This window comes from Musca domestica, unplaced genomic scaffold, assembly GCF_030504385.1.
Source record: "Musca domestica strain aabys unplaced genomic scaffold, Musca_domestica.polishedcontigs.V.1.1 46, whole genome shotgun sequence".
NCBI classification, from domain to species: Eukaryota; Metazoa; Arthropoda; class Insecta; order Diptera; family Muscidae; genus Musca; species Musca domestica.
The window spans coordinates 4,400,877-4,472,965 of NW_026712336.1; the positions used below are offsets into that span (position 1 = coordinate 4,400,877).

The 72,089-nt window shown below is 38.0% G+C and overlaps 1 protein-coding gene and 1 long non-coding RNA gene across 2 annotated transcripts; both read right to left on the reverse strand.

Annotated features, from left to right (window-relative positions):
* Positions 1 to 14,682: 14,682 nt before the first annotated feature.
* On the reverse strand, positions 14,683 to 21,571 carry LOC131804554 (uncharacterized). Its single transcript, XM_059127586.1, has 2 exons — positions 20,015 to 21,571; positions 14,683 to 17,229 (listed from the first exon to the last, which is right to left on the reverse strand). The coding sequence occupies exons 1-2, from the start codon at positions 21,551 to 21,553 to the stop codon at positions 17,218 to 17,220; spliced, it is 1,551 nt and encodes a 516-aa protein (XP_058983569.1). The 5' UTR covers positions 21,554 to 21,571; the 3' UTR covers positions 14,683 to 17,217.
* Positions 21,572 to 39,095: 17,524 nt separating this feature from the next.
* LOC109612180 (uncharacterized) lies at positions 39,096 to 39,558 on the reverse strand. Its single transcript, XR_002194372.2, has 2 exons — positions 39,351 to 39,558; positions 39,096 to 39,291 (listed from the first exon to the last, which is right to left on the reverse strand). It is a non-coding gene; the product is annotated as an uncharacterized LOC109612180 (long non-coding RNA).
* Between the last annotated feature and the right edge of the window lie 32,531 nt (positions 39,559 to 72,089).

Consider the following 72,089-nt stretch of genomic DNA (forward strand, 5'->3'; position numbering starts at 1 on the left):
AAATGAGCTCGGGATAAAGCCATTGAAATTCCAAAAAGTGCAAGAACTTACACCGCAACAGAATGAAAATAGACTCAAAAGAGCTAAAGAGTTGCTTCGCTTGGCCGAAAGTGGTGAACTAACGAATTTAGTTTTCTCCGATGAGAAATCATTTGTGGTCCAGCAGTTTGTAAATAAACAAAATTATCGTGTTTACTTGCCAAAGCGGTCAGCTAAAAATGTACACCTTCGTTTGGCCACCAGAACTCAAGCGCCGGCCATGGTGATAGTGTGGGCCACCATAACAGCCTATGGTCGCTCTTCGCTCGATTTAATCGACCGTGCTATCAAAATAAATGCCGAATATTATCGCGAAAATATTCTGGAGGGTGTATTAAAGCCATTGTGGCCATAGACCTTGGACATTCCAAGAGGACTCAGCAAAATTAAGTTTTTACGCTTCACTTCCAGCGCACAATGGCCACCAAAATCTGGAGCGTGTCTTGTGTCTGGAGTATTTTTGGAAAGCAAGGATGACACTAAAAAATACCAAAATGTTGATCACCTCAAGCAAGCGCTTCGCCGGGAATGGGCCAAAATACCGCAGAGCAACATTCGGTCAGGGTGTGACGGTTTCATTGGCTGTTTGAAGGCCATAATTCGTGTCAAAGGTGACCAATTCGAACAAATCTAAACTTATTCTAAAATTTGATGATATTTCCGACATTGTTTTCCTTCATTCAATAAAATTAAATTATTGCAGTTTTTTTATCGCACCCTCTATATTCGAGAATATAAGGTTTTTCTCCCAAATATATTGTCTAATAACCATATTCTTCCTTCATTCTTAATATTAGGGATATTTATATTAAGCTTTTTTGAGACAAAATTTATATATAATATTCCACGACAAAAATTATATTTAGATATAATATTTATTATTTCATTTTTTTTCTTTTAGTCCACATTAACTAGGGCAACTAGGGATGTGTAAATAATACGTTTTATTTTTTATTTACTTTCCATAGTAAAACATTAAAGCTTTGTCATTTCGTTTACAAATGTATCAAAGGATTTTAGTCCCGCTTAAAGATTGCTTTGTATCAAACAGCTTTAGCTAAGGTAAATATTGCTTCTGTGTACATTTTCACCAGTGAAAAACACAAACATTAAAAATACAATTAAATGAAACTTTATTTCGCACAAAACAGACTAGTTGCAAACATAAATTATGTTTTGGCATGGGGGATAATTGTTTGATAAATTACTATGGAGAGGTTAACAAAGAGATATAGAACGCTTTTAAATATTGCATTATAAACAGGATAATTTCTGAAATCAGACAATCACTTTGTGGTAAATTTAATTCCATCCTTTCTGGAAAAGTTATAAGTATTCAAATATTGCAGAACAAAATTTTTATAATTCTATACGAGAACAAAGAAATTTATTTCCAATGGTTTTGTATTAAATTCTCCATCTTTTCAATTGATTATTGGATTTCCCTACAGTTAAAGATTCCGCCAAAAAAAAATGTTTTTTTTTAAAGAAATAAAAAAACTACTTCATAAAGTATTCCTAATCCTATACAAAAAAAAAAATCTGTAACGTGACATATATTATATAAATAAATAAATTTATATAAATAATGTATATAACTCCTCCTTTTTACGTTGCTATTTAGGTTCCCATTACTTAATTTAAATCAAATGTATGCCTAATAAATACATGCCAATATTCTCTTGTATTTCCTTTTTGTTTTCAGACTACTTGCCAACACTGCTAACCCTTTTTGCGGAAAGGTATATTTTTAATTAATTACACTCTCAACACTATCCCAGACACAAACCAATCATAAAGTTTTGAAGGGGAATTTTAAAATGTATTTTATCCACACATTTTTCACATTTACACACTCACTCCCAACATGTATGCACTCATATTTATTTCATAAAATATAATCAACCCATCCAAACACCTAACAAACGAGGACACACATGACGAGTTTCTACATCCTGTACGATTGTTAACATTTTCAATGAATGTGTGTGTGCACGCATCCTACCCATACTTGATTTCATTTTATGTACACAGCGGAAAGCTTTGCGACTTGAGAGCTTTTCTAAGTTCAACATTAAGAGAGTGAGAGAGAAGAAGCTTTGTACTTTTTAATTTTGCCGTTATGTTTCGTTTACAGTAATACCAAAGCTTTGGTGTTTAAAATTCTAACGTAAATTTTAATTTGAATTAAATTGAAAAGCTTTTTAGGCAGTTAACATATGGATAAAGAACTGTAGTCTTTTTCATTGTTATAAGTATATGTACTGTTTGACTTTTAAAATCGCACATGTACTTTGTGGATAAATATATTCAATATTTGATTACAAAAATGTTAAAAGACTTATTTTTATATTCCTCAAATTTTTTGCTTATATTTTTATAAAACATACTAGAATGTTTCAATCGAGATCCCGACAAATATATTGACCACATTTTCATTTATAATCTTTTTGTGAGTAGTTGGAAAAAAGATTATACCTACATACATCAGATCTGTCGTTAGTGGAACTGGGAAATATTTTCCAATTTTTAAAAAGTTTTCAAATTGAATATTTTAGTACTGAATTCACATTTAATTACAAAATGTATACCATTTGAGAGGAGGAACAAGAGCATTAGTCAATTTTGCAGGAACGCTTCTGGCCTAATTATAATATGAATAATACCACGGACTATATTCGGTACTCGGTAGGTTTTATGCACATATGTGTTTTTTTTTCGAAAATTATCATTGATCGTGGGTGAGTTACTGAAAAGAACAGACTGGTATATTCAATATTCACACTAGTTCATTTTAGACAAAATATTTAAATTTTAGTAATATATAAAAAAGAAAAAGCAGCAAGTTCGACCGGGCCGAACTTTGAGTACACTCCACCATTCGAACAAATTGGGAAAATTTCAAAATATAAAATCCTTAAAAAATTCTGTTAAAATTTAAAAACTACCGAATATACCCCGGGGTCTATACGACGTGGACCTACATATGCATTGTTTGTCAAAAGTCATTACCATATTCAAATTCGAAGCTTGAAATAAACGGTGAATATTGTAGCTAAAATCATCAAAATATCGTATATAGAGAGGTACCGTTACATCGGAGCTGTGCGAAGACCTGGACCAGCATAAACAATTTTCTGTCACAGGCTGTGGCATCCATTACGAACTTCAAATACGACATCCCAAACAATTTCGGTGGGTATTGTACCTAAAATCGTCAAAATGCCGAATATAGGGAGGTACTGATATATGGGGCCTATACGAAGACCTGGGCCTGCATAGGCAATTTTCTGTCGCAGACTGTAGTTCCCATTCTTAATACGTTGTTTGAAACATTTCCGGTGAATAATGTCGCTAAAATCATCAAAATATAGGGAAATATAGTGAGGAACCGTTATATGAGGGCTATACAAAGACGTGGACCTGCACAAACAATTTTCTGTCATAGGCTGTAGTATCCATTTCTAACTTCAAATACCAAATTTGAAACAATTCTGGTGAATATTGTCGCTAAAATCTTCAAAATACCGAATATCGGGAAGTACCGTTATATGGGGGCTATATGAACACGTGGACCTACATGGCCCATTTACGAACTTAACCTGCCTACTAGAAAAATAAACATATGTGCAAAATTTTAGCCTTCTATATCAATTAATACAATAAATACAACAGACAGATGGACAGACAGACAGACTGATATCGCTAAATCAACCCTCTTGGGCCTGACATGAGTATTTGGAGGAGTTACAAACGGAATGACAAAGTTAATATACCCTCCATAGTATGGTGGAGGGTATAACAAGTAAAAAAGCTGCTAAGCATATCCTCAACCATTTGGAATAAACTTGATAATTTAAAAAAAAAAATATGTCGGAAAATACCTCTCAAATGAAAACCGTTATATGAGGGCTATACGAAGACGTGGTGCTGTATAAGTAATCTGTGTCATTTTTGAAACAATTCCGCTGAATAATGTCGCAAAAATCACGAAAATACCGTATATGTGGGGGTACCGTTATATGGGCGCTATACTAAAACGTGGAGCTATTTAGGGGGTAAAGGGTCCCCTTGTGTGGATTTTAAGAAAATTCCTGGACCTATATAGACGATTCTCTTCTAGAGAATAAAACACTCACAAGGAACTCCTTGTGAGGATTTTCAGACAATTCCGTTGAAAATTGCGCTTTAAATAATCAAAATATCGAATATCGGAGGGTACCGCTATATGGGGGCTATACAATATCGTGGACCAATATAGACAATTCTCTTCCAATTGATAAAGTACTCACAAGGAATTCCTTGTGAGGATTTTCAGCTTCCCAGTCCCAAAAATAGTATAATTCGCAAAAGATCTAAACGCCCGAAAGAACGATCCCGAACGTAAAATAAAATGTTCACCGAGATGTGCATGCATACCGTGCACGTGCAAAGTCTTCTTGAAATCACAAGTTATGCAAGTCAACACTTTGCATTTGGGCAAAAAAAGATAGATATCATCTCCAGATAACGCCCGCCATTTACAAATATGTTATGTTGCTATTCGCAGCATATTTAAAGATGTACCGTCAAATAATACCACCAGCCCATAAATCTAAAAAGTGTGACTTTTTCCGGATGCATTGGTAGCTTTTTCAATTCTTCTCTCTAAAATCGACAATTATGCTTATTAATTAATAACTAAGTACTAATTTCCAAAAAGGCCACCTTATCTGATGTCTCGTGTCAGGGGAGTTCTTCAAGGGGGAAAGATTCTAGACCCAAAAGTTTTGGATTTTAACCCAAAAACGTTCACTTTGTTAAGAATTTCCAAAATCCGTGCAATATTGCTCACCTACCCACTAAACAGAACCTATATTGTAGATTCTAGCTCTAACTGTGTCTTCTGGATGTTGATAAGGCAATCAGTGACTCAACTTAAATTTCGCACACATTTTTAATCTCAAATATTGGGAAAGCTTTTTTTATTGACCTTAATTGCGGGCCAAAGAAAGTATTTTAAAAATCAATTAGGGCGGTAAATCTGTTTACAATAATAGCCAAAAAAATGGGCATGATTTCATTGATAAAGTATTTCAGGTACACCATACCTTTCTAAAAAAAACTCATGTATTCAAATTAAATAGTCATTATGCCCAACAGTGGCTGTAACCGCAAACCAAATCTTTACCAAAAATAATTTGAAAGAAATATTCAAATAGCAAAACCCACAAAGCCAAAATGGAAGAAAAAAAAACCTATGAAAAGAATCATAACGATTTACAATCAATTTTAATTTTTGCCAATTCACTTGGCTTTTTTGTATTCAAATAACAATCGAAATTGAAAACGAAACTATTTTGACGTTTGTCTAAAATGAAAATTATTCTAATTCAATTGTCTAGGTTACCACCATCAGGCAGGCAGGCGGCTGGCAGCCAGGCAGGCATCGTGTAAACCGCAAGTCAGCCAACCAAGCAGGCCAGGTAAACTTGATTTTATTCGAATATCAAATTTAACAATAAAGCCAACAACAATGGCTAATATTTATTTATAAAGTAGTTTTAACAATTTGTGTATTGAGGCTTTTCATATTCGAAATTAGTTTTGTGTGTTTCTTATTTTGACTCCCCAACATGTGGCTGCAACCAAATGGTTGGTCTGACATGTGTATCACAAAACAGGAAGGAGGTGTGTGTGTGTGTATGAGTGTGAATAGGAACTACAGCATATTTACAATCTGTATGACGGTCAAGCCAGTGCCACCATCCACACGACAGCATACCAACATGACTATCGTTAAAATATCCGACATTTTTATGAGTTCTATAAACGAACATATGACCATCTAAAGATAGAGTCTGCTATTCGACGTCTTATATTCAAATCGGGCGTTGCAATTCAAATATATTTGCATAGTTATTCTTTCTTATGATACGGACTCATGGCAAAAGACAAATAAAATTTAAAATTGACCCAATTTTAATAATAATTTTTACATTTGCCATTCATTCTCTTTTTGTTGGCAACTTGAATGGCTAGCATTTTCCATAGCATTGTAACAATGCAAATCAATCTGTATTTAAGCAATTATCGTTGCCATTTGTTCGTTCGTCTGTCTTATGCATTTGAATGGTAACATTTGTTTAGATTGCATAGAACAAAGTTTCAATAACAACAATTGCCTATTTTTCTAACTTTGTGAATTGCATTCAAAATTTAAAATATACAAAAATATTACTTTTAGTTTCAATCACAAACAAAACATAAAACTTTTGCCATTGTATATTATTTGCAAATTTTATAATTTTCAACAAAAATAAATTCTAAGGAAAATTGAGATTCATTGTAATGAAATTTTAGTGGGAGCATAAAGTCATATTTGTTGTTTTATATTACTCTGTTTCGAAACTGAAAAAATAATGGTTAATAAAGGTCTTGAACATTTTCATACCCTACATCACTTTGTGTTTGAGGTTATAATACGTTTGGTTGGGCCATAAATTATATAACACCTCGCAATGTTGGTCCAAGACATAGGATGGATCTTCATATCTCGCCGAGATGAGTCGATTTATGATCATCCTCACGAAATTTGGCATTAAGGTAGGATTAAGCTCAAAATAGAAGCCTATATTTTGGAGATATGATCGCAAAATATTTAGAAATTGAAATGGACCAAAAACACATAAAATATTGATTTTACAGTTACTCTAAATGTAGTAATTGTAAACCAATCGGCTCGGAATTTATTATGGGACTTTAGTTTAGGGTTACGTAGAAGCCTGCTACTTTGGATGGTCACCGAGTAATATTTTTGTGAAACATGCAAAGAATTCCATTTAACCCGAATATTTTTAATTCCAGCGAAAACACAAATAAAATACAAAATACACGAAACATTGATGCTGATATCGAAGATATCGCATATACAGGGTTAACTATATTCGACGGACCTTTGGGCCCTTTGGGCCCATTCCAATCGACGAGGCTTGTCCGCAGGCAACATTCTTTGCGTCAATTGAATTTTGTACGGGAAAAAATGCAAATCAATGCGTATAATCCGTTGTAAAGTGGACCGAGTCATGCCCAACTGCTGAGAACGGCGTTTTTGGGATGTTCTTGGGGACCTCTCAACACTGGCTCGTACGGCAGCGATATTCTCGGCCGATCGCCTTGGTCGTCTTTCATATGGCATCTTCGGATTAGAAAGTCCCTTACCAGTCGAAATTTTTTTGTATAAACGCTTAATGGTGTTCTTAGAAGGCGCACTTCTTACATTTTTTAATGTTTTAAAAGCACGTTGAGTTTTCACAATTGACTTTTTGTAAATTTTAACTATTTCAGAGCGCTCGCTTGGCGTGTATTGGTTCATGGTAAAAATCTGCATGGACTGACGCTTCACACGCGGTATGTCATTACGCGATGTGACATCTCCGTCAAAAGTTATGGCGTTGCCAGATGGGTCCGTCGAATATGGGCAACCCTGTATAGCAAAATAGGTATAAAAAAATTGACGTTGGGTATTCCGTTTATAAGTCAAGAACCGCTGGACTGATTTTGGCATTTCTTACCCATTCGTAATAGCCTCTTACCAAAAAAAGAGAGAATCTAAGAAAATCGGGTAACAGTATGACACAACAAGTAAAAAAACATTAAGTTCGACCGGGCCAAACTTTTAATACCCTCCACCTTAGGGTAAAGGAAAAATTAGAAGAAATGTGGCAAAAACCATTAGAATGCCGAATATCGGGAGGTACCGTTATATAGGGGCTACATCGTGGATCTACACGTGCAATGTTTCGTCAAAGGGGCTAGAACCCATTATGACCTACAGATACCATTTTTCAGACAAATCCGTGAAAAAATGTGGCAAAAATCATCAAATTACCGAATATCGGGAGGTACCGTTATATGGGGGCTATACCAAAACGTGGATCTACAATTTCAATGACTCGCCACACGAACTGGAACCCATTATGATCAACAACTACCAATTTTCAGAGAAATTCTTGGAAAAATGTGTCAAAAAATCATCAAAATACCGAATATTGGGAGGTACCGTTATATGGGGACTATATCAAAACGTGGACCTATAAATACAATGATTTGCCACACGTACAGGGACCCGTTATGACCTACAAATACCAATTTTCAGACAAATCCTTGGACAAATGTGGCAACAATCATCAAATTTTCGAATATCGGGAGGTACCGTTATATGAAAACGTGGACCTATACATAAAATGTTGCCCCACTGGAGCCAGCATCCATTATGACTTACAAAGGTCAATTTTTAGACAAATCCGTGGAAAAATGTGGTAAAAATCACCAAAATACCGAATAACGGGAGGTACCGTTATATGGGGGCTACATGAAAACGTGGACCCATACATATAATGTTACCCCACTGGAGCTAGAATCCATTACGACTTACAAAGGACAATTTTTAGACAAATCCGTGGAAAAATGTGGCAAAAATAATCAAAATACCGAATAACGGGAGGTACCGTTATATGTGTGCTACATGAAAACGTGGACCCATACATATAATGTTACCCCACTGGAGCTAGAATCCATTACGACTTACAAAGGTCAATTTTTAGACAAATCCGTGGAAAAATGTGGCAAAAATAATCAAAATACCGAATAACGGGAGGTACCGTTATATGTGGGCTACATGAAAACGTGGACCCATACATACAATGTTTCCCCACTGGAGCTAGAATCCATTACGACTTACAAAGGTCAATTTTTAGACAAATCCGTGGAAAAATGTGGAAAAAATCACCAAAATACCGAATAACGGGAGGTACCGTTATATGGGGGCTACATGAAAACGTTTACCTATACATGTAATGTTACCCCACTGGAGCTAGAATCCATTACGACTTACAAAGGTCAATTTTTAGACAAATCCGTGGAAAAATGTGGCAAAAATAATCAAAATACCGAATATCGGGAGGTACCGTTATATGGGGGCTATACCAAAACGTGGACCAATATATCCCATTTCCAATACCAACCATCCTAGGGACAATACACACACTTGTGCCAAATTTCAAAGGTCTACGTCAAATAATGTGGGCTCTATCGTGATTTCAACAGACAGACAGACAGACGGACAGACGGACAGACAGACAGACAGACAGACGGACAGACAGACAGACAGACAGACAGACAGACAGACGGACATCGCTAAATCGTCTTAGAATTTTATGCTGATTATGAATATATATACTTTATGGGGTCTACGACGAATATTTAGAGGTGTTACAAACGGAATGACAAAGTTAATATACCCTCCTACCCATGGTGGAGGGTATAATAATGCATTTTAATACCCTCCGCCATAGTTTGTAACACCTCGAAATATACATTTTAGACCCCACAAAGTTCATATGATCAGCGTATAGCCCCCATATAACGGTACCTCCCGATATTCGATATTTTGATGATTTTAGCGACATTGTACACCGGAATTGTTTCAAATTTAGTATTTGAAGTTCGTAACAGATACTACAGCCTAAAACAGAAAATAGTCTATGCCGGTCCACATCTTCATATAGCCCCCCTATAACGGCACCTCCCAATATTCGGTATTTTGACGATTTTAGCTTCATTATTCATCGATTTTTATACCCTCCACCATAGTATGGAGGGTATATTAAGTTTGTCATTCCGTTTGTAAAACCTCGAAATATATATTTCAGACCCTACAAAGTACATATATACTATTGATCAGCATACAATTCTATGTCGATTTAGCGATGTCCGTCCGTCTATCCGTCTGTGGAAATCACTCTAGCTTCCGAACGAATTGAAGTAGATTGATAAAATTTTACTCAAATGTATGTTATGTCTGCAGGACTTTTGGTATTGAAAATGGGCGATGTAGGTCTAGGTTTTTGTTAAAGTCTCCCTATAACGGTACCTCTCGATATTCGGTATTTTGATGATTTTAGCGACATTATTTGCCGAAATTGTTTCAAATTTGGTATTTGAGGTTCGTAATGGATACTTCAGCCTGAGACAGAAAATTGCCTGTGCCGGTCCACGTCTTCGTATAGCACCCATATAACGGTACCTCCCGATATTCGGTATTTTGTTAATTTTAGGGACATTATTCACCGGAATTTTTTCAAATTTGGTATTTGAGGTTCGTAATGGATACTACAGCGTAAGACAGGAAATTCGTATAGCCCCCATATAACGGTACCTCCCAATGTTAGGTATTTTGATTTTAACTACGTTGTTACCGATTTTTTTATTAGTTTCGAATTTGAATATTGTAATGGCTTAAGACAAATGTTACCTATACAAGTCCATGTCGTCATATAGACCTTAATATAATAGCTACGTTTGGCATTTTTAAGATTTTTACAGAATTTTTTAAGGGATTTTGTTGTTTTTGGGAATTGCCAAATACGTTCCAAATGGTGGAGGGTATTCAAATTTCGGCCCGGCCGAACATACAGCCTTTTTACTTGTTCTTTTTTTTAATTTTATTGAATGAAAGCAAAAAATTTTGGAAATAGCATCAAATTTTAGAATGAGTTTAGATTTGTTCGAATTGGCCACGTTTGGCACGCATTATGGCCTTCAAACGGTTTGCGTGCCCAAGGCTTTTGTACATCCCCCCAGAATGTTTTCGCGATAACATTCGGCATTTATTCTGATGTCGATGACTACGAGCGGAGAGCGGCCATCGACTATTATGGCGGCCCACACCATCACCATGGCCGACGTATCAGTTCTGGTGGCCAACCGAAGGTGCAAATTTTCAGCTGACCTCTTTGGCAAGTAAACACGATCATTTTGTTTGTTTACAAACTGCTGGACTACGAATGTTTTCCCAACGGAGAAAACCAAATTCGGCAGTTCACCACTTTCTGCCAAGCGAAGCAACTGTTTAGCTCTTTTGATTCAATTTTCTTTCTGTTGCAGTGTAAGTTCTGGCACTTTTTGGAATTTCAATGACTTTACCCGAGCTCATTTTTCAATATTTGCCGAATGGGATATTGCGATATGTTCAGCTAACGAGCCATTTTTCGGCCACTGCGACGCCGGTTTCCATCAAGTCGCTTCTCTACTTTTCGAACCATTTTTGCTGATGTTGTTGTTTTCTTCCGTCCGTTTCCTTGACGTCGGGCTACGCTACCAGTGCCACGGTAGCTAGCGATGGTACAAGACACAAAAGATTTATTCACTTTTAAATGCTGGAGTGCTCTAACGATAGCCACTTTTGGTTTTCAGCCAAATATAAAGAAATCGCACTATCACGCTTGAATTCCTTCACGAATAACTTTTTTTCTGGAAAATTCTCACCAAAATGTCTGGACTGGTGGCTTAGAAAGACAGCAGTCGGAAGTTGGTTGCAGTTTTTGTATCTCACTCTGTAGAGGCTATACTGAACGTGTACTAAAAATGTATGCTGCATAAATATATTGAATATTGGCAGGTTGCGTTAAGTGAGGCAATACCAAAAGGATTATGTTGCACTTGTGTCAACAAAGCTCTCTGGTGCGGGAATTAGTTGAAATGCAAGAGATGGCTTTTGTTAAATTCCAGCGAACTTCTTAATTACTTCGCTGTTAACATCGTCAACCAATCGTCCATCAAAAAAAAAAATAAAAAACAAAAAACGCATCAAACCTATTACAACACAAATGCAAATAAAGCTTTCATTAATTTAATATGTTAGGAAAAAAATTATTGCAAAACTTATTTCAGGGGCATTATTCTAAGAAGGCATATCAATTGAAAATTACTTGATAAATATAAGGTATCGACTTCTTTGTAGCCAAAGAAACACTACTTATATCGAGTGGAATATCCTTGTTAAAGTAATGAATTTGTAATCCGATTTGTAATGAGTTATTTACTGGGATCACAACCCCACCCTAAATTCATCGTCATGTAGCCACAACCCCATTATTATTAGTCTCTCACCAATATGTCCAAATCTCATTGTACCTAAGTTGTAAAAATGTTATGTCCATGCTAAACATAGATATTTCTTCAAATACCTTATATTAAGAACTTGGTTTAATAGTGTGATTTCCCCTACATTTGCTTTTCTTACTCCTTAATTACCTATGACTGACTTGTTCGACTAGTCGACCATGTTCAAAAAACCAACATTCCATATTCATCATCTTTCCAAAATAGCAACCACTAGCAACTTTATTACATATTTTCCTCTAAATGTCCTTCGAATAGATTTATTGCCCATCTAAGCTGTTTAGAGAGAAAGCGTACAGCAGCAACAACAACATCAACGTCGCGATGAAAAACGAAGCCTCATATTTCAGCAATGTTCAATATCTCATCAAATGTAATGTCTTGTCATTAATAACATCAAATAAGTTCGCAGCCACTTGTCTATGGTTTTGTTGGGGGCTTATTAAATCAAATCGGTTTGTTGCTGGGAGACTGGGCTAGCTGTTCGTCGTTGTTGGCGATGGTGGTGGGGGATATATTTATTTACTTGTCCTTTACTTAATAAAAATCCAAAATGAACAAACACATAGTTATTATTGCGTGTTTGTCACTTGTCAACGGCCAATGTCGTCAGTCAGGCACTCAGTCAACTAGTCAGTCAAACATTTAGCCAGTCAGTTACTTTGTTGGCTGCCCAGCTGAGGTGGTTACAGACTTTGTTGCCTTATGAAAACCAAAATTGATTGGAAATACACACACAAACTCTGTATATTTGCTGTTGAAGTCGTTTGGTGTTGGAGGCGATGCTGGTAGCAAAATGTCATTAGAAGAAATTATTTTATGTTATGACAGCCAATACACTGGATTACATGAAACACACCAAGTTCGAAAGTATGAGTTGTATTGTCAGTTATAAAAGATGAGTTGTTGGTTGTCTTTTTAAAATCTAGAGGTAAGGACAATCTAGAAGTTTTATTTGATTGTTGGGTGGGAGTTAAAGTGGGTTATTGGAATTTATTTGCCAAACTTGGGCCAGATCGAACAATACATTTAAAAGTTATCGTACCATACTAGCCAGATAGACAGACGAAGGAACATGGCTATAGCCTTGCCATGTTCCTTCGTCTGTCTATCTGGCACATGTTCTGTAACATGTTTCCTTCAAGCTTAAATTAGATCTGAACCCAGTATTTCGATAAGGGATGTTTTTGATTGTATCAAAAGATGTATCCATTATACAATGTGTGTACATTAAATTTTCCATTCCGTTTGCAACACTTAGAAACTATCGTCGATATCCGTCTGTCTATTGAAATCACGCTTTGAAATCTGGCACAACGGTTTATATTATATGCGAGCTGATTGCTATTGAAAATGGGCCGTAGTGGTCCACGTTTAGGTGTAGCCCCCCATAAAACAGTATCTCCAGATTTTTTTAGGCTTCTGCCGCAATTTTTAACCAAATTAGCTGAAACCATACACTTCGAGTTCTAAGTAGATCTATTCTCTCCCTGAAGAAAATATTCGCTACAGGTCTTCTAATTGCCCTCCCGATTTTCGATTTTTAGAAGGTCTCTATCACAATTTCCAACAAAAAAAAGCTAAATCTTTATACTTGGGTTCCAGGTAGGTCCATTCTCTCCTTGCAAAAAATGTACGATTTTGGTCCACCAATTGATATAGCCCCTATATAACGGTACCTCCCGATTTTTGGTACTTTAAAGGTTTCTACCAACACTTTTCAACCAAATCAGGTAAAACTAGACAGGTATGGTTTACGGAAGGTCTCTTCCCTCCCAGAAAAAAAAAATCGCCACAGGTCAAAATTTTCGGTATTTCGAAAGATTCTGTCAACAATTTCCATCCAAATTAGCTGAAACTTTACACTTTGGGTTCTAAGTTGGCCCCGTGAAGAAGAAATATTCATCACAGGTCCAATAATTGGCATGGTCCGTGTATAACGGTACCTCCGGATTTTCGTTATTTTGAAGGTTTCAGCCACAATTTCCAACCAAATTAGCTGAAACTTGAAAATTATGGTTCTCGGTAGGTCTCTTCCCTCCCTGAAAAAAATATTCGCCACAGGAAGGTTTCTGCCACAATTTCCAACCAATTCAGCTAAAACTTGACAATTATGGTTCTCGGTAGGCATGTTCCCTTCCTGAAAAAAAAACCCTAGATCTCTATAGACTGAATCCGTTTCAGGACATTTGGAGTCGATCTAGCGATGTCCGTCCGACTGTCTGGGTGGTGCACACTATAACTCTCGAAGGGATTATCCGATTTGGATCAAAATTGGTACATCGTAATATTATTATCAAACTTAGATCGAGTTCGGAAATTAGCAATACGGTCCACTGCTTTCAGTACCTTCGCCACATAAGGTCGAAATTAAAAACAAAAAACTATTTTATTGCAAATAAAGTGAAAGGATAATCCGATTTATTCCAATTTTGCAAATATTAATATTTGCATCAGTACTAGATCAGATGCGAAAATGGAAAATATCGATCTACTCCATCAAGTAACTCCCCCAATAAGGGTCCACATTTTTGAAAAATTATAACTCTTACAAAATGTGACGTAAGGGCCTGATTACCTCAAGTTTTGATGTGGAGATGGAATATATCGGCCTACTCCTACCCCACAACAGTTCATAGTTTTGAACAGCCACAAAATCGAAATAAGGATTAGATTCTCCCATTATTTCTACTGTGACGACGTGTTTTCACTTTGAAGCTGGGGTAGGTTCAGCGGGGGCCAGAGTCGTCACAAAAATTTATTTGTTAGGACATAAAGAGAGAGAGAGCGAAGCAAAAATATTTTCTTAAAACGTTATAAATTTATTTCCTTAAATAACACTAAACACTACACTAAACACAATAAAATCACGTTCAGAACGTTTTACGAAGAACACTAAATCACAAAGTTCAGTCGAAATGTTAATAAACGGGTAGCAGTGGTGGCAGCTTGGCACAGCGGCGGCCCGATGAATAGGCGAGCGACGAATAGAGTGGCGGCAGCTTGGCACAGCGGCGGCCCGATGAATAGGCGAGCGACGAATAGAGTGGCGGCAGCTTGGCACAGCGGCGGCCCGATGAATAGGCGAGCGGCGAATAGGGTGGCGGCGGCTTTGGCACAGCGGCGGCCCGATGAATACGTCAGCGGCGAGTAGTAGTGGCGGCAGCTTGGCACAGCGGCGGCCCGATGAATAGGCGAGCGACGAATAGAGTGGCGGCAGCTTGGCACAGCGGCGGCCCGATGAATAGGCGAGCGACGAATAGTAGTGGCGGCAGCTTGGCACAGCGGCGGCCCGATGAATAGGCGAGCGACGAATAGGGTGGCGGCGGCTTTGGCACAGCGGCGGCCCGATGAATAGGCGAGCGACGAATAGAGTGGCGGCAGCTTGGCACAGCGGCGGCCCGATGAATAGGCGAGCGGCGAATAGGGTGGCGGCGGCTTTGGCACAGCGGCGGCCCGATGATTACGTCAGCGGCGAGTAGTAGTGGCGGCAGCTTGGCACAGCGGCGGCCCGATGAATAGGCGAGCGGCGAATAGGGTGGCGGCGGCTTTGGCACAGCGGCGGCCCGATGAATAGGCGAGCGGCGAATAGGGTGGCGGCGGCTTTGGCACAGCGGCGGCCCGATGAATAGGCGAGCGGCGAATAGGGTGGCGGCGGCTTTGGCACAGCGGCGGCCCGATGAATACGTCAGCGGCGAGTAGTAGTGGCGGCAGCTTGGCACAGCGGCGGCCTGATGAATACGCGCACGCCGAATCGGGTGGCGGCAGCTTTGGCACAGCAGCAGCCCGATGAGTACGTCAGTCGCCGTCAACGCAGCCCGAAGAATAGGGAGTATTGCTACAGCCCTCACTTGACCCTGCGTTCAGTCGCCGTCAACGCAGCCCGAAGAATAGGGAGTATTGCTACAACCCTCACTTGACCCTGCGTTCAGTCGCCGTCAACGCAGCCCGAAGAATAGGGAGTATTGCTACAACCCTCACTTGACCCTGCGTTCAGTCGCCGTCAACGCAGCCCGAAGAATAGGGAGTATTGCTACAACCCTCACTTGACCCTGCGTTCAGTCGCCGTCAACGCAGCCCGAAGAATAGGGAGTATTGCTACAACCCTCACTTGACCCTGCGTTCAGTCGCCGTCAACGCAGCCCGAAGAATAGGGAGTATTGCTACAACCCTCACTTGACCCTGCGTTCAGTCGCCGTCAACGCAGCCCGAAGAATAGGGAGTATTGCTACAACCCTCACTTGACCCTGCGTTCAGTCGCCGTCAACGCAGCCCGAAGAATAGGGAGTATTGCTACAACCCTCACTTGACCCTGCGTTCAGTCGCCGTCAACGCAGCCCGAAGAATAGGGAGTATTTCTACAACCCTCACTTGACCCTGCGTTCAGTCCAGTCCAGTCCCCACAAATAGTCAAGGCTTATTGTTTGGCTTACTAAGACTCAATTCAACCGAGGTTGCGCGCCTTTTCTTCCTCCCAATCACACTTGACTTACCAGCCATCAACAGAAGACTGATCCCGATTGTGTGAAATGCGTCTCCTTTTATACCTTTTTGGCTGGACAACGATTGTTGTTTTCTCATGACAGCAGCTGATCCCAATCTGACAGTTTTGCGTAGTTCCGCCATTTGCCACCAGGGGTTCCAATGTTGTATTTTAAGTATACTTCTTTCTACTAGGGGACGTGAGTAAAAATGGTATTTAAAATAATAATGTACCCCAAAAACGAAAGCATGACTTTTGGGCGTTACATGGCATCTCTTCCTCCCTCTGATTTTTGATTCCTTGATTTGCTTTCTCTATTGCTATTGGGTTTCAATAGCCAGGAAGCCCTAGGGTGTTATGTAACCTTTTATTTCTCCGACATGGGCACTTTTGTTCGACTATATCTCGGTCGAATAGGAAGGTATGTTAGAGACCAATTGCAGAAGTTCGGAGAGATACCTTCACTACCCCGTCTGCTGATATTATTATGCGGTACTGCTTGCCATCTTGTTTTGGGCTTACGGTATTGATTTGTTCTCCTCTTTCGGCTGGTACTAGGACCTTCGTCTAAAAATATTGTCCTTCGCCTTTGAGCCTCGACTTGTTCCAGATGAGCTCGAAATTTCTCCTTCGCCCGTTTGAATTTTTTCGTGTTGGGGCTATCTTGCTCCATCGTGATGTTGAAATTTTGAGAATTGCGATGGTCTTTGAAGTATGGGCTTATATTAGGACACTGATTAGTTTGGGTATTGTCAATTTAATGTCTAAAAATAAAATAAGAAATTATAATGAAATGGCATCACATAAACGTAAGTGGAACTACAATCAACATTCTACTTCTATGTCTACAATTTAATTTTGTTCTTCATAAAAAGGCTTAATTTCACTTAAGTGCGCGACGCGGGTGATGTTGTCTTTTCCTCGGACTACAACGATTACTGGAGATTGGAATTTTTGTACGACAAACGGCCCTCCGTATTTGGGCGCTAGTTTGGCGGCGAAATTTTCGACGGCCTTCGACTGAGGATGTAGACGAACTAGAACTTGCTCCCCAATCTTTGGTTTCCAAACTCGTCGTCTAAGGTTGTACTGTCTCCGCTGGTTTTGAGATGCTTTTGCCAAGTTTCGACGCACTATCTTAAATATTTCTTTCAACTCCTGGGCACGGTCTTCTGGTAAGACTATTCTAGCACCAGTTCCTGTTGTGAGCTGATCATATAATGCCTGGGGCAGTCGCGGTTCTCTTCCTTGTGTCAGGTATGCCGGCGAATATCCAGTGGATTCTGATGCACTAGTGTTTATGGCTAACATTATTTCGGGCAGCATATCGTCCCATGTATTATGTTGTTTCGAAACTTGTGCTATCATTGTTTTCACTGTCCGATTTGTCCTTTCAGTAGGGTTCTCTTGCGGGGTGTAAGGAGCCGTAAGTTGATGCTTTATACCCATTTCTGCTAGGAATTTTTCGAATTGGTTGCTAGTGAATTGGGTTCCGTTATCGGTTATCAATATTTTTGGAACCCCATATCTAGAAATAATTCTTTCTCTGCATGCCTTTATTAATCCCTCTGTCGTAGCCTTCCGCAATGGAACCAACTCCGTCCATTTTGAGAATCTATCCATAATAACGAGTAGCATTGAGTTACCGTGCTTAGATCGCGGTAGGGGTCCTACGAAGTCCGCACAAATAGTGGCCCATGGTTCCTCCGGGATTCTTATCAACATTTCCCCTGCTGGTTTCTGTTGGCTGACTTTATATTTTTGGCAACATTCGCACTGCTGGACATAACGTTTGATGTCCTGGAACATACCAGGCCAAAAATATCGGTTCGCCACCTTGTTGCTAGTCTTTCGCACTCCCAAATGACCTCCGGTGACACTGTCATGATTTTCTCTAAGGACCTGAATCCTTGATCCGGTGGGCACACACAGCTTCCATGGTGTGCAATCTTCATCGTTTATTTGCTTGGGAAAATGTCGATAAACATTTCCCTCAATGATTGTATAGTCTGGATACTTCTTCGGATTCTTGGTTATGGTTTCCTTCAACTTTTCTAGCCATGGGCACGGACTGGTGTCATATTTTACTGTGGCTAGGTCTAACGTTTCCAAAGGTGTTCTCGAAAGCGCATCCGCCACAACGTTCTGTTTTCCTCTACGGTATCTGATCAAAAAATTATATTGCTGTAGCTCGAGAGCCCAACGTGCGAGTCGACCTGTAGGGCTTTCAATAGAATTTAACCATTTTAGGGCCAAATGATCGGTAATAACTATAAACTGGTAACCCTCTAAATAGGGTCTCATGTGTCTAATGCCCCACAGTATGGCTAGACATTCCTTTTCAGTCGCTGAGTAGTTCTTTTCAGCCTGTTTTAAATGTCTGCTGGCGTAGGCTATGACACGTTCCACGTTATCTAACTCCTGTGTTAGAACTGCTCCAAGGCCATAGTTGCTGGCATCAGTTTGCAATATGAACGTCTTTGTGAAATCCGGACAAGCCAGAACGGGGGCTTCAGTTAACTTTGCTTTTAGGTCTGAGAATGCTTCTTGTTGTTCGGGACCCCATTTCCAGTGTTTTCCCTTTTTAAGAAGACTAGTCAATGGTTGTGAAATTGTTGCAAACTGTGGGACAAATCTTCGGTACCAAGATGCTACTCCAAGAAATCTTCGTACCTCCTTTACCGATGTTGGAGGTTTCATTTCCACTATTGCGGCAACTTTATCTGGATCCGTCTTTATTCCCTCGCTACTCACAACATGGCCTAAATACTTCGTTTCTTTTCTGAAAAATTCGCATTTCTCAATGTTTATTCTCAGGTTAGCTGATCGCAATCTTCTGAACACTTCTCTCAGGTTCCGCAAGTGTTCCTCAAACGTTTTTCCAATGACGATGATATCGTCAAGGTATGCAAAAGCGTGGGGGTCCATTTCAGGCCCAATCACACTATCTAATGCCCGTTGGAAGGTTGCCGGTGCTGAATGCAAACCGAAAGGCATCACTTTCCACTGATATAGACCTTTACCAGCTACCGCAAAGGCCGTGTATTTTCTGCTCTCCTTCGCCATAGGTATTTGCCAATATCCGTCTTTAAGGTCCAGGCTACTCACGTATTTGGCATCCCGTAGTCGATTCAGTATTGTGTCGATGCGGGGTAAAGGGTAGGCATCTGGAACAGAACGTTTATTCAATTGGCGAAAATCCATACAAGTTCTCCAATTCCCATTTTTCTTTCTGACTAATGTGATGGGGAAACAGTATGGGCTTGTAGACGGCTCTATACATCCTCGTTCTTCGAGCTTTCTCACTTCGGCATTAATCACGGCTTGCATTGCAGGATTTCGCGGAGCATATCTTAATTTAATGGGTCGATCGTCGGTCATTACAATCTTATGTTCAGCTATTGACGATAGGCCATTTAATTGTTGGAACTTAGGGAGTTCCTGTGCCAGAAAATTTTCAACGATCTCACATTGCGTTTTACTCAATTCATCGTTTAAGAATTTAGGTCTGGGGGATACATTATTCGTAGCTGTCATTGTATCTATTACCTCTTTTGATGGGGTTTCCTCTCCTATAGCCACGGTACAATGCTCCGTTGATGTGGTTGGCTTACTTAATTTGACACTTATACCGGCGCAGTGAATGGTCGTGTGGAACTGTTTTAGAAATTCCAATCCCAATATGATGTTTTCCTTGAATTGCGGCATGATGAGAAATGTAACATCTGAGCTTTGGTTTCCAAATGTAACAGGTAACACTGTTGATCTTGTGATGTTCACCGTGGTGCCGTCTGCGAGGATAACATTTGCCTCATGCCGTGAATAAGTAAACCTTTTCTTGATTTTTTCCGCAAATTCTCTTTTTATAAAACAGCTAGTGGCACCAGTGTCGACAGTTGCTTTAATAGCTTTCCCCTCTATTAAGACAGTTGCAGTAAGGCGATATTCTTCACATTGCAATGATGTACTATTCTGGTTACTCTTCTTTGCCGGGGGTTCATCCTGCTGCGTTTCTGGATTGGATGAGCTTTCGTTTAGCACTTGGTCACCTTGATTGGTGCAATACAGGTTATTTCTAGAGTTGTCCGCACGTCGATTATAGTTTTGTTGATTTCGAGGCTGTTCTGACCGAGAATTATTTGGTATGCTTTCGAGTTCGTCTGCCAAGGAGATCAATTCCGAAAGTGTGGTAAAGTCTTTACGGCGAATGTACCATTGATAATCCGAATGCGCGTTTCTAAAAATTCGTTCCAATTTTTGTTCTTCGGTCATATTGGTGTGCTGCATAAGATGCTGTATAGAGAGTACATATTCCTTAAACGGCTCCTTATTACGCTGTATCCTTCTCCTAATTTCATCCTCCAATTTCTCAAAGTATCTCGGTGGCAAAAAGAATTTCAGAAAATCACTCTTAAATTCGTTCCAGGTAGTCCAGTGTCGGTTGTTGTTCCTTAGCCAGATTAAAGCTTTACCTCGTAACAACTCTGGCATTACTTTAATTATTTGATTCAATTCCACGATGTACATTTCAGCCATTTCTTCTACACGTTCTACGAATCCAATAGGGTCCATACCATTTTCAAAAGTAATATTCCATTTTCGGATTTGGTCGAGAATTACGAGTAACGACGAATTATTGGATGGCTTGGGCGGAGAATCTTTTTGAAATCCATATTCGGGGTTTGTTGGCGACATCTTCTGTACTTTTTGATCGTTTGTTACCCCTGTGCTTGACTCTCCATGTGACCTTTCCGCGGAAATGTGGGGAAGGGCGTACTCTGTTTTTATTGGGGATAATACTATTGCTTCTGCTCCACACGGTGTTACGGTTATAAGGGGTTGTTTTGTGACGGCTCGCAATGTCGGCGATTTGGTCGGACTGGTACTTTCATGTTTGTTCTGCAACTCTATAAGCCGTCTGTATACATCGGCTTCATGGTCGTTGTGGAGAAATTTAGCCCATCTTTTTCGGAGATCGTCCACTTTTCCAACTGGATCAAGATTGAATTCAGTAAGATATGTTACCAAGTCTTCTTGCTTTAGCATATAGGCCCAGGAGACCTTCAACATTGTCTTTTCGTTTGACATTTTTTTTTTTAACTGTTTTTTTTTCACTGGGTTTTCATCGGTATTTGTCTAATTATTGTTCACTCATTTATTTATTCTTTCTCTCTTTCAAGTCCCTGCTCGGGCGCCATTGTGACGACGTGTTTTCACTTTGAAGCTGGGGTAGGTTCAGCGGGGGCCAGAGTCGTCACAAAAATTTATTTGTTAGGACATAAAGAGAGAGAGAGCGAAGCAAAAATATTTTCTTAAAACGTTATAAATTTATTTCCTTAAATAACACTAAACACTACACTAAACACAATAAAATCACGTTCAGAACGTTTTACGAAGAACACTAAATCACAAAGTTCAGTCGAAATGTTAATAAACGGGTAGCAGTGGTGGCAGCTTGGCACAGCGGCGGCCCGATGAATAGGCGAGCGACGAATAGAGTGGCGGCAGCTTGGCACAGCGGCGGCCCGATGAATAGGCGAGCGACGAATAGAGTGGCGGCAGCTTGGCACAGCGGCGGCCCGATGAATAGGCGAGCGGCGAATAGGGTGGCGGCGGCTTTGGCACAGCGGCGGCCCGATGAATACGTCAGCGGCGAGTAGTAGTGGCGGCAGCTTGGCACAGCGGCGGCCCGATGAATAGGCGAGCGACGAATAGAGTGGCGGCAGCTTGGCACAGCGGCGGCCCGATGAATAGGCGAGCGACGAATAGTAGTGGCGGCAGCTTGGCACAGCGGCGGCCCGATGAATAGGCGAGCGACGAATAGGGTGGCGGCGGCTTTGGCACAGCGGCGGCCCGATGAATAGGCGAGCGACGAATAGAGTGGCGGCAGCTTGGCACAGCGGCGGCCCGATGAATAGGCGAGCGGCGAATAGGGTGGCGGCGGCTTTGGCACAGCGGCGGCCCGATGAATACGTCAGCGGCGAGTAGTAGTGGCGGCAGCTTGGCACAGCGGCGGCCCGATGAATAGGCGAGCGGCGAATAGGGTGGCGGCGGCTTTGGCACAGCGGCGGCCCGATGAATAGGCGAGCGGCGAATAGGGTGGCGGCGGCTTTGGCACAGCGGCGGCCCGATGAATACGTCAGCGGCGAGTAGTAGTGGCGGCAGCTTGGCACAGCGGCGGCCCGATGAATAGGCGAGCGGCGAATAGGGTGGCGGCGGCTTTGGCACAGCGGCGGCCCGATGAATAGGCGAGCGGCGAATAGGGTGGCGGCGGCTTTGGCACAGCGGCGGCCCGATGAATACGTCAGCGGCGAGTAGTAGTGGCGGCAGCTTGGCACAGCGGCGGCCTGATGAATACGCGCACGCCGAATCGGGTGGCGGCAGCTTTGGCACAGCAGCAGCCCGATGAGTACGTCAGTCGCCGTCAACGCAGCCCGAAGAATAGGGAGTATTGCTACAGCCCTCACTTGACCCTGCGTTCAGTCGCCGTCAACGCAGCCCGAAGAATAGGGAGTATTGCTACAACCCTCACTTGACCCTGCGTTCAGTCGCCGTCAACGCAGCCCGAAGAATAGGGAGTATTGCTACAACCCTCACTTGACCCTGCGTTCAGTCGCCGTCAACGCAGCCCGAAGAATAGGGAGTATTGCTACAACCCTCACTTGACCCTGCGTTCAGTCGCCGTCAACGCAGCCCGAAGAATAGGGAGTATTGCTACAACCCTCACTTGACCCTGCGTTCAGTCGCCGTCAACGCAGCCCGAAGAATAGGGAGTATTGCTACAACCCTCACTTGACCCTGCGTTCAGTCGCCGTCAACGCAGCCCGAAGAATAGGGAGTATTGCTACAACCCTCACTTGACCCTGCGTTCAGTCGCCGTCAACGCAGCCCGAAGAATAGGGAGTATTGCTACAACCCTCACTTGACCCTGCGTTCAGTCGCCGTCAACGCAGCCCGAAGAATAGGGAGTATTTCTACAACCCTCACTTGACCCTGCGTTCAGTCCAGTCCAGTCCCCACAAATAGTCAAGGCTTATTGTTTGGCTTACTAAGACTCAATTCAACCGAGGTTGCGCGCCTTTTCTTCCTCCCAATCACACTTGACTTACCAGCCATCAACAGAAGACTGATCCCGATTGTGTGAAATGCGTCTCCTTTTATACCTTTTTGGCTGGACAACGATTGTTGTTTTCTCATGACAGCAGCTGATCCCAATCTGACAGTTTTGCGTAGTTCCGCCATTTGCCACCAGGGGTTCCAATGTTGTATTTTAAGTATACTTCTTTCTACTAGGGGACGTGAGTAAAAATGGTATTTAAAATAATAATGTACCCCAAAAACGAAAGCATGACTTTTGGGCGTTACACTACTAACACAAGAACTGATGTGAAGATGGAATATGTCGGTCCACTCCTTCTGGTACCTACCTACCTCCTCCATAGAGGGCCAACAATTTGAATAATTTTAACAAAAGTAAAAATATATTTAAGTAACCAAGATTGGCTGATGGTATACATCTGTCGGCAAAACCGACTGACACTTTTTACCTCGTTTTTTTTTTTTTTTTTTTTTTGATCAATACACATTATCTTCAAACATAACCTCATAATGACTTATTTTTAATTTTAGAAAATTACAATTATTGAAAATGTTTACTCTTTATTGAAAACGTAGACAGATCTAGAACATTTTCGTACGAGATGTACGTTTTGTACCGATGTTGGACTAAATCGATTATTGCTTCAAGAGTTATAGTGCCACTTTTGACTCTTTTTCTGGCAGCCTCCCCATTTTAAAAAAAGTAGCCCGTATTGATCCTCTTGGAACGTTATACTAATATTTTGATTTAAGATTAAAATTAATCGAATAATCCCTTCATTTTACCAAAGGGTAAATTTGGTCTGAACCAATTATTTCGATGAGTAATGTTTCTGATTGTATCAAATAATTTATGCCCCCTGTAGCCATTTTCTAAAACTACTAGGATTTTTTTCTATTTCGAGAACATAGCAAACGATATTAGAGAGGAAAAAGCAGCCATTATGTTCGCCAATTCCAACAATTCTCGCAAAATATTTGTAGTCAAGTGTAATTCCTATACCTTTTTATGTCCATCACTTCCATTGTGGTTGTTACCGTCATAACGGCAGCAGTCGCAACCCCACTCCACGCCAACAGCTGAAACAAAGTTGGAAAAATCTTATGACAACTTTGTCCAATTTCAATTTGACAAAATACATAAATCAATGTTTTATGTTTTGTTATTACTTTATTGTTGGGCTCGCTTGCTGCACCGAATACGACAAACAGACAATTGACGATCAAACGAACAGTAACAACAAACAAGCCACAGGCATCAGACAATCGAAAAGGCGGACAGACAGCCGACAATCAATGGTACTCACGTTTTATATGAGGAATTCCTTGTGAATGTTTTGATTTTGTTGTTTTATATTTTGTTCATGTTGTTGTAACTGCCAGCCTGACTGTTTGGCTTTAAGGTTTGAAGTTCAATGAATGTTTATTGGGCATCATGTACTTTGCCGCTGCAGTGACAACAAACATGGAGCAAAACAAAAAAAAAATCAAATCAAACCAAACTAAACTAAAACGTCGCCAACGACAGCCAACATAAACACGCTGAACCATAAATTATAAAAATTTAACATTAAAACATTGATAATAACAATAACAGCAGCAGCAGCAACAACAATCACAGCCAGTGACAAAAAATGTATTACACGTAATGTGTTGTTGCGCGGACCCTACACTAGATAAGGTACAGAATTGTAATGATGTCTGTCTGCCGTAAAAATAGGCAACAACAACAGCCTGGTCACCCATGTCCAGGCACTTGTTATCCACCGTTCGTGTTAAAGTTAATAGCGAGAATATTAAGTTGTTGACATATTAATTTAAACTAATTTATTTACCAAAAAAATTAAATCGACCATGGCGTGTCATGCTGATTGATATGCAAATGAAGTCATGTTAAATTTGAAACTTTTTTTTAAAAAAGCCTGACATGTTGAGTGGTCATGTTTAGAGGTTATGCTTTATAATGGTGCTATGAATTACAGGGCGATATACTGTTTAGAGAGAGAAAAAAAAATTCAAAAACAATTTTGTAATTCCAAAACCAAAGCCAAAATATGTGAATACTATCTATACGTGAAAGTGGACTCCCTCACAAAGGGACCAAATTTTGCATTATTATAACTCTTGAGAAATGTAAGATGATTCCTAATTTTTTCTGGGATCATGATACAAAAAGGTTAAGATTTTATCTGGTTAATGCCCACTCCTGTAAAAAACCAATGGCGAAACACGTCGCATTGTGGTGAGTGTGTGGTAGTGTCTCTCTCCTCTTATTTTCACTGTAAATACAGACCATTAAGCACGTCTAGAAAGAGATATGAACAAATGTAGCCCATTCTGTTGAAAGATGTGGTTAGGACCATCAAAATATCCACAATTATGAGGTTAGCGCTATGTTGGTGATATTTGACCATTTGTATAATATTTCGAAACACCGAATTACTTCGGCTGGAAAATATCAGCAGAACCTTAAAAATACATACAAACGTATCGTGCTACCAAGGGTCCCTGGGGTATGGGTTTTCTCTGGAGTGCTCAACTCTCTGACATTTAACAGTAACATGGAGAAGAAAACGGGGTAGACCCATAGTTACTTTTGTGGATCTTCAAAGAATAACTTTTTGAGTAGATTTATGCGGGTCAGTCCGTCCGTCTGTCCATTTGTTTTTGTGAACATATTGAGATAAAATTTTCAAACAATATGTGTTTGGCCCAAGGAAGAACTCTACTGAAATTGGTGAGAATCGGTTAAAATGTACTTAAAGCTCCCATATATATCTTCACTCGATTTCGGGTTATATTGCACCAAATGGCCAATATCACCCCAAATGTTGTGAATTTAAGCACATCCAACCGAATTCAGTCTAGAAGCAAGTGCATCAAACTTGGACATAGATCTCTTATATATGTATCTTCACTCGATTTCCGGTTATTGGCCAATATTAGTCCCAGTGACCCGAATTTTTGCACATCTAACCAACTTCAGTCTGAAGCAAGTGCATTACATTTCAATCGGTTGAGATATACCTGCAGCTCATATATATATGTTTCATCCAATATTACATCACTTACATCACTCCACAACAATGGTCTTTGGAACCAAATATCAGATACAGCTAAGAAATAAATACCTTAAATCTTGTCAAGATCGGTGCAGATTTGAACATAGCTCCTGTATATCTTTATTCGATTTCGGATTATTGTGCACCAAATGGCGAATACCAGTCCACATGAACTGAACTTTTGCACATCCGACCGAATTCAGTCCAGAAGCAAGTACATCAAATTTGGAGAAAACTCGGTTCAGATATAGCTATAGCTCCCATATATATGTTTCATCCTATTTTGGGTTTAAGTTCCTTACATGCGTATTACGCACTCCACAAGGATGATATTTGGTACCAGATAACTTATGGAGCTCAAAAATACCTATGTTAAATTTTATCGAGATCGGATCAGATTAGAATAAAGCTCCCATATATATCTCTATCCGATATCAGCTCAAATGGAATGAATTTTGGCAGTTCCGACTAAATTCATTCTAGAAATAAGTACTTCAAATTTTGATGAAAATCGGTTCATATATGGCTATAGCTCCCATATATATGTTTTATTCGATTTGCTGTAATATCCACAACAAAAATGTCTTTGGTAGCAGATATCAGATACAGCTAAGATATAAGTACCTAACATTTTGTGAAGATCGGTTCAGATTTGGATATAGCTCCCATGTATGTTTTTATCCGATTTCAGGTTTATTGCTCTCCAAGTTGCTAATATCAGCCCAAATGGAGTGAATTTCGGCACATCCGACGGAATGCAGACAAGAAAAAAAGCTTTTTCCATACTGGTTTTTAATTGCAGTCTCTAAAATTTTGTAAACATCTACTTTGTGGAGCTTGCCGTATTATTCCACATAGATAACTCCAACTACTAACAACCTACACCCTGGGGGGTCAAGTTATTTTAAAGTCGTGCTCACAATCCACAGCTAAAATTTCTTCTTGGGTGTTACCGTGGGAATCATCAAAACTATTATGTGACGAATTGAATTCACCCACCCAGGCGTGTCAAAAAGGAGCTTTACGATCTAGAAAGGGGGGTCTAACGATACAAGAGATGGCATCTAGATCAAGAAAATAATCAGACAAGACTGAATATCGTTTATACTTTATTTACTTTATACATTTATAGGGTAATTTTGTCTCAATTGCGTTTGGGATGGTGTAGTGATTTAAATTCCTACTGGGCGAAATTTTATGAAAATTATCGCAACGTCTGTCCAGGATGTGTCACGGTACCCCATACATCGCCAGATACACCCGATTCATTCCAAAACATTTTTAGCTATAGACTACACGCGTAGCTGATTTGTTTAAATCTAGATTTTGAATCAGAACCAGATTTGTTGATTTTTTGAATTCTAAACTTATGCAACTACAACAACAACAACATCAAATTGCTTTTATAGCTTTATTTTCGCGTATAACCTCCATATAATGGCTCTCCCTATTATTCTTTATATTAACAATTCTTGCAGATTTTTATGAACGTGTCGGGATTTTCGTATTCAAATTCTTAATAGGCAGGATGGTACCCTCCAGTACGAGAATTTTGTAATTTTTCATTTTTTAAGAGAATTGTTTCAAATTAGGCACTTGTAGCTCCTAGTAGGTGGTCCATTAGTGTCATATAACCTCCAATAACGATAATTCTTGATATTCGGTATTTAGATGATTTGAGTCGGAATCGGTCCGCCTAGATCCATTTTACATTGAACATATTTAACTCGCCCTCATATATGTCTATATCTGCAATTGTTTAAAGCAAAGCTCCATTAGTGTTTTCAGGTCTCAAGTTTAGTTATTCATATACGCATTTGATATTGGAAACATCAAAACATACTGAAATATTCTTTTCTATTCACTATTTCCACTTTTTCACTATTTAACTATTTTCACTTCTGCAGGATATGAAAAATTTAGTTTTTGGTATAACCGCCTCATCTACGGTATCCTCGCATCCAAAGGTATTGCTTTGTTGGAAAAATTACCCACAAATTAATATTTAATATCTCCCAAAATAATGCTAAGTAAAGGTATTTGAAACGAGTCCCAACAGCTCCATTAAAATCGAAAGCGAAAAAAATCATCTCTAGGTTTCATCAAATAACAAAGCTAAAAACCTACCCACATGTTGTACAATTTTGTTGGCTCACAACCTTTTACTGGCTACATTTTAATCATACATTTTAAAGTAAAATTAAATTATTTAAATATACCCCTTAACAGATTTTCTCATATTTCTAGGAAATAATAATATCCTGTTAATTGCTGTGACATAAATGGCCATGGAAAAAATTAAAATCACGAGAATTTCTAAAACAAAATCACGCTCAGTTTTCTAACGTAGAACGAAACCATCAACAAGCTATCACTTGCATGACAAACAACTGGTCACTGGGAGAAAAAAACACTAACAACAACAAGGGAAGCAACAAGCCTTAATATCCTGCAACAATCAACTAAAACAGATGGGGCTGGTCAGCTAGCCAGTCAGTACGTCAGTCAGTCAACTCAGCCAGTGCAAGAGTAAACAACGTCACACATACACACAACTGACATGCATGTGGAAATGTTGCATGCATGTCTTTAAAGTAAAAAAGGACGTTTATCACTTGCTGATAATCTCTCATTCTTATTCGCATAAATATATACAACAACAACAAAAATAAAAAAAAAAACATTGCAAAGTAAAGCATATTATGTCAAACGGAGAGAGCAAGGCACAAGTTGGCGTGTGTATTAAATCGTTAAAAGTGGACGACACAGGCCGCTCGCATGGCGGCACAGCTTTAACAATGGCCAGTCAGCCAGCAATTGGTGGCAAACAAGCAGGACTAGGGAGTGACCGCGACACAACCGACCGCTGACCAACGGCTGAGAATTTCACCAAGACATTTCGTGGCTTATTTCACCATTCCAGCAATGAATTGCATCGAAAACGGAAGAGTTATACAAAATGAGCTAAAAAAACTCCCGTGGTCCCCATGGTCTGGGGCAACCTCTTGGAGAAGGAAAGAAAGAACAAAACAATTGCCTTAAAGATATTTAACAATGATTGCATTTTTCCGTTGTTGCTCTGGCTACTGCTCCTGCTGTGGAGGACATGTTGACGAGTAGTTATTCAGAAATAAAAGTAACAACTAACCGGAAAATACAAATGAAAAAGAACACAAAATGAAACGAATCTGAAATCGTCAACCAAAAAAAAAAAATAAATAAAATAAAAAAAAAAAAAAACAACCACTCATCATTGTGGCCTTTGCGTTTGGTATTTAATGATGATGACCATCATTATCATTCTAATGTCCCCCCAACCCTGTCTGACTGCTTGGACTGACAATCATCATGGAGTGATGGAAATGATGCTGTTACTGATGATGACGATGATGGCCAGCGACATTGAATAACTTAAGTAGTGAATTGACTGACTGACGACGATCTTACGCATGCGTTTTATTGACAAATGAAGAAGAAATTGCCAACACACAGATACAAAAACATATACGGGTGACAATCATCGACAGGATCATTTGATGGCAGCAGGAACATTGGTACGGAGTAATTTTCATTGAAAAAGGAAATTTGATGGATTTGATGAATATTTTTATACTCTCCAGCAAAGGTAGTGTATAGGGTGGTATACAAAGTATGTCATTCCACTTGTATTTCAGCGGAAAACTCATTAAAATATTAAGAACCGAAAATTTACACACGTTCCTCTGGCTGCCAGTAAATGGGTCGATCTTGATGACTTCATTCTAAACACTAAAAGTGATTTAAAATTAGTACCAATTAGTACTTTTCGAACAGTTATACTTCACATTTGCGAAACAACCACCAGATACCAACAGAGACCTCAATATCTAATTAAACAATTTCACCTTAATATTTAATACCAAATTTAGTATTATTTAGAACTTCTCCCACAGTTTTTGTACTCGTTTGTTAAACCCTTTCATATCTCAATCCTAGACACCAACAGTCATTACAATACAAAATGTCACGGTTTCAGCAAAATCTTGTCACCCAATACCAAATTTAGTGCCATATAGTACTTTTCGTACAAATAAAAGACGCATTTTTAAACCACCCCCAAATTTCAAACACAGATACCACAAGTAATCCCAATAAAGTACCATTCAGTACTTTTCGCACATTTCCAAAACCACCTCTATATGTCTAGGCCTCATATGAATAGGGATCCTAACACCAAATTTTAGATTTCAAGGACCGAAAAATGGCTCGTGACCTGAACATATTGCAATATTCCATTCGGCAAATATTGATAAATTAGCCCGGGGTAAAGCACTTGAAATTCGAAAAAGTGCAAGAACTTACACCGCAGCAAAAAGAAAATAGACTCAAAAGAGCTTGGCCGAAAGTGGTGAACTACCGAATTTGGTTTTCTCTGATAAAAAACATTCTTTGTCCAGCAGTTTATAAACAAGCAAAATGATCGTGTTTACTTGCCAAAGAGGTCAGCTGAAAATGTGCAGCTTCGGTTGGCCACCAGAACTCAAGCGCCGGCCATAATGATGAGGTGGGCCGCATAACAGCCGATGGTCTCCCTACGCTCTTATTAATCGACCGTGACATCAGAATAAATGCTGAATATTATCGCGAAAATATTTTGGAGGGTGTATGAAAGCCTTGGGCACGCAAACATTTTGGCCGCAGACCTTGGACATTCCAGTAGGACTCAGCATCATCGCAATCAGCAGGCGCCACCCAAGAATGGTTACAAAATGAGGTTCCTCGCTTCATTTCCAGCGCACAATGGCCACAAAAATCTCTGGATACCAAACCGTTGGACTATTGTGTCTGGAGTATTTTGGAAAGCAAGGTTGGCACTAAAAACAACCAAAGTGTCGATCACCTCAAGCAAGAGCTTCGCCGGGAATGGGCCAAAATATGGCAGAGTAACATTCGGGCAGAGTGTGACGGTTTTATTGGCCATTTGAAGGCCATAATTCGTGTCAAAGGTGACCAGTTCGAGCTAATCTAAACTTATTCTAAAATTTGATGCTATTTCCGACATTTGCTTTCATTCAATAAAATTAAAAAAAAAATATGTAAAAATTATGGCGTTTGACTTTGTTGCAGTTTTTTTTATCTCACTAACCAAATTGTGACAAACTTAGTACTACTTGCTAATATTTATACCCATTTTCAAAACCAATCTTAATTCTCAAAACTATCACCAACGGAAGAACCCAATACAAAATGTAAAAATAATAAAAAATCAAGTTTCATATATTCACCCTAAGCCGAATTGCGCGAAATGTAGTACAATTTAATACTGTTCGCACACTAAGTACATATTTCGATAACCACCTTCATATATCATATTTACTTTCCAAAACTTGATATTCATGATAAGTTTCACATTTTTAGCTCTTTCCGTTCACATAACACCAAATTAAAAGTTTGTCAATTTAAAACCTTTCGTAACCTGGAAGTACGAATATCCAAAAACCCTTTGGTACATCAATTCTGCTTTCCATTGCTGACTCTGCTTTCAAATTTCAAAGTACTAAATTCTTAGTAATTTTTTTTACTTTTCGCACCCTCTGACTGGCTCTCGTACAAAATTTCAAAATTCTAGTTTCAGCCGTGTCGTCTGGGCATTGATTTAGTTAGTCAGGGAGTTATTTCCCTACTCTTTTACCAAGGCGTATAAGAAGAACGTGCACCACCTAGAGATATATAAAAGGAAGCCTCTAGGAGATAAGCCTATTAGGCAGGTCCTAATATCTTTCATATTGATGTAGCCAGCGATGTTGGCAACGACGGCTAGCTAGACAAACAAGAACAGTTTGCAGCCGTTTTAATTCGTATTGGGCATAAATTGCCGAAACGCATGTCCAAAATGTGATACTAGCCAACTCACTCCTAAAGATTTTAGGCTATAGCTGTGAATGTAGCTGAATTTTTGATTTTGGAATAAGAACCAAAGAGAGTAACATGTTACTGTTACGACAAAAAATTATTCCGTCATAAGTTCTCAATAGGTCATCAAATATTTACAAAAATTGAAATCTATCCATGTTTTCATATAGCCCCCACACAATGCATCTGCATTTCTTTTTAGGTATTTTGAACATTCTGCCTTATTTCTCAATTGAATTGGCTACAATTTGAGTTGTCAGTGTGGGGGCTAGGTTACAAAAAAATTTAAATCGGTCCACATTTTCGTATAACACCTACACAAATTCTGGTGCCTTAAAAGCATTGAGTACACTTGTCCTCCTTAAACTTCACCCCTGTACAAACAATTTCCGAAATTGGTCCCCTTTTGGTATAGCCCTAATGTGTATATATCGCACTTCTCGAAAACCTAGTGCATTTATGCCGCGCACTAAGTAAGAAAAAACTAAAAATTTTATGAGCATACTTTTAGGCGCTAGTATAAACCCCCTTTTCTGTAGATAAACTCACATGTCAGGTATTATTAATTTCGTGAAAGTTTTTTATCTAAGGGCGAATCAATATAACCTTTAAGTGAAGGGTGCCGATCCCTTTTTATATTTAAATATATATGATTTTTCCAAAAAAAAAAAAATAAATAAATTTTGTGGGGGAGGTACAGGTACAATTTCGGCCTACATTCAATTCTTATAATTGTTGTAATATAATATTACGATGTGCTAAGTTTTAGCTAAAATTTATATCACATTTTACGAAAAGTATATACAAAAACAATTAATTTTATCAAAAATTTTAAATTTACATAAAATACCATCACAACTCGCATATTATCACCCCATCGCTTTCCACTCCCCTAACCACTGTACATGTGGCATTCTAGTTTCATTTGTTTGCTCCTTGATTTCACTACCTCATGTTTTTCCATTCCTTTTTTCTTTTTCTTTTTTGCTATGTTACGTTCCTCACTTCCTATGCTTAAATGTTCATTTGTTAAATATGTTTAAGAAATCAGACAAAATGATCGATTGCGCGCAAACGCATTGACATATCAACATGAATCTTGCATTACATTTGTCTAAAGAGGCAGCACGAAGGATTGCATTTGCTGACTGCATCGACTGCAAATGCTTCAAAAGAAAACAAATACGTAGAGTACAAACTGATGTTTTGGACCCGCTGCAATGGTCGAAGAGGAGGAAAAAAAGCCGAACTACAACAAAAAGGAAATGTTGCGATTTTTATCGATTGTCCAATGTGAAGGCTTTTTATTTATTCCAACATGGTGTGTGGATTGTATTGGCCGATGTGTGTGGACGTAATGCTGAGCAGCAAGAGTTTTTAAAAGCTTCTGTTTATTGCAGTACAAAATGAAATAATCAGTCTGGCTGTGATATTGCTGATCATTTGTTTTAAGTTTACACAGTGCAACAGGAAAATCTGAAATCAATAGCATAATTGATTGAAAATGTGTATTAGATTTTAAATTTGGTGGAAGTTGGAAAACTTATAGCCTTCTATCGGTTGCGAACTTTCGGACTCTCAAGACATCAATAACTTGGCGGTACCATCAGATAGGTTCGTTTCTTAAAACTAATTCCGAAATCACCAAAAGGTAACCTAGAAAGTTTCAGTCGGCGTTCAGATAGATATATACCCACTTATTTATATATAATATTATTAGCACTCTGGAGTTTGATTTTAGAATAACTCCAATTGAAAATATAGAAACCACAGAAAATTTTGTTTTTTTTTTTCTTCTAGAATATTTTTGTACAATTTATTGATTGAATAGATACATTTCAAACCTTTAATTTATAAGTCCGGGAAAATAATTGGAAATAATGTATATATATCCACGACTCCGCTGGAATAATTTAAAGGAATACTACCTGAATATTTAAGAGGATATAAGAAAATTAAAAGGATATTGCCAGAACATTTCAAAGGATATCCATTCTCACTGATATGTTGAGAGGTACTCGAGCTGAAACAATTTTTAAACTTATTGCTTGAAATTGGCAAATGTTCCTAAGAGCAACTTACAAATACTTAATTTTCTCGTTATTATTTGGCAATTCGGAAATTATTGTGGTCAAGACAATAGTGGAAACTGTAAGTACATATTAGAAATATTATCAAAAGAAATGTCAAATTTGTTGAAAATCGATTCAGAGCCGGATTTAATTCCCAAACATTGACTACTCTAAAGCCGTGATACCCATTCAAATACGGTTCAAGTTGGTATGATCTACTTAACATAAATTCCCAATATAAACTCTTTCTGTTACGGGAGCTCTACTAAATGCGCGTACTGGTGTAGGGTATCAAATGATCGGCTCCGCCCGACTTTAGACCTTCCTTAGTGGTTATTCTTTTTTGTTTCTTTTTTTTTTTCTAATTTTCTTGCGTCGTTTGATTTTTTTACGAATAATTCAGTAGTTTTGCAACCCTATGATACTGCAAAGCGTGGTTGTACGATAAACCATGTAATATGTTTTTCAGCTTATGTTCACTCCACACACTCTGTGGCTCGGTTACTCCTTACTTAGTAATGAGTACAGGGTTGCCCATATTCGACGGATCCATGTTTTTTTTTTTTAATCAAAGAAAAAAATAAAAATTTGGCGGTTGGCAATGTTAATCATTTAATTTGTTCCAAGTAGATTTGCTTACATCAATTTTTGAATATTATATATCTCAAATGGCCGCCTCTGGCGTTTATGACGTATTGTGCCCTTTTTGCTGCATTTTCCATCTGTTTTGCCAACATTTCGACCGGAATAGCGGCTATTTCTTCACGAATGTTGTCCTTGAGCTCTTCTACGGTCCTTGGCTTGTTAACGTAAACCTTTGACTTCAAAGTAGATTTGTTTACATCAATTTTTGAAAATGATATCTCTCAAATGGCCGCCTCTGGCGTTGATGACGTATTTTGCCCCTTTTGCTGCATTTTCCATCGTTTTTGCCAACATTTCGGCCGGAATAGCGGCTCTTTCTTCACGAATGTTGTCCGTGAGCTCTTCTATGGTCCTTGGCTTGTTGTAACAGCATGGCCATTTTCATTTTGGAAGAAAAACGGCCCAATGACCGTTTTCGCACTAACGTCGCACCAAACTGTGACTTTTTTGTCATGAAGAGGCACTTCTTGAATTTTCTGAGGATTTCCAGTGGCGTAAAAACGGCCCATTTTGAAATGGGTGTCATTAAGCGATGTGACATCTCTGTCAAAAGTTATGACGTTGCCAGATGGGTCCGTCGAATATGGGCTACCCTGTAAAATGTGTTTTAACATATTTAATATTGTCGCTTATATTAAACAGTTAATCATTACTCGCTAATGAATAAACAAGTAAAAAAGCAGTAATTTCGTCAGGGCCGGATGAATTAGGAAATTCAAAAAAAAAAAAATAAAATCCATTAAAAATTCTGTTAAAATCTTAAAAATACCGAATATCGGAAGGTGCCGATATATCGGGGGATACCTTTATATAGGGGCTATACGATATCGTGAACCTATATAGACAATTCTCTACCAGGAAGTAATGTACTCATTAAAGAATTCCTTTTGTGAAATTTCGAACAATTCGATTGAAAAATGTAGCTAAAATCATCAAAATACCGAATATGGGGGGGGGGGGGGGTCAACCGTTATATGGGGAATATACGATATCGTGGACCTATATAAATAATTCTCTTCTTGGAGATAAAGTACTTATAAGGAACTCCTTGTGTGAATTTTCAAAAAATTCCATTGAAAAATGTGGCTACAATCATCAAAATTCCGAATATTTAGAGGTGCCGTTATATGGGGGATGTACGATATCGGGGATCTATATAGACAATTCTTTCTCAGGGGATAAGGTACTCATAAAGAACTCCTTGTGTACAATTTCAAACAATTCCATTGAAAACTGTGGCTAAAATCGTCAAAATACATAATATCGGGAGGTACCGTTATATGGGGCCTATACGATATCGTGGACAATGTTCCAACTTGATCTACTTGCAGTTAAAGACAAATATGTGCAAAATTTTAGGTTCCTATCTTAATTCGTTTTGACTGTAGCGTGGTTACAACAGACGGACGGACGGACAGGGCTACATCGCCTTAGAATTTTACGCTGATCAAGAATATATATATTTATTGGGTCTAAAATTATTATTTCGATGAACTACAAACGGAATGACGAACTTCATATACTCTCCATACTATGTATAGTGGAGGGTATAAAAAGTAGTTTGCACAAAGTAGTTTATTTATATTATCTTGTAGTTAGTTGGTTATTCATTTCCCAAATGTTTACTGCATTCGTTACCTTCTATCATGTTGGTAGAGATTATAATTATTGTGCCTGAAAATTAAATTCTAGTTACCCTGTGTCGCATTTACATTTAAAACATGCACGTGCACCTGCATTGCTTTTTTCTGACATGATCAATGATTGGGGTCGCCGTCCTATGGTGCACACTTTTTGGTTCCATCATCATCCTCATCGGCAGCATCAGCATCGTTGTCATTAACGCCAAGAATATTTGTAAAACCCATAAAACAACCATCAGAGAGGCCGTTTTTTGTGGCCAACAACAAATGAGCGAAGAAATATTAAAACTGGACACTTTCTTGTTGTTTAATGCATTTTTGTTGCAAATTTAGTTAAAATTAATAATTTCGATTTTTTCATAATTTCGATTTTTTTCACAATTTTATTGTCATTATATGAATGATGTCCCTTTTTGTTGGTCCTTAACTAATGACAATAATTTATTATTTCCAATCGTTTCGCATTTTTCCTATATAAACAGATTTTCGTTGGACTACTCTCTGAAGACCGACCAGACGGGGACGAGTTTAAAATAGCAATTGCCTCACACGCATTTGTGCGTGTGTGTATGTATGTGTCAATGTTTTATGGTCATTAACGTTGCCTGCCGGTCCATTACGTTTCCCATTTACTTCATTGGCAAAGCGTAAATGGCAATATTCTGCACTGTACTTCTGTGTTGTCACAAAAGGCTTGTTTATTTATGTCAGCTCCTACAACGTCTTTCAGCCATCAGCAACGCCACCATCACACCATCATCAGCTTCCTCCTCGTGGGCTCATCATCATCATTAGGATTGGCATAGAGTGTGAAACATGCCATGGCTTGAATTTTTATATTACAGATTATTAGACATTCTTTTAGCAAAAATATGTTTTTCTGCTCGGTTAACAATCAATGATTTATATCGCATTTATGATGAGCTGCCACAAACAAGCAGCCGCCATCAGTAGCAGCAGCGACACCATCTCGTGGTCTTGACATACCACAAAAGGGTTTGATAATGACTTTGGTGCTGCAGATGACGGAAACAGGAGAAAAACAAACAAACAATCTTAACTTCAAACGAAAAAAAGTAACAAAGAATTCCAATGAAACATAATGAATCAAGTTAAGAAATTAACCAAAAAGGAGTGAAATTTCTTTTAGGAGGCAAAAACAACCGCCAGCAAAAAAAAAATGCAAGCCAAAGAAGTTTCACGCATCATTTTTTCCACCATTCTTTTGTTTCGCCTCAATTGGTGTCAATGACAATTGTGTGCAGTCTGGCATTAAAGAATGCTGCAACATTTTTCTGATTATAACGATAATGATGGCAAACGGTCCGCGGCAAAATAGATATGTGATAAGAATACAATGTTGTAAGGCCGCAAGGTGAAATACGTAGTGTTAGATTTTAGACATTTTTTATAGAAAATACTATATTTTAATTTTTTGAAACTGAAAAAAACTTCGTAATTTGAGGATAAATTCTGTCGGCTCCGACCATATGATATCTTATAGCATTACATATAACATTCTGCTGCAGAGAAGACCACTCTCTCTCTCTCTCACACACACAAAATCTCAAAAATAAGATACACAGGTGGAAAGTCTCGGAACTCTCCTTTTGTGACAAAAAATGTATATGAGTTTTCGAAATAAATCCAAAACAAATTGGATTTAATCATGGTACAATAAGGAGGTAGAACAGCTTCGTAAAATTACAGAAATACAGCCCTGAGGCTATGCCCGCTTTCTGTCACTCATTCAAAAATTTATGAAATAAGTTGTTTTAATTTTTTTTTCATACTTTCCCTCATATTTTAATGAGTCAAATAGTGCAAACAATGAATGAAATGCCGTATTTTCTCCCAAAAACATGATCAAAACCGTTCAATCTTTCAATTTTATGGCTAAACTAGTTAATAGCCTTGATGATCGTTGGTTTTGAAAATATTTTTTTTTTATTTTCAAAACAATAAATACATACACAAAATTGGCAGAAGTCGGGCACACTTAGAAAAAAATTATAAACAGGTGATAGCCCAACATACCAAAATGGCTTGAGAATAATATTACAATAAGCTTATGAACATAAGCTTTAAGCTTGAGAAAATCTTGAGAAAACATTGAAAAATGTTTGTGTAACAAGTATAGAATAATCGAAACGGAATCCTTATTTATAAGCTTATACTTGAAATTGTAGAATAAGCTTACAAAAATAATATAATAAGCTTATTTTTGTAATAGTATATAATATTATTTTTTTTAATTTTTAATCATTTTTCACATTTTTTTCTTGATGGACATCCCAGTAGTCACTGCCTCATTGATACCCTGACGCTTTCTTCTCCCTTATTTGAACTTCTGCATCTCTTCCACTAAGACTACACATCTATTGAATTCCTTCAACTTTTTTGATGCTTCCAATCTGAAATGGGATTGGAATAATTTATGTGAAAGATTTCCGGATTTATTATTCATCCATACCTTAAGGGTTCGGTCCAGAAATGGGTCCTAAATTCGCGTGATTTTGTTTTTTGCCAAAGAAAATAATTTCTTGCTGACAATTTTCACAAAAAATCAAAACTAATTTGTCAACAAGGGACAGATTTGAGAAATGATTGTGGAACATAAGTGTTTCTCAAGCATTGTTGAAAAATTATATTTTTTTAATATTGTTCTCAAGCTGAATTGTATTTTTGGTATGTTGGGAGGTCTACCTTACCTTTTTATTGTACCATGGATTTAATATGGAAGACTAACAAAAGACAGGACGATATCTGCCTGGGCAGACAAAATATAGGCAATAACATCAACAGTCCCAGGGACATCCCAGTGAGGTCAAGTGCTGAGAATTATGGGGATTTTGGTCACAACGCCATATTGAAAAAAAAAAAAAATAAAAGAAAATGAGACTCCTTAAAAATCAAAAATGGATTTACTATGGGGTATTAAGATCTACGTAATACATTATAGCCCACACTCTCGCCTCGGCCCGTGATACATAGTTTTTATACCCTACACCACAGGGCGGTAAGAGTCTTATGTCCTTGTGCATTCGTTTGTAACGTGGTGAAGAGAGGAGAGAGAGACACATAGTTTCTTTTGAGGATCTTCATAGAATCACTTTTTAGTCGACTTATGCATGCCCGTTTGTCTCTCCCTGTATTTTTGTGAACAAAATACAAGTCGCATTTATTATCCGATAGAGATTAAATTCTCCAAATAATATTTGATTGGTTGTAATTGGTAAGAATAGGTTCAAATTTAGATATAGCTCCCACATATATCTTCAACCGTTTTCGGAATAATTGTACACCAAATGGTCAATATCAGTTCAAATGACCTGAATTTTGGCACATCTAACCGAACTCAGTCTAAAAACAAATGCAAATTTGGTGAAAATCGGTTCAGATATAGCTACAGCTTCCATATATATGTTTTATCCGATTTGTCCCACACATTTGTAATATGCACTCCACAAGAATGATATTTGGTAATAAATATCAGATGGAATCAAGGAATACCTCTGCCAAATTCTACGAACACTGGTTCAGATTTTGATATAACTCCTATATATATCTTCAACCGAATTCGGGTTAATTTTGAACCAAATGGCCAATATCAGTCCAAATAACTGAGTTTTCAACCATTTGACCGAATTCGGTCTAGAAGCAAGTACATCAAATTTAGTGAAAATCAGTTTAGATATAGATATAGCTCCCATATATACAGGGTGATATAAAAAACTGCAACAAAGTCAAAAGCCATAATTTTTACATTTTTTTTTTAATTTTATTGAATGAAAGCAAAAATGCCGGAAATATCATCAAATTTTAGAATATGTTCAGATTTGTTCGAATTGGTCACCTTCCGCACGAATCATGTCTTTCCAACGACCACGCTGTCCGAATGTCGCTCTACGGTATTTTGGCCCATTTCCGGCGAAGCGCTTGCTTGAGGTGATCGACACGTTGGTATTTTTTAGTGCCAACATTGTTTTCCAAAATACTCCAGACACAATAGTCTAACGGATTGGTATTCGGAGATTTTGGTGGCCAATGTGCGCTGGAAATGAAGCGATGGACCTCATTTTGTAACCATTCTTGGCTGGCGCGTGCTGTATGCGATGGTGCTGAGTCCTGTTGGAAAGTCCAAGGTCTGCGGCCAAAATATTTGCGTGCCCAAGGCTTTAATACTCCCGCCAGAATATTTTCGCGATAATATTCGGCATTTATTCACGATCGATTAATACGAGCGGAGAGCGACCATCGGCTGTTATGGCGGCCCACACCATCACCATGGCTGACGTTTGAGTTCCGTTGGCCAACCGAAAGTGCACATTTTCAGCTGACCTCTTTGGCAAGTAAACACGATCATTTGGTTTGTTTACAAACTGCTGGACATCGACGCGGGTTTCGAAAGTAGCTTCTTTACTTTTCGAACCATTTCTGCTGATGTTACTTTTTTCTTCCGTCCACTTGACGTCGGGCTACGCTACCAGTGTCACGGTAATGAGCGATGGTACGAGACACAAAAGATTTATTCACATTTAAATGCTGGAGTGCTCTAACGATAGCCACTTGAGGTTTTCCAGCCAAATATAAAGAAATCACACCATCAGGCTTAAATTCCATCACGAATAACTTTTTTTCTGGAAAATTCTCATCAAAACGCTTTTGTACGCTTGTAAACAATATAATGAGCTGTCACTGGAAAACAGCTGTCGGACGAGTGGCTTAGAAATGACAGCAGTCTGAAGTTGTTTGCAGTTTTTTTATCTCACCCTGTTTATCTTCAACTGATTTTAGGTTAATTATACATCAAATGACCAATATCAGCCCACATGACCTGAATTTTGGCAATTTCAACCGAACTCAATCTAGAAGCATTTACATCAAATTTGGTGAAAATCGGGGCAGATATATATGTTTCATCCGATTTGGTGTTTAAGTCCTTCACATTCGTAATATGCGCTTCACAAGAACGATATTTAGTACTAGATATCAAATACAGCCTAGAAATAACTCTGACAAATTTTATGAAGATCGGTTCAGATTTAGATATAGCTCCCATATATAGCTTCAACTGATTTCGGATTAATTGTGAACTAAATCCAATATCAGTTCAAATTTCCGAAATTTTGACACACCTGAAAATTGCCTTAATTTTGATACAATTACCTGAATTTTGATACATCTAGAAGCAAATTCATAAAATTTGTTGAAAACTATTGCAGATATAGCTATAGCTCTCATATATATGTTTCCTTCGGTTTGGCCACTAAGTCCATCATATTTGTAATATGCACTCCACAACAATGATATTTTCTAAATTTTATCAAGATCGGCTCAGATTTGGATATAGTTCCCATATATATCGTTAATCCGATTTCAGGTTTATTTTGCAAATAATGGCTGATACCGGCCCAAATGTAGGGAATTTCGGGACGTAAGTTTGTATTTTGTGGAAGTTGGCTTCGATAACTATTTTTTTAATAAAAATCCTTCTCGGAGTGATATCATGCACCCTATAGCAATGTTATTTGGTATAAAAGATAGAAATGTCTCCGTGAAAATCGATTCAGAATTGGATATGCCTGCCATACATTACTTTCCTTCGAAATAATATTTTAACTGCTTTAAAGCCAAAGGTTGATAGGTGGTATGATCTACTTCAAATAAATTTCCAATATAGATTCTTTTGTTACGGGAGCTCTACTTAATATGCTTAGTGGTGTAGGATATCCTATAGTCGGTATATTATTTTATGTTGTATTGAACGTATGTAACTAGATGCCAGTGAGTTAAACACGTTACTACTTTATTAATATAAATAAAGGAAGTAAAAAAGCTGTAAGTACTGCCGGGCCGAACTTTGAATGCCCTCCACAATTTGGAACGAATCTGGCAATTTTCAACAAAAAATAAAATCCGTTAAAAATTCTGTTAAAATATTAAAAATATCAAATGTAACCGTCATATTAGGGCCTAAACGACGACGTGGACCTGCATATGCAATTTTTGTCATAAGACATTAAAATATTTAAATGCGAAACTTGAAAAAATAAGTGATTAATGTAGCTACAATCATCAATATAGGGAGGTACTATGATATGGGAGCTATTCCAAAATGTGGAGCTGCACAGACAATTTTCTGCCTTGGGCTGCAGTATCCATTACGAACTTCAAATACCAAATTTCAAACAATTCCGATGAATAATGTCGCTAAAATCATCAAAATACCGAATATCGGGAGGTACCGAAGATGTGAACCTGCGCAGACAATTTTCTGTCAATGACTGTAATATTCATTACGAAATTCAAATACCAAATTTGTAATAGTTCTGGTTAAAATTGTCGCAAAAATCATCAAAATACCGAATATCGGGATGTACCTCCTGTCATAGACTGTAGTATCCATTACGAACTTCAACTACTACTTTTGAAACAATTCCTGTAAAAATGTCGCTAAATTAATCAAAATAGCGAATATCGGGATGTACCGTTATATTGGGGCTATATAAAGACGTAGACCTACACACAAAATTTTCTTTCTTAGGCTGTAGTATTCATTACAAATTTCAAATGCCAAATTTGAAAGAATTCCGGATAATATAGTGGCTAAATACCGAATATCGAGAGGAACCGACATTTGTTGGGGCTATATAAAGAGGTGGACCTACACACAAAATTTTCTGTCTTAGACTGTAATATGCATTTCGAACTTCAAATGACAAATTTGAAACAATTCCGGTATCGCTAAAACTATCTAAATACCGAATATCGGGACAATTTTCTGTCTTAGACTGTAGTATCCATTTCGAACTTCAAATATCAAATTTAAAACAATTGCGATTAATAATGGCGCTAAAATCATCAAAATACCGAAAATATGGAGGTACCCCTATATGTGGGGACTATACCAAAACGTGGACCTACATGACCCATTTTCAATACCAAAAGTTCTGCAGACATAATATACATTTGAGTAAAATTTTATCAATCTACTTAATTTTGTTTGGAAGCTAGAGTGATTTCCTCAGACGAACAGACGGATAGACGGACGTACATCGCTAAATCGACATAGAATTTTATGCTGATCAAGAATATGTATACTTCTTGGGGTCTAAAATGTATATTCCGAAGTGTGCCAAATGGAATGACAAACTTAATATACCCTCCATACTATGGTGGAGGGTATAAAAATATAATTATTTCGTGGAATTTCAAAGGGAATGTCAATATGGCTTATTCTCCACATTATTGTGAAGAATGTGAAAGGAGCGATAATAGATGTTCAGGTGCATCGTACACTTTTCTTATGTATTGCACATCACAGTCGCCTCGTAATAATTAAAATTATTATCTTTGTAATAAATGCGTTGTCTTTATCGTATGCATTTACATACGCATTTCAAACCGAACTAGATGATTAATTCATTTTAAGTGATTCATTAAATTGACGATTATCATCACGTATAATTGACATAAATTTTGTATTTGTATTACACGTACACAAACACACACACATGCACATACATACTTATGCATGTAACGGCGTTGACGACTGCATTGACATGTTTTGCTTATTATAATTGTTGTTATTATTATTTTTGTTATTAAGGTTTGAAATTCATAGTTGCAATACAATGGAAATCAAAAATGCATCCTTGCAACCTTTACAACAATGTGCCTTCAAACTCCGCCATGGTTGTCAGGGTGTTGCAATACAAGCGCATACAGACATATGTGTGTATGTATTAATTTTTGAATAAGTTTGGGATTTTTAATGTTAATTATTTTCCATCATTAATGCATTACACATTTGTCATATACTTTATATGTGTTTGTGGCTGTTTGTTTGACTGTCTGTCTGTCGCTCTGCCATCTATCTCCCTGTTTGACTGCCTGTCATTTCATTTCAATTCAATTCAATCCATTTCAGTTGCTGTTCAAGTAGCATTTCAATTTTCTGTTATAAATATGATGATGAAGGTGACAACAATTTAACCATTATTCAATTTTCAAATTGTCGTTGTTGTTGTTGTTGGATTTTTCATTGTTCAGCATTTGTTATAAATCAAATATGCAGCAACAACAAACAGAAACAACAGCAACAACAGGCACTTTATAAATATCCATCGGATAACAACATAATGGGAATACTAAATTAGTTTACAATAACAATATTTTGAAATAATTTTATTACGCGACCACGAACGAATATCGACGACATCAGTCAATAAATCTTTATTGTTTTTAACACCTACTCCTGTGACAGAATTTTTAATGAAGATTATTGGATGCGATTATAAGCCATGTTGTTCTCATAATGTTTTTGTTGTTTGCGATGATGGAAATGTTATACAAAAGAAAAATAAATAAATAAGAAATGAATATTTTAGTTATATAAACAAGGAAACATGTCGGGAATAAGAAAACCTCATTCGATTCATAAAAAAATTAAGGTACTGTCATCCAATTGTTGAATATTTAAGTAAATTTTTAATATAATTCTGTGACATATGATGGGTGTTTGATTTAATTTGATTTGTAAATAAATGGGAAAGGCAAAGACAAAAAAGTTAATTTGGTCCCAAGCAAATTTAACTCGTGGAAATAGTTTTTTTTTTTTTAATTCACACTATATTTTTCGAGGTGGTTACAAAATAAATCGCAAAACGGAAAATAAACGTAGTTCTTAGATATGGAGCCTATAAATTACTAACAGCAAAGTTTAGATAGGGCTTTAACAATAACAATATGGGATGGTACAGTACGCATAGATCTATATAAACAATTGTTTAAGAGCAACGGTGATAACCAAAACGAAAGGGCGGGGTTGCAAGGTGGGGTGATGGTTGGAATATGAAAACGCTTACCGATATTGGTATGGGGTCCGTTGGAATTGTCATTTCCAGACTTTGGAAAAAAGTAGTGCTATACCCATATTGTTGGAAATCGAATCGATACCTCTTACAATTTTCGAAAAAACGATATTTTGGATCTATGGCAGGAATTGATTTCCACTAAACTTGACGGAGACATTTTAATCATTTTTATATTTTTATACCAAATAACATTGCTATAGAGTGCATTAGAAGAATTATTTTAAACAAGTAAAAAAGCTGTAAGTTCGGCCGGGCCGAACTTTGAATACCCTCCACCATTTGGTACAAATTTAACAATTTTCAAATAAAATAAGATCCCTTAAAAATCTGTTAAAATCTTGAAAATACCTAATGTAGCCGTATATTAGAGTCTATACGACGATGTGGACCTGCATAGGCAACTTTGTCACAAGTTATTACAATATTCAAATGCGAAACTTGAAAAAAAAAATCAGTTTATAATGCACAGGCAATTTTCTGTCATAGACTGTAATATCGAACTTCACGAACTCCAAATGCGAAATTTGAAACAATTCCGGTAAATAATGTCGCTAAAATCATCAAAATACCGAATATGGGGGGTACCGTTATATGGGGGCTATATGAAGACGTGGACCTGCACAGACAACCTCCTGTCATAGGCTGTAGTATCCATTATGAACTTCAAATGCAAAATGTGAAACAATTCCGGTAAATAATGCCGAAAAATTATCAAAATACCGAATATCGGGAGGTACCGTTATATGGGGGCTATACGAAGACGTGGACCTACATGGCCCATTTTCAATACCAAAAGTCCTGCAGACATAGTACACATTTGAGTAAAATTTTATCAACCTACTTCGTTTCGTTCGGAAGCGAGAGTGATTTCCACAGACGGATAGACGGACATACGGACGGACTTTGATAAATCGACATAGAATTTTATGCTGATCAAGAATATATATACTTTGTGGGGTCTAAAATGTATATTTCGAGGTGTTACAAACGGAATTACAAACTTAATATACCCTCCATACTATGGTGGAGGGTATAAAAACAATATATTGAAGCCGAGTTGTAAAAAATGGAAAACGTACGTCCCGACATTCACTGATATCGGCTGATATTTGTCATCATTCATGAAATCAGATTAAGGATATATGGAAGCTATATTCGAATCTTAGCCGGTCTCTATAAAAGCTCTATAAGATATCTGGTACCAAATGTCATTGTTGTGGAATGCATATTACGAATGTGAGGGACTTAAACATATTTATGGGAACAATAGCTATATCTGAACCGATGCTTCTGGACGGAATTCGGTCGGACGTGCCAAAATTGAGTTCCTTTGGACATACTCGTATATTGGCCATTTGGTGCGCAATTAACCCGAAATCGGTTAAGGATATATATGTGAGCTATATCCTAATGTGAACCGATCTTGATACAATTTGGCAGAAGTATTTCTGGGCTATATCTGATATCTGGTGTCAAAGATCATTGTTGTGGAGTGCATATTACACATGAGAGTGACTTTAACACCAAATCGGATGAAATATATATATACATGGGAGCTATAGCTATATCTGAATCGATTTTCACCAAAATTTGAACCACTTGCTTCTAGGCTGAGTGCTCAAGTGCCTAACTTCAGTTTATTTGGACTAATATTGGACATTTGGTGCACAAAAAACCTGAGATCGGATAAAGATATAAATGGGAGCTATATCCAAATCTAAACCGATCTTGACAACATTTTGAACCCTTATTTATGAGCTGAATCTGATATATCGTACAAAAGAGTGCATATTACACATGTGAGGGACTTAAAACCCCAAATTGGATAAAACATATATATGGGACCTATTGCTATATCTGAAACGATCTTCACCAAATTTGATGTACTTTCTTCTAGACTCGGTGAGTTGTGCCAAAAATGCAGGTCATTTTGACCCGAATTCGTTGAAGATATATAGATCCCATATATCTATATATATAAATTTGAAGCGATTCTCACCAACTTCAATGAGGTTCGTCCTTGGGCAAAAAAAAATATTGTTTTGAAAATTTCATCTCAATTGGATAATAAATGCGACCTGCATTTTGTTCACAAAAATACATGGACAGACGGACGGACGGACGGACAGACAGAGATCTTGTGTTAATGAAAATATTTAGATGTACCAAGTCTGATTGGAATCGGATGTTTATTTTGCGTTTTATGAGCTTCATGGATATTCAAAATTTTGACCCTTTGTGGGGAGGTACCAGAAGAAGTGGTCCTCTATATCCCATCTTCACAGCAGATCTTGTGTTAGTAGGAATAATGAGATGTGTGAAATATGAAGAGAACCGGATGCTTATTTCGGATTTTATCATTTCTTTGGTTATCCAAAATTTTGACTCTTTGTGGGGAGGTACCAAAAGGAATGGTCCGATCTCTACCATATATTCCATTATAACAGATCTTGTGTTGATGAAAATATTAAGATGTACCAAGTTTAAATAGAACTGGGTGTTAATTTCGCGATTTGAGGGCTTTATGGCTATTCAAAATGTTGACCCTTTTTGGGGAGGTATCAGAAAGAGTGAACCGATATTGTCAATTTTCGCACCTACACTGGCACTCACGCAAATATTAGGATTAACAAAGTTGGTGCTAAATCGGATTATTCTTTCTCTTTCTGTGCAGTAAAATATTTTCTTTGAAAATGTCGATATTTTGTGGGGGAGGTACTAGTACGAGTGGACCGATATTGCCCATCTCCGAACATAATCTAAATTTGATAAAATATTACGATGCACCAAGATTTGACCAAATCGGATACTCCCTTCGTTGACGTGCGCAGCAACCAGACATACAGACGGACGGATATCGCTAGATCGACTCCAAATGTCCTGAAATGAATTTGATCCAAAGAGACCTAGGGTGCTAAACCGTCATTTCGCAGAGGCACGTTTTAGTCGTATCAAATTATATATACCCTCTCTAGCCATAAGGTTGACGGTACAAAAAACAAACATTCATAATTTTTTCTTGACTGGAGATCTCAAAAACACAAGGTCAAAGAAATTATGATTTGCATTTAAAAACGAAATTAAAACATGTAATCGCTTCTAAAAAAATCTTTTATTTCAAAAGAACCCCCCACATGCATTTAGTTTTACAAATTGAACTATGAATTAAATCAACAACAAAGTTCTGCAAAGGCATAACTTCATATAAATAAAAGTCTATGGACACTGGGTGCCTTAGGTGGGGGAAGATGCACGCAAACGAATACAAAAAAATATTATATTAAAAGTGACACATCATTTAGCGGCACTTTGATACCCTTTTTAGCGGCAGTGAGCGGCATTCAACAAACGAAAACGATGTTAACATCTTCAAAACTGAAAAAAAAAACTCTTTTGAACATTTCATAAACGTGGCTGCACTATGAAGTACGCAGGACAGGCAAGCGGTTGCGATATGTAAATGTGTCGGGGCTATGGCGAAACTCCTGTCATGAAACTCACCATAGCCTAGCAACATTCACACATACACACAAATGTGATGAAGAAGACTGAAATTAAGCAAAACATACGCAAAGGATATTCATAGAAAAGAACTTCGGCACTGCACTCATATAAAATAATAACCTTTAGGGGTATCTGAGGCAAAATATCATCAACACACCAGCGTTCATCTCTCATCATCAGCAAGAACGATAGCAGGGCATTACAAATACAACAATAATAAAAATAATAACAACAACAGCGGCAACGACAGCGACGAATATGATTGCAACGAGTGGTTTAATACCGCAAAAATACTGGGGCTAAAAGTGCTGGAGGTATGACTAAATGTGTGTGCATCATAATGTATGCACTCGCTGTTCATGGAGAGCGACCTGAACAAAAATGAGATTGCACTTTGCGCCATGCAGCGAGACGATGATCATCAGTATTGTTCTTTTACAACTTGTTGTTACAAATGGTGTGGAGGTTATCTAAATACAGGGAGGGGTGGTGTTGTTATTTAAGAGGCATATTAAATAAACCCATTAAGAATGAACAGCCGTGTAAATATGAAGCCAGGACCAGGATAAAAACATAGCAGCTAATTGAATATTTACCTTGAATGGAACACAGTTTTGGCAATGGGTATGTGTAGCTCAACTAAGTTTTCAGGACCCTCAAAATCTCGAATATCTGGTGTATAACAAAAAGAGCTATTCTTGAAAATACGATAAATCAGGAGGACTCTTTAAAATGTCTGGATTAGGGCGGTACCGATATATAGGGGCTATAACATAACGTGGGCCGTTTTCGACATTTTTATGCAGAGTTTAGCACGTCAACTCTGCATAAAAATGAATTATGAATTAGAAGCCTGAATACCGAATTATAGCCAGTTGTGGTTAAACCCTTAAAAGTATCATTTCTCATCTCTCATTAAAAATTATATGTGTAAAAACGTTATATTGTGTTAGTCAGCGATGTTCTCTGGAATGTGTTAACCGATATGGTTTTTGCCAACCTCATATGAAAAGCTACGTCAATGCCAAGGTTTATATGTGCAGACGGTCTCTGTATATTCATGAGTTACATCCTTTTTTGTGCATTCATTTCAAAATATATATTTTGAAAAAGACAGTGAGTTACTGACTGAAAGATTTAAGGCCCAAGCAGAACGACTGAAGCTAGAATCTTGAAAGTTAGCATGTAAGTCAATGTAGGTGTAAAAGGGAGAAAAGGCTAAGTTTTTTGGTAATTCTAAGTAAAGTACTAAAAGGTACTAAAAATTGAATTTATTATATTGGATAAACGCATATATACATGATGAGATGAAAAAACTGCAACCAATTTCAGACTGCTGTCATTTCTAAGACGCTCGCCCGACAGCTATTTAAATTATTCCAGTGACAGCTCTTTACATTGTTTACAAGCGTGAAAAATCATTTTGGTGAGAATTTTCCAGAAAAAAGTTATGATGGAATTCAAGCGTGATAGTGTGATTTCATTATATTTGGCTGGAAAACCAAAAATGGCTATCGTTAGGGCACTTCAACACTTAAATGTAAATAAATCTTTTGTCTCTCGTACCATTACTCGTTGCCGTGATAATGGTAGCGTAGCCCGACGTCAAGGAAGTGGACGGAAGAAAACAGCAACATCAGCAGAAATGGTTCGAAAAGTAAAGAAGCGACTTTATCAAAACACACGTTGCAGTGGCTGAAAAATATATCGTGAGCTGAACATATCGCAAAATTCCATTCGACAAATATTGAAAAATGAGCTAGGGGTAAAGCCATTGCAATTCCAAAAACTGCAACAGAAAGCAAATAGACTCAAAAGAGCTGAAGAGTTGCTTCGCTAGGCCGAAAGTGGTGAACAGCTGAATTTGGTTTTCTCCGATAAAAAAAACATTCGTTGTCCAGCAGTTTGTAAACAAACAAAATGATCGTGTTTACTTGCCAAAGGGGACAGCTGAATATGCACACCTTCAGTTGGCCACCAGAAAGCAAGAGCCGGCCTTGGTGATGATGTTGGCCGCCATAACAGCCGATGGTTGCTCTCCGCTCGTATTAATCGAGCGTGGCATCATAATAAATGCCGAATATTATCGCAAAAATATTCTGGAGGGTGTATTAATGCTTTGGGCACGCAAACATATTTGCCACAGACCTTTGACATTCCAAGAGGACTCAGCACCATCGCACTCAGCACGCGTCAGCCAAGAATGGTTAAAAAATTATGTTCCTCGCTTCATTTTCAGCGCACATTGGCCACCAAAATCTCCGGATACCAATCCGTTGGGCTATTGTGTCTGAAGTATTTTGGAAAGCAATGCAGGCACTAAAAAATACCAAAGTGTCGATCACCTCAAGCAAGTGCTTTGCCGGAAATGGGCCAAAATACCGCAGTGCAACATTCGGGCAGCGTGTGGCGGTTTCATTGGCCGTTTGAAGGTCATAATTCGTGCCAAAGGTGACCAATTCGAACAAATCTAAACTTATTCTGAAATTTGATGCTATTTCCGACATTTTTTGCTTTCATTCAATATTTAAAAAAAAATTAAAAATTATGACGTTTGACTTTGTTGCAGTTTTCTTATATCACCCTGTATAACTTCATTCGGTTAGCTATTGAATGAATTTTTCCACATTCAACCGAATTTTTCCGCTTGGTAAATCACGGCTCCGATAAATATTTTTTATATATTCCTTCTCGAAAATATAACAAATATCCATTCAATAGCAATATTAAATGGTGGGTGGTATACAAATACATCCGTCAAATTTGGAGAAAATCGGTTGAGAGTTTGATATAACTCCCATAAATTAGTTCCTTCCGATTCTAAATTATAACTGATCTAAAGACATTATACGCATTCAAATAAGGTGTCTAATTGGTATGATCTACTTTACATAAATTACCAATATATACTTATTAAAGGTCAAAAGTCGGGTCGGGACGACTGTACGATAGGCCACACAATTATGCGTTTTAGTAGAGTTCCCGTAAAAAATTAAAAAAAAAAATATGAATTATATGGGGGCTATACGAGACGAGGGCCTGCATAAGTAATTTTTTGTCATAGGCTGTAGTACCGATTCCGACAATCAAATACGAAATTTAAAACAATACCCGTAAATGATGTCGCTATTATCATCAAAAAACGTGAATAAGGAGGTACCGTTATATGTGGGCTATATAAAGTCGTGGCCAACATGGCCCATTTACGAACTTAACCTGCCTACTCGAAAAATACGCATGCGTGCAAAATTTAACATTTGTATTTTCAAATTGTGGAGGGTATCAAAAGTTTGACTACGCCGAACTTAACCCTTTTTGTAGTTGTTGTAACTTCTTTCGATGATTACCATGCTGTTTTAAATAAATGCCAACTTGAGTGCTCGTGTATTTAAAATATATCAACATTCATAGACCTCTGGTTGGCCGCAAAAGGTTCCCTCCAAGCTTTGCCATTCATTTCGACGCTATGAATATTTAGTTCTCAATTTAAGGAGATGTCGTTATTGCCAGCCAGCTAGCTGGATGGCTGACTTTCTGGCCGGCTAGATTTCTGTTGTTGGCTGCCGGCTGCTGCTGCGTTGTCGTCGTCATCGGCGATGATGTAAATGCTGTTGGTGGAGTTGATGTTAACATGTTACACATGTATTGCAGCATGTACCGCGGGTGATGATGTCTATGCTTTAATAGCATTCATTATGTCCACAGCTATTGAAACACGCATCTAAACTAATGCAGTGACAGCGGTGATGGTGATGGTGGTGGCGGTGGTTCTGGTTTGCATTGCTCTATGGCATTTTGAATCCTTCTTCTGGTTCTCGGCTGGGCAGCATAGATGGCGGTCCATTCTTTACTCTTCAGGAGCCAAATATATGGAATTTTTAGTCATTTTGACTTTGGCTGAAGTTAAAGGTTTTATGGAGATTTCGTTCTAGTTGTTGATGTTGTTGTTGCACAGTAGAGTTATGAGTTGTTACAAGGAATTAGTGGCAAAAATATTCAAGTCGGTGATAATGGCTCTCGAGGATATGGACAACCACCACCGCCAGCACCATCATAAACCGGCGGCATTCGCAGGAGATGGCAAATGCATGTATTCGAATTTTTCACGCAATTTGTTGAAGCCGCCACCGCTGCTGCTGTTGCTGCCTCGAATGATGTTGTGGACCATTTAGTCAATGTTGTTGTTTCGGTGTCCATGTTGTTTTATATGGAACATGGCAGAACAACCATTCACTGAGGAAGGACTGCTTGACTGGCTGGTGATCATCGCAAAGAATAACACCAAAACAGCAACAACAACATCTCAAGAGAAGTTGCCCATATTGTTGTTGTTATTGTTGCATATTATGGTATTTATGTATAGCAGAAACGTGGCGAACACAAACAAAAATTGGCAACAACAAGAAAATATTACAAAACAGCCGGTAAATTTAGTTAAAACTTTTTCATCTTCCATTTCCCATCAGTTGGTCGCTTGTTCGGAGTTTTTGTTCTTGGTTTCTTGGCTTTCGTCTAGGCTAGCCATTTGCTTTATCTGCGGACGCTAACTGCAGCACACATGTGGTGTGGCAGTCGCCTGTTACACAGTTGAGACCGAAAAATCTCAACACCAGTCATGTGTCATAATCAGCATCATTTATAACGAGCCGATGCACTCAAAGCGAAAATAACCCTTGAAATATCATAATAGCCAGAACGATTGGGAAATTTAGGAATGTCACTACAGGAAATTTTTTTTCGCGGGCACGTAAAATTTTGTTATTTTAATAATTATTGACCGATTATCACGAAATATTAATCAAAGTTTCCGGAGATGATGTTGAATTTGTAGTCGCTTTAGAGGTCAAAATTATAATCAGTTGGTTTTGCCGACAGATGTATACCCTCAGCTAAACTTAGATTATTATACCCTCCACCATACTATGGAGGGTATATTAATTTTGTCATTCCGTTTGTAACTCCTCGAAATACTCATGTCAGACCCAACAAAGTATATATATTCTTGATCAGCGTAAAATCTAAGACGATTTAGCCATGTCCGTCTGTCTGTCTGTGTGTCTGTCTATCTGTCTGTCTGTCCGTCTGTCTGTCTGTTGTAATCACGCTATCTTTCGAACAAATTGAGATAGAAGGCTAAAATTTTGCACACATGTATATTTTGCCGGTAGGCAGGTTAAGTTCGTAAATGGGCCATGTAGGTCCAAGTTATCATATAGCCCCCATATAACGGTACCTCCCGATATTCGGTATTTTGATGATTTTAGCGACATTATTCACCGGAATTATTTCAAATTTGGCATTTGAAGTTCGTAATGTATACTACAGCCTAAGACAGAAAAGTATCTGTGCAGGTCTACGTCTTCGTGTAGCCCCCATATAACGGTACCCCCCGATATTCGGTATTTTGATGATTTTAGCGACATTATTTAGCGGAATTGTTCCAAATTTGGTATTTGAAGTTCGTAATAGATACTGCAGCATAATACAGAAAATGGGCCATGTAGGTCCACGTCTTCATATAGCCCCCATATACCGTACCCCCCAATATTCGGCATTTTGATGATTTTAGCGACACTATTTACCGGGATTGTTTCAAATTTCACATGTGAAGTTCGTAATGGATATTTCAGCCCATGCTAGAAAATTGTCTGTGCAGGTCCACGTCTACGTATAGCCCCCATATAACGGTAACCCCCATATTCGGAATTTTGATGATTTTAGCTACATTATAAACAGATTTTTCTTCAAGTTTCGCATGTAAATATTGTAATAATTTATGAAAAAAGTTGCCTATGCAGGTCCACGTCGTCGTATAAGCATTCGGTATTTTTAAGGTTTTAACAGAATTCTTAACGGATTTTATTATTATTTTTTTTTTTTTTTGGAAATTGCCAAATTTGTACCAAATGGTGGAGGGTATTAAAAGTTCGGCCCGGCCGAACTTACAGCTTTTTTACTTGTTTTTATATATTTTGACTTCTGTTACGATTATTGAAATTGTTGACCATCTATGCAGTAGATTCCGAAGAAATGGACTAATATTGTCAATTTCGCATCGGACCTAAATAAATATGATATAAATACTGCGACGTGCCTGGTTCGGACTATATTGGTTATTACTTCCTTCATTTTATATGAGATATGTGACAATTTTTTAGAAAATTTTCAAAAGTGCGTGAGGTACCAGATATAGTAGACCGAAGTATTGCATGCTTCATCTAATACATGCAAAAATACCGAAATGGGCAAAATTTCAAGTTGTGCAGAATCGCCGACTTGTTTCGCAAGTTATGACAGGTTAACGTATTCAAAATTGTGATCCTTTGTGAGTGAGGTACCAGAAGGGGTTCACAGATATATATCATTTGCGCAAGAGATATTGTATTAGCAAAAATGTTTGTATGTATGCACTTTAAAGAGAGTCGGATGCTTATTTCGATTTCTTTGTGCGTTTTGTTTTTCAAAATCTTTAGCCCTATGGGCGGGAGGTACCAGAAGAAATTATTCAATTTCTACCATCTTTATAACAGATCTTGCATTAATAGGTATATTGAGACGTACCAAGTCTGAATGGTTAAATGAGCTTCATATATATTCAAAATTTTGACCCTCTGTGGGAGAGGAATCAGAAGAAGTGGACCGATAAATTCCATTTTCACAGCATATATTGTGTTGGTAGAAATAATAGAATGTGTGAAATATGAAGAGATCCAAATGTTTATTTCGGATTTTATGATCGTTTTGGTATTAAAAATTTTGAGCCTTGGTGGTTGAAGAACAAGAAGGAGTGGACCGACATATTCCATCTTCACACCAAACCTTGGGATAATAAAAGTATTGTGATGTTTTTGATTTAAAGACAAAATCGGATAACCTTTCTTTTTCAGTGCAGTAAAATATTTTTTATACCCTCCACCATACAGAGTGAGATAAAAAACCGCAACAAAGACAAACGCCATAATTTTTAAATTTTTTTTTTAATTTTATTGAATTTAACCAAAATGTCGGAAATAGCATCAAATTTTAGAATAAGTTTAGATTTGTTCGAATTGGTCACCTTTGGCACGTATTATGCCCTTTAAACGGCCAATGAAACCGTCACATGCTGACCGAATGTTGCTCTGCGGTATTTTGGCCCATTCCCGGCTGAACACTTGCTTGAGGTGATCGACACTTTGGTATTTTTTAGAGCGAACCTTGCTTTCTAAAACACTGCCGACACAATAGTCCAATGGATTGGTATCCGGAGATTTTTGTGTCCATTGTGCGCTGGAAATTAAGCAAGGAACCTAATTTTGTAACCATTCTTGGGAGGCACGTGCTGAGTGCGATTGTGCTGAGTCCTGTTGGAATGCCTTAGGTCTGCCGCCAAAATGTTTGCGTGCCTAAGGCTTTAATACATCTTCCAGAATATTTTCGCGATAATATTAGGCATTTATTCTAATGCCACGGTCGCTAAATACGAGCGGAGAGCGACAATCGGCTGTCATGGCGGCCCACACCATCACCATGGCCGGCGCTTGAGTTCTGGTGGCCAACCGAAGGTGCACATTTCATCTGACCTCCTTGGCAAGTAAACACGATAATTTTGTTTGTTTACAAACTGTTGGACAACGAATGTTTTCTCATCGGCGAAAACCAAATTCAGCAGTTCACCACTTTCGGCCTAGCGAGTCTCTTTTGGCCTCTTTTGAGTCTATTTTCTTTCTGTTGCGGTGTAAGTTATTGCACTTTTTTGAATTTCAATGGCTTTACCCGGAGCTCATTTTTCAATATTTGCCAAATGGAATATTGCGATATGTTCAGCTCACTAGCCATTTTTCGGCAAATGTGACACAGGTTTCGATCAAGTCGCTTTTTTACCATTTCGAACCATTTCTGCTGATGTTGGTGCTTTCCGTATTTCGTCCACTTCCTTGACGTCGGGCTACGCTACCAGTATCACGGTAACGAGCGATGGTACGAGTCACAAAAGATTTACTCACATTTAAATGCTGGAGGGCTATAACGATAGCCACTTTTGGGTTTCCAGCCAAATATAAAGAAATCAAACTATCACGCTTAAAATCCATTAGGAATAATTTTTTTCTGGAAAATTCTCATCAAAATTCTTACGCTTGTAAACAATATAATGAGCTGTCACTGTAATAATTTTAACAGCTGTCGGACGAGTGGCTTAGAAATGACAGTCTGAAGTTGGTTGCATTTTTTTTACCGCACCTTGTATACTTTGTGGGGTCTAAAATGTATATTTCGATTATAAGCATTCACTACGTCTGCTTTCGCAGCCTGCTGTATGAGTCTAATGAAATTGTCGTCGGAACGTAGTCAAATGTATTTTTTTTCCGGAATTACTTCAAATTTCGTATTTAAAGTTCGTTTCAGTTGGTGATATTAGAGACAGTTTTTTTTTTACCGGAATTGTTTTAAATTTCGTATTTAAAGTATGGATACTACAGCCTATGACAAAATATTGTATATGAAGGACCACGTCTTCGTATAGATTCCATATAACGGTTTTCCTTTGAGCGGTATTTTTCGATCGTTTCTTTATATGATATGTTTCAAGTTCTTTCGAAATGTTGGAGGATGTTAAAAGTTCGGTCCGGCCGAACTTAGCTTAATTTCTATTTGTTTAATCTCTTTTCCCCGCTGATGTGTGATTCAGATATCCTTCGAAATACTCGGATAGTATGCTTGCATGTTTCGACTTAAGTAATTTTCGTGAGCCCCACGTTGGGCGCCAATTAATCAAGTCTTTCTTGGTTTTAATTGTTTTCTGATTGAGGTGATTATTACAATTTATTCTTTTTATTGTTATTATTCTTATGCTTAAGAGCCTACACGTAGCCTCTTTACACTGCTGTCGCACTGTCTTTATGCTTGTGCTAATGGCTGAAAAAAATGGTATCAAAGATAATAATGCTCTCCATCAAATTTCACCAAAGAAAATTAATCCCTTTTCCATTGTATATTAAACAAGTTAAAAGGCAGTAAAGGCCAAACTTTGAATACCCCCCACCATTTTAACGAATTTGGAAATTTTCAAAAAAATAAAATCCGTCAAAAATCCTGTTACAATCTTAAAAGTACCGAATGTAGTCGTTATATTAGGGTCTATACGACGATGTGGACCTGTATGGCAATCGGGAGGTACCGCTATACGTGGGCTATACGAAGACGTGGAACTGCACAGACAATTTTCTGACATAGGCTGTAGTACCCATTACGAACTTCAAATAGCAAACTTGAAACATTTCCGGTAAATAATGCCGCTTAAATCACCCAAATACCGAACAAAGGGAGGTACCATTATATGGGGGCTATACGAAGATATGAATCTACATCACCCATTTTCAATACCGAAAGCCCGAAAGTAATACACATTTAAGTAAAATTTTATCAAACTATTTCAATTCGTTCGGAAGCTAGAGTGATTTCCTGTCTGTTTTACTGATAAGTGTATACCCTCAGCCAATGTTTATATATAAATATATTTTGTATTGCGGTTTGTCTGTTCAAACTGTCGACTCCTGATGGAGGAGGTTCCAAAGACATAGAAGCATAAAGATAGGACAAGCCAGAGTCCAAATATGGCAGCCCTGTGAAAATGCCTCTGTTGTTATGATATCATAACAACATAGTTACCAATGTTAACTGATTTAAACCGCTAAGAGAATATGCAAATTCTTGAAAAGGTCTATGGAACAGAATTTTCAAACCTCATTTTCGGATTTTTAAAACTTTTATTTGTCATTCGTTTCTGTAATTGTGGTTTTTATATTAACATGCCTCTGTCATAAGCTGCTACTCTATGCATTATCGACACAAACCATTTGCTCAAAATGCATTTTGTCTAGTCTTTACCATTTTTGGTCTTTGGAGGTTCTAATAGGGTGGGCCAGTGTATTACATTTCGCATCTGACATAAATGAGACATATAGAACTATATCGAGTACTTCTATCAATTTAGATCAGATATGTGATAATTTTTGGATACTGTTGAAATGTGTGGGTGGTCCATGGTCCATGTGATGCTTTGAGCGGGTGATCCCAGAAGGGATATGCCGATATCTATTATTTTAATACCAAACTATTCGTAAGAATATCTTTTTGCAGACTACATATTTAAGGAAATATTTTCTACGACATCCCTAAAAATTTGCCTGTATTTTCAGGAAGAATCCAAAATTGCTGTTATTGCTAGTTTTTCGATTCGCCTATTTTTCCTGCTGTGTGAAATTTTTGACTTTTGAAGAAACAGTTTAATCGCGATATTGCAAATAATTTTTCCTTTTAAGTAACACTAAAGCTGTTTTGCCGGCATATTTCTTGCAACTAGCCTTGGTGTTCTTTTTCTCAATGCAGACTATCCGTCCGTCTGTCTGCCTGTCTAACTGACATCAAAGAGCACAGCAATACTTTGTTTGGCCTGTGTGTGTGTGTACCAGTGTTATTTTTTAGTATTTTTATTGTTCCTTTAGATAAGTTCAAGGCATTGTTCTGTGTGTTTCGCCTTTCGACCTTTTTTGTTATGGCGTTTTTTTCTCTTTTTTCAAAGAGGGTTTGGAAGTTTCGTTCTACAGCTTAACTGCGAGGTGTTAAATGTCAGATGTAAATAGTTTGGTTTTAACAAAATAGTTAAAATATTGTTTTTAGAATCTATTTTTGCCAGCCAAACTTCAGAAAGCAACCACTTTGAAATGGAGTGGTTTGCCTTTCTGTTGTTAAGCATTTTGACATGTGAATGACCCATATTGTTAGTTTTGTAATGTGGGATGGCTGGCTGGCATATGGAACATAATATTTGGAAAATATTATGGGAGAACAGTTAAGAGCAGTGTGTGTTTCATGTGTGGTCAAGACACTGTTTTGTGGGCGTGTTGCAATGAAACTGCCAAAAAGGAACATAAAACGTATAAGGTCTTCAACGATTTGAACATGGGTCATTGAACGTGGAATATTGAATTTTAAAATAGGGAATTTTTTGTTTGAATTTTTGTTTTTTTTTTTTTTTTTGAATTTTTGTTTTTTAAGGAAATTCAAAAAATGTTGCTATTTTTTGTTAAGGAAAAATGTAGGGCTCGAAATAATTAATTACAGAAAAAATACAAGAAATTATTAAAGTAAGAACTACAAAAAAGAAGACTCGAGTATCGGCGTTTTGAAAGTTACTGGTCTTCGTATAGCCCCCATATAATGGTACCTCCCTATATTCGGTATTTTGCTGATTTCAGCGACATTATTCATCGGAATGGTTTCAAATTTCGTGATTTGAAGTTCCATGTGGGTACTACAGTCTATGACAGAAAATTGTCTATTCATGTCCAGGTCTTCGTATATCCCCTAAATATCGGTCCTCCCTCTATCCTGTATTTTGATGATTTGTTTCAAATATCGTATTTCAAGTTCCTAATGTGTGCTTTAGTCTATGACAGAAAATTGTCTATGCAGTTCCAGGTCCTCGTAAATATCGATACCTTCCTATATTCGGAATTTTGATGGTTTTCGTATTTGAATATCGTAATGGCTTGTGAAAAAAGTTGCCTATGCAAATTTAGGTCCTCGTATAGACCCCAATATAACGGCTATATTTGGTATTTGTAAGATTTCAAGAGAATTTTTAACGGATTTGATTTTTTTTTTTTTTTTTTTGAAAATTTCCAAATTCGTTCCAAATGGTGGAGGGTATTCAAATTTTGTCTATTTTTTTTATTTATTTATTATTATTATTTTTTTTTTTTTTTTTTTTTTTTGACAATTTCCAAATGTTAATTTCGCATGTTAATTTGACCCCACAGAAGGTTACAATTTTGAGTATCGTTGAAATTTTGACCCTTTGTGGGGGAGGTAACAGAAGGAGTGGCCACCTGCGCACCAGAACTGGGCTTAATAAAAATATTGTGACGTGTGTAATTTGAAGAGACCTGAATGCTTATTTCGGATTTTATGATCGTTTTAATCATTCAAAATTTTGACCCTATGTGGGGAAGGTACAAGAAGGAGTGAACCGATATATACCATCGTTATACCAGGCCTTGAATTAATAAAAATATTGTGATGTGCATGATTTGAAGACAATCGTACACTTACATCACATTATATAACAGTTGTAATTATTCAAAATTTTGAACCTTTGTGGTGGAGGTACTTGATAGAGTGTACCGATATTGTCCATTTTCTCACCTAGCAGAAATAAAAGTATTAGGATTTGCAAAGTTGGGGCAAACTCGGATTATCCTTTCTCTTTCTGTGCAATAAATTATTTTCTTTGAAAATGTTGATATTTTATTGGGGAGTTACCAGTAGTGTGCCCAATGTTGTCCATCTCCGAACTGTATCTAACTTTGACAGTAATATTACGATGTACCAAGTTTGGATCAAATCGGATACTCCCTTCGAGAGTTATTGTGCGCACCAGCCTGTCGGAAAGACAGACGGACGGACGAACGGACATCACTAGACCGACTCCAACTATCCTGAATTGGATTTGGTCCAAACAGACCTAGGGTATAAAATCGTTATTTTGATGAGGCACGTTTTGGCCGTATAAAATTCTATCTTTATAAAATTGGGCAGAGGTATTTTCAAACTGTATCTGATATCCGGTATCATATATCCTTGTTGTGAAGGGCATATTACGCATGTCAGGGACTTTAACTTGGGGGCTATAGCTATATCTGAACCGATTTTCTCCAAATTTGACGTACTTGCTTCTAGGCTGAATTAAGTCGGAAGTGCCAACCTTCACTATTTGGGCTGATATTAGCCATTTGAACCTGACCTGATCTCTTATCATGATATACATGGGAGCTATATCCAAAGCCGATCTTGACCAAATTTTATACACTTATTTCTGAGCGGTATCTGACATTTGGTACCAAGGATCATTGTTGTTGAGTGAATATTACTCATGTGAGGGACTTAAAACTCCAAATTGGATAAAACATATATATGAGAGCTATAGCTATATCTGAACCGATTTTCACCAATTTTTTTAGTTCTGGTTTCTAGGATGAATTCAGTCGGAACTGCTAAGATTCCGTTCATTTGGGCTGATATTAGTCATTTGCTGCATTTTAAACCTGACATTGCATGAAGATATATATGGAAGCTATATCCTAATCTTTTCCATTCTTGATAAAATTTGACAGAAGTATTTCTGAACTGAACCGATTTTCACCAAATACAGATCATTTGGACTTATATTGGCAAGTTAACCGGAAATCAGTTGAAGATATATGGGAGCTATATCCAAATCTGATCCGATTATCACCGATTTCAATTGGGTCCGTCCTTGTGCCAAACAAATATTGTTTGGCAAATTTCAGCTCAATCGGATATGCGACTGCATTTTGTTCACAAGAATGCATGGATAGACAGACAGACAGCCGGACGGACAGACGGGCTGACTCAGACTCAGCAAGTGATTGTATGAAGATCCTCAAAAGTAACTATGGATCTATCACGCTTCTTTCTCCATGTTACAAACAAATACACAATGCCCTTACCACTATGTGGCGTAGAGTATAAAAAGACAGGTGTATCGGCGATTTGAATGTTCAGGATGGAAGACCCTTCCCCTTCCGTTATTATACCATTATACCCTCCATACCTCGATGAGATAAGCGACATTATCGACCGAAATTGGCTCAAATTTGGTACTTGAAGTTCGTAATGGATATCGCAGCCTACGGCAGAAAATTGTCTGTGCAGATCCTCGTCTTCGTATAGCCGCCATGTAACGGTACCTCCCGATATTCGGCAATTTGATGCTTTTAGCGACATTATTTAAAGGAATTGTTTCAAATTTGGTATTTGAAGTTCGTAATGGATACTACACATAGGCTCCATATAGGCTACGTTTCAATGCGAACTTTAAGTTGTACTTTCATAATCCGCTGGATTTTCCCTTTAATTATTAAAAAAATCGAATTTTGTCAAACAGTGTAATTTGTCTATTTTGAGAAGAGCTTCGAGGGTTTTTAGAGCTGACTCGAGTAAAGTTGCCCTTTATCAAACTAGATGGGTTTGCAAATTCCTTTTAGGCCATCCACACCAGATTTGACTTTTCAGTCCATTGCATAACGTAACACCAGTACCCGATGGTGGGTGAGTGGTATCTCTCTGACTTTTCCCTTTTCAAAGCTATTTCTTAATCATTTAGTTGGTTATCAAAAAGAGAGTGGTATTTTAATAATTTAATATTTCCGTTGCAGATGTCGTTGTTCCATACTTAGAAAATATTTCCCCTCCTCCTACTAATTTCTTCAAGTACAAACACCCTGTGACCAGGTATATCTGCTCCAAATTCCAACAAATTCCGTTGCAATGTTTCCTCTACATTATTGCCGATTAAAATAATTACTTGGAAAAATGTTTGTTAACATATTTATTTATCTATAATACAGACCAATGGCTTTAAGTTATTTTTTTGCCATTTTGATTAAATCATAAATTTTCACAGAGCTACAACAGCAGCTTGGAAAATAATGGCTCGTGGATAACATTTATTAAACTCCAAATTAATTTTCCTTGTAGTTTCACTATCGTGGAGACATAAATTGGCATAGGAGAGAGGAAAAAAAAAACAACACAACAAAGACATTAAATGAAAATTATGGAAACTGATAGAAAACAATGTTAGGCTAAATAAAATGACCAAACACTTGGTGTTGCTGTTGGCCCACATTAAAACAACGACAGCAACAGCAACCCAGGTAAATAATTAAGACCATGCTTTAAACACCAACTCAATTTAGCCGAAGAGTAAATGTTTCTTTGTCCATACCAAGTGAGCAAATATTTTACACTCTTTCAGCAGGACAAAAAATCAAGCTAAAAAATAACGCCACAACATGACCCCTTTTCTTTGGGCCTCATATACCACAAGCAAATGTTCAATTTATATTGTTTTTTGGTTTTCGATTTTTGTGGCTACACTCAATAAACTTTTTATCTAAGTCGAAACTCAAGAATAATGTTGAAAATGTTTGCGACAAAAATGTTTAAAAAGTCATAAGATATCGACATGGTATGATGGAAGAAAAAACTAGCCTGGCAAACTTTTTGAAGCAATTGATTTCAGCCTTCGCAGGAGTTAAGAAAAAAGGCAGTGAAAAATGCCAAAGAAAAACCGGGCGTCGTCATCAGACATTGTCGTTGTTGAGATTGGCTTCACTTTTTCGAGTATTTGGCCAGAGATTTGAATGTGGCGATTTTATATGGAACAATGAATGCTTGAATGTAAGGCGCAGGCAAAGCCTTGTTGGCATTGCTGATTTGTTGTTGTTGCTGTTCAAATGTCCATTTCGATTTTAATCTGTTGAGTTAAATGTGAGATCAAGCTAACTTTATAATACAACGGCAACAGCAACTATGACAACAACATCACCAACAATGACGTTGCCAATATCTCTAGTTTTGGCCTAAGTAACAGCTGGGTCCAGACTGAATAACGGCTATGATTAAGGCGGTGGGTACACATGATCTATTTACTGTCGAAAAATCATCTTACTGTGAAAAATCATCGTCCGTCCGTCCGTCGGTCTGTCCATGTATTTTGTGAACAAAATGCAGGTCGCATTTATTATCCGATTAAGATGAAACTTTCCAAATAACATTTGTTTGGCCCAAGGACGAACCCTATTGAAATTGGAGATAATCGGTAAAAATTTAGATATATGTAGCTCCCATATATCTTCGTCCGATTTGCCTTTTATTGTGCACCAAACTTGTAATATCAGCCCGAATAGCATAGAATTTTGCACATACAACCAAATTAGGCCTGAAAATAAGTATGCCAAATTTGATCGAAATCGGTTCAGATATAGCTATAGCTCCCATATATATTGTTCATCCGATTTGTTATTTTTGTCCTCCGTAGCCGTAATATGCATTCTGTGACAACAATATTATTAAGGTTTTGTGTTGTTGAACTTGACGAAATACTTCATGTAAACTTAATCCAATTTTATTACGTATCCCCTGAAGATGTCAACAAACATTGACGAAACGTCGGGAAAAATGAAATAAAGAGGAATTTTTATTTACAAAACTTAGGTCTATAAGCTTAATAGAACCCAAATCAATATTTGGGGAAATATATCAAATGCAGCTAAGAAATACCTTTGCTAAATTTTATCGAGATCGGTTCAGATTTGGATATAGCTCCCATATATAACTTCGTCCGATTTACTTTTTATTGTGCACCAAAGGTCTAATATTTTACCAAAGGGGATGAAATTTAACACATACGACCGAATTGAGTCTAGAAGATAGTATGCCAAATTTGGTGAAATCGGTTCAGATATGGCTATAGCTCCCATATATATTGTTCATCCGATTCGTCGCATTTGTTACCCACAGCCGTAATATGCACTCCGTAACAACGATATTCGGGGAAATATATCAAATATAGCTTAGAAATATCTTTGCCAAGTTTTATCAAGATCGGTTCAGATTTGGATATAGCTCGCATATATATTTTATCTGATTTCAAATTAATTTTGCACCAAATGGTGCAATTTAACAGATACAAATGCTTCCGCATTTTTAGTCCTTTGAACTTTAAATTATAATTATAATCATAGCGTGTATGATTGAATTCCCCCATAAAAACTTTTAATTGTTATGTGGTGCTCTACTAAATTAGCAAAGTAGTGTAGGGTATCATAAAGATGGCCCCGCCCGATTTTAGGACTTTCTTTAATGGTTAGATATAGCAAGTAGTAAAAGATCGCAGACTACAAAATTGTGAAATTGAATTGGTCACCTTTGGCACGATTTATGGCCTTTAAATGGCCAATGAGACCGTCACACGCTGCCCAAATATTGCTCTGCGGTATTTTGGGCCATTCCCGGCGAAGCGCTTGCTTGAGGTGATCGACACTTTGGTATTTTTTAGTGCCAACCTTGCTTTTCAAAATACTCCAGACACAATAGTCCAACGGATTGGTATCGGGAGATTTTGGCGGCCATTGTGCGCTGGAAATAAAGCAACGAACCTAATTTTGTAACCACTCTAGCGTGCCGAGTGCGATGGTGCTGAGTCCTGTTGGAATGTCCAAGGTCTGCGCCCAAAATGTTTGCGTGTCCAAGGCTTTAATACACCCTCCAGAATATTTTCGCGGTAATATTCGGCATTTATTCTGATGCTACGGTCGATTAATACAAGCGGAGAGCGACCATCGACTTCTATGGCGGCCCACACCATCACCATGGCCGGCGCTTGAGTTCTGGCGGCCAACCGAAGGTGCACATTTTCAGCTGACCTCTTTGGCGTTAATTTTTTTTTTTTTTTTTTTTTTTACAAACTGCTGGACAACGAATGTTTTCTCAACGGAGAAAACCAAAGTAGGCAGTACATCACTTTCGGCCAAGCAAAGCAACTCCTTGGCTCTTTAGAGTATATTTTCTTTCTGTTGCGGTGTAAGTTCTTGCACTTTTTGGAATTGCAATGGCTTTACCCTAAGCTCATTTTTCAATATTTGCCGAATGGAATATTGCGATATGTTCAGCTCACGAGCCATTTTTCGGCCACTGCGACGCGGGTTTCGATCAATTCGCTTCTTTACTTTTCGAACCATTTCTGCTGATCTTTGACATCGGGATACGCTACGGTAACGAGCGATGTCATGAGACACAAAAGATTTATTCACATATAAATGCTGGGCTGCTCTAACAATAGCCACTTTTGGTTGTCCAGCCAAGAAAGAAATCACACTATCACGCTTGAATTCCATCACGAATAACTTTTTTTCTGGAAAATTCTCACCAAAATGCTTTCGTACGCTTTAAAACAATATAAGGAGCTGTCACTGGAATAATTTTAACAGCTGTCGGACAAGTGGTTTAGAAATGACAACAGTCTGAAGTTGGTTGCAGTTTATTCATCTTACCTTGTGTATCAATGTTTTACCTACTGATATGTTACATAATCTTAAAGTACGAATTTGTGAAAATTCATCCGAAAACCCCTTCCACCACCCACAAATTCTTGATCTTTCCGGTATCCAGTTTGTACCTTTCAAAAAATTAAGTATGAATTAAAAAAAAATTGCCCCATCTTACCCTCAACACCATCAGAGACTTTCTAGATTATCCATGCTAAATTTTAAATTCGGAATATTACTCTTTATATCGATTAAGAAGTGGACCATATGCATAATTTCAAAGTTTTAGATCTTACCGGTCACTTGGTTAGCATTTGGTACCTTTGGCATTTAACCCTTTTTAATACCGAAGAAGAGCCATTTCTTAGATCGAATTATGCTAAAATTTTGGCACATCTAATCTATCATTCGCTATTGACCCCTCATTCGAAATTTCAGAATCCAATCTTTATCGGTTCGCCCAGTGCAAATTTTTCCATATTCTATACTTCGTCGAACAAGAATTTAGAGATGTTACTTTTTACCGAACACTCAATACCAATTGTAAAATATTTAGTACTTCTAAGTTATTTTTGGTAGGAGTTTAAAGAACGTTTTCCGTACATTTTTTTGTTCATCATATCTTCTTTCAATTTCGCACCACCGCCCAAGCTTGTCCTCTCTCAATATTTCTAGAAAATAAAATAAACGGAGTCCCACTATTATGTTATCTTATATTTGTAGAACCATTTGCCCTATTTCCATTATTTCTACAATTTCACTTTTTCCAAAGTGTTAACTAGATTAAAGCCAAATAACTTGTTGACACAATTTGAACTAAAGCACTGCAGCCTCAACATTTTTCAACTGGTACTCGTATGAACTCGTAAAAGGTAGTAGTAAATACTCTAAGGCTTGACATAAAAGCCAGAAGTGCCTCAATACGCTCACATGGTTGTATGAGCTTTCTGCTGTGTTCGTTCAGTCAATGAGGATCGCCAAATTTTCATTAAATAGACAAAAAAGCAATTGGATGCAAATTGTTGTATCTGCAAACAAACCAAAGACCAAAACAAAAATTCATGTCAAAAAAAATTTAACCACGGCCTAGCCAAAATTTGTTGGAAAGCAAATGAGCACAGTGTTGAGGAATTGGAACATTTTGGGAGGTTGTTATTTTAATATTTTGCCATAATTTCCTGTAATTCTTCGAAAAAAAAAAAATCAATATAGTTTTAAACAGATCGCCTTTTCTCTAAATAATATCGAAATATTTTTTTTAATTCGAAACACTGTACTCTAATATAAAAAATGACCCGAGAATTTTATCCTCCCAACTTACAGCCTTTTTACCGATATTTGTGGCACACTTCAAGTGGCTGGATGGCAGCCGCTGCTGCTTCGGCTGTTGATTGTGACTGACTAGTCTCACATTGCCTGTACACCCATCTATCTATATGTCCATTGCAATTTTTTTCGGCCTTAACATAATCCAAACCACCAACTATCTATGTTGGCTACACAACGTGGCCAAATGACCGAGTGACGGTTTTCACCGGTTACTGCGAACAAACCCCGGCAAACAGATGGATGGATAGATAGATTGTTGCGCGTTCATATTCAAACTAAGCGAAAAAAAAACGGCACACAACATTTTTGCCATATTTTTCTGGCATTGTAAGGCGGTTTCTGGCTCATACAGTCACTCATGTCTGAGGCGACAGATCGACAGAACAGCAACCAACCAGCCGACCAACCATTCAACCAGTCCCCCAAGTGTCTTGCAATTCAATCCGCTAACATTGAAGACAAAACAACAACACCAACAATAGCGCGACCATTGTTGGCAATTGCATTTGACGAAAATTATGCAGATAGTTCGTCCATTCGTTTGTATCGTCACACAAAGCAGCAGCAACAGCAGTGGACAATTCACCTACATGCCCATATGCTCTGTTCTCCGTGTGTGCGTGAGTGTATGGCTGTGTGTGTGTGCGTTTATGTATTTTAGGATTGAGTATCCACTCTCGTTTGTTATGATGTTGACGTTTTTCCACTTCAGTTAATTTCAACTCGATTGTATCGGAAAGCTACGCATAATTTTCATTGTTTTCACATCTATAGCCTAGACCGGCAACGACTTTAACAATGCCAATGGCTACAAGCCACAAATTCATTTCACAAAACAGGCACAATGGGGTGAATTTTGGCAGTTTTGGAAGAAAATTTAAAATTGAAAATATGAAAAATATTGGCTGCCAAAAACACAAAAGAAACTTAACTGAGGCAAACCATTATTCGGGTGGTAAAAATGCATTCCAGTCAAGTTTTGCTTTCCAAAGGAATTTCCGAAAGTCTTGATCCATAGGTGGAAAGACGGCATTCAGCTCCTCTGTAAAGGCAGGTGTTACACTCCTTCCTAAAGAACGGCTAACTTTTCAACTCCTCTGTAATGACCGCCCTATTCTCTAGTTCCAATACGAAGGACTCTCTTTCCGCTCCTTTATAGATAAGTCATTTTCATCAGATCCTTGGTATTAAGCACCTTAAGGAAGGACAATTGAACCTTTAATTCTGAAATTAAGGATTTTCTTACCTACAGTGCATATATGAAGGCTTCTTGCCCTACCTGAAATTATCCACTAGACGTTAGCTCTCCTATAAAGGAATAGCCTAGACTTCAGCTCTAGTACGAAGGACCTCAGATCCTGTATGAAGGACTTCAACTCCTGCATGAAGGACATAAGATACTGTATAAAGGACGTCAGCTCCTCTATGAAGGACCTTAGCTCCTCTATGAGGGACCTCAGCTCCTCTATAAAGGACCTCAGCTCCTCTATGAAGGACCTCAGCTTCTCTATGTAGGACCTCAGCTTCTCTATGAAGGACCTCAGCTCCTCTATGAAGGACCTCAGTCCACCTTGGTTCCTCTACACCAGCTGAAGGCCAGATGGGCTCCATAGACCAGCTGAAGGTCAGGTGGACTCCATAGATCAGCTGAAGGTCAGGTGGGCTCCATAGACCAGCTGAAGGCCACCTGGGCTCCATAGACCAGCTGTAGGTCAGGTGGGCTCCATAGATCAGCTGAAGGTCAGGTGGGCTCCATAGATCAGCTGAAGGTCAGGTGGGCTCCATAGATCAGCTGAAGGTCAGGTGTGCTCCATAGACCAGCTGAAGGCCAGCAGGGCTCCATAGACCAGCTGAAGGCCACCAGAGCTCCATAGACCAGCTGGGCTCCATAGATCAGCTGAAGGCGAGGTGGGCTCCATAGACCAGCTGAAGGCCAGGTGGGCTCCATAGACCTGCTGAAGGCCAGGTGGGCTCCATAGACCTGCTGAAGGCCAGCAGAGCTCCATAGACCAGCTGAAGGCCAGCAGAGCTCCATAGACCAGCTGAAAGCCACCAGAGCTCCATAGACCAGCTGAAGGCCACCTGGGCTCCATAGACCAGCTGGACTCCATAGATCAGCTGAAGGCGAGGTGGGCTCCATAAACCATCTGAAGGCCACCTGGGCTCCATAGAGCAACTTAAGGCTTATATTGTAGACTTCGTGCTAATTCATTGTGTTCTTTTGAAAAATTCTTGTCCTCTATTGAAGATTTTATGGCATTCTATATCTATATAGAACTCCCTTACCCTGACTTCGTTTATAAATATGCCTTAGATTTTCTTCTGGTCTGTCTCGCTATCATTCTGTGTATCGGCTGACCGTAGCTCCAACCCCTTGTGCAGCAATGTATTGTACGCAAGTGAATAGGAATTAAAATCAGCAATATAATGCCTGCAATGTCCATTGTCACTCCATGGGCAATGAAATGGCTACATAACGCCGTCACGCACACTCAAACAGATTTACACAGACACACACTCGCACATTTTGACCACCTCACACATTGAATATGTGACAACGGCCAATGTGGCGGTGGCTTTTGGGAGAATTTGTGCTTTTGTGTGTTACTGTGTGAGATCAACATATCTCAGTGTTGAATGTCCTCAAGCCATGACGACGACAGTGACTGAATAGTGAGTGAAAACCACTGGCATGAGTGTGTATGGGTACTTTACTATTATAGCCATATGCGTTATTTTCATTTTCATGTTGCCTATTTTAACGTTTGTTTTTTTTAAAAATTTGCAAAAAGTCACTTTTTCTACTTCGTTTGACAAGAAGTACTCGTCGTTCGAGTATTTCGAATCGAGCAATGCATGTTTGCAGCTAGTTGTTGTTGTCGTCGTTGTATGTGAACAATTTTTTAACAACTTTTATGAGACTCATAAAATTAAATGTTTTAAGTCAGGCGAGGCCAAAATTTATGGCATGTCGAGCAGGGCCAAACACTCAGCAGGATAAAAAGTGAAACGACGCACAACTGAAAAATCTCAACTGAAAGTGAAAATATTTATTGCCGAAAAAATATTTACTTTGTGCGTTGTGTGTTTTCACATTTTTGTTTGGTGGGAAAATCATGAAAATCGATATTGTGATAAAAGGGTGCGACTTTAAAACAAAGTGCGTAAAGTTGTATTTGTTTTGAGGAACTTTAAATGTCTGGAACGTTGTGTTGAAAGGTTTTTCTTTCAAATAAAATAGATTAAATAAAGTTTTCTCAATAGTTGCAAAACAATTGTGGTTGTAATTTTCAATTTTTGTATACACTCCACCATACTATGGAGGGTATATTAACTTTGTCATTCCATTTGTAACTCCTCGAAATACTCATGTCAGACCCAACAAAGTATATATATTCTTGATCAGCATAAAATTCTAAGTCGATTTTGCGATGTCCGCCTGTCTGTCCGTCCGTCTGTCTGTCTGTCTACCTGTCCGTCTGTCTGTTTTAATCACGCTATCTTTCGAACGAACTGAGATAGAAGGCTAAAATTTTGCACACATGTTTATTTTTTCAGTAGGCAGGTTCAGTTCGTAAATGGGCCATCTAGGTCCACGTCTTCATA

Coding starts and splice junctions, on each gene's coding strand:
- LOC131804554 (XM_059127586.1), bottom strand. CDS start 21,553: ATGTCAAACGAAAAGACAATGTTGAAGGTCTCCTGGGCCTATATGCTA.